The sequence below is a fragment of the Microtus pennsylvanicus genome, chromosome 5 (genome assembly GCF_037038515.1).
Source record: "Microtus pennsylvanicus isolate mMicPen1 chromosome 5, mMicPen1.hap1, whole genome shotgun sequence".
Taxonomy (NCBI): domain Eukaryota; kingdom Metazoa; phylum Chordata; class Mammalia; order Rodentia; family Cricetidae; genus Microtus; species Microtus pennsylvanicus.
The window spans coordinates 49260364-49332452 of record NC_134583.1 but is presented as its reverse complement, the minus strand read 5'-3'; the positions used below and the strand labels follow the sequence as shown (position 1 = coordinate 49332452).

At 37.7% G+C, this 72089-nt stretch overlaps 4 protein-coding genes across 4 annotated transcripts; all 4 read right to left on the bottom strand.

Moving 5' to 3' along the window:
• Positions 1 to 8884: 8884 nt before the first annotated feature.
• LOC142850907 (olfactory receptor 5P76-like) lies at positions 8885 to 9829 on the bottom strand. The gene has a single exon (XM_075974809.1). It carries the CDS (start codon positions 9827 to 9829, stop codon positions 8885 to 8887), a length of 945 nt encoding a protein of 314 aa, XP_075830924.1.
• A 27517-nt stretch (positions 9830 to 37346) lies between these two features.
• LOC142850906 (olfactory receptor 5P69) lies at positions 37347 to 38291 on the bottom strand. Its single transcript, XM_075974808.1, has one exon. It carries the CDS (start codon positions 38289 to 38291, stop codon positions 37347 to 37349), a length of 945 nt encoding a protein of 314 aa, XP_075830923.1.
• A 15284-nt stretch (positions 38292 to 53575) lies between these two features.
• Positions 53576 to 54520, bottom strand: LOC142850905 (olfactory receptor 5P76-like). Its single transcript, XM_075974807.1, has one exon. It carries the CDS (start codon positions 54518 to 54520, stop codon positions 53576 to 53578), a length of 945 nt encoding a protein of 314 aa, XP_075830922.1.
• A 13983-nt stretch (positions 54521 to 68503) lies between these two features.
• Positions 68504 to 69448, bottom strand: LOC142850903 (olfactory receptor 5P69-like). Its single transcript, XM_075974806.1, has one exon. It carries the CDS (start codon positions 69446 to 69448, stop codon positions 68504 to 68506), a length of 945 nt encoding a protein of 314 aa, XP_075830921.1.
• Positions 69449 to 72089: the final 2641 nt, after the last annotated feature.

Below are 72089 nucleotides of genomic sequence, written 5' to 3'. Positions count from 1 at the left end.
TGGAGAAAACAAAATTTTTCAGGATAAAAACAAATTTAAGCAATACGTAGCCACAAATCCAGCCTTACAGAAAATAATAGAAGGAAAATCACTAACCAAGGAGTCCAGCAATGACCACAATAACTCAGACATCTAGAGACCTTTCACCAGCGCAACTCAAAGAAGGGAAACACACAAACCCTACTACTAAAAAAATGACCGGATTAACAACCACTGGTCATTAATATCACTTAATGTCAATGGGCTCAACTCACGTATAAAAAGGCACAGGCTAAGAGATTGGATACGAAAACAGGATCCAACATTCTGCTGTATACAAGAAACACACCTCAACCACAAAGACAGGCACCTACTCAGAGTAAAGGGCTGGGAAAGGGCTTATCAAGCAAATGGACCTAAGAAACAAGCAGGTGTGGACATACTAATCTCTAACAAAGTTGACTTCAAACTTAAATCAATCAGAAGAGATGGAGAGGGACATTTTATACTCATAACAGGAACAATTCATCAGGAAGAAGTCTCAATCCTGAATATCTATGCCCCTAATATAAAAGCGCCCACGTACGTAAAAGAAACATTGCTAAAATTCAAGGCAGCCATCAAACCGCACACACTAATAGTAGGAGACTTCAACACTCCTCTCTCACCAATGGACAGGTCAATCAAACAGAAACCTAACAGAGAAATTAGAGAATTAATGGAGGTAATGAAGCAAATGGACTTAACAGACATCTATAGATTATTCCACCCAAATAGGAGAGAATATACCTTCTTCTCTGCAGCTCATGGAACCTTCTAGAAAATTGACCACATACTCGGTAGCAAAGCTAACTTACACAGTTACAAAAAAATATTAGTAACCACCTGTGTCTTATCAGATCACCATGGATTAAAGTTAGAATTCAACAACAATGCTACCCCCAGAAAGCCTACAAACTCATGGAAACTGAACAGTCAACTACTGAACCATACCTGGATTAAGGAAGAAATAAAGAAAGAAATGAAAGTCTTCCTTGAATTCAATGAAAATAAAGAAACAACATACTCGAACTTATGGGACACTATGAAATCAGTCCTAAGAGGAAAGTTCATAGCACTAAGTGCCCACTTAAAGAAAACAGAGAAAGCACATATTGGAGACTTAACAGCCCACCTGGAAGCTCTTGAAAAAAAAAGAAGCAGACTCACCTAGGAGGAGTAGAAGACTGGAAATAATCAAACTGAGGGCTGAAATCAACAAAATAGAAACACAGAACACATCCAAAGAATCAATGAAACAAAAAGCTGGTTCCTGGAGAAAATCAACAAGATTGATAAACCCCTATCCAAACTAATCAAATGGCAGAGAGAGAATTTGCAAATTAATAAGATCAGAAATGAAAAGGGGGACATAACCACAGACACAGAGGAAATTCAGAGAATCATTAGATCTTATTACAAAAGCCTATATAACACAAAACTGGAAAATGTAAAAGAAATGGTCACTTTTTTAGATAAATATCATATACCAAAGTTAAACCAGGACCAGGTGAACAATCTAAATAGACCTGTTGGTCGCGAAGAATTAGAAGCTGTTATCAAAAACCTCCCTACCAAAAAAAGCCCAGGACCAGATGGTTTCAATGCAGAATTCTACCAGAACTTCCAAGAAGACCTAATACCTATACTCCTTAATGTATTCCACAATATAGAAACAGAAGGGTCATTACCTAATTCCTTTTATGAAGCTACAGTTACTCTGATACCAAAACCACACAAAGACTCAACCAGGAAAGAGAATTACAGGCCAATCTCATTCATGAACATCGACGCAAAAATCCTCAACAAAATACTGGCAAACCGAATCCAAGAACACACCCGAGAAATTATCCATTATGATCATGTCGGCTTCATTCCTGAGATGCAGGGCTGGTTCAACATACGAAAATCTATCAATGTAATCCAGCATATAAATAAACTGAAAGAAAAAAACCATATGATCATTTCATTAGATGCTGAAAAAGCATTTGACAAAATTCAACTTCCATTTATGTTAAAAGTCTTGGAGAGATTAGGGATACAAGGGTCATACCTAAATATAATAAAAGCTATATACAGCAAGCTGACAGCTAACATCAAATTAAATGGAGAGAAACTCAAAGCCATCTCACTGAACTCAGGAACACGACAAGGCTGTCCACTTTCGCCATACCTCTTCAATATAGTGCTTGAAGTTCTAGCAATAGCAATAAGACAACATAATGGGATCAAGGGGATTCGAATTGGAAAGGAAGAAGTTAAACTTTCGTTATTCGCAGATGATATTATAGTGTACTTAAGCGATCCCCAAAACTCCACCAAAGAACTTTTACAGCTGATAAACAGCTTTAGTAATGTGGCAGGATACAAGATCAACTCCAAAAAATCAGTCGCCCTCTTATACACAAAGGATATGGAAGCAGAGAGGGAAATCAGAGAAGCATCACCTTTCACGATAGCCACAAACAGCATAAAATATCTTGGGGTAAATCTAACCAAGGAAGTGAAAGATCTATTTGACAAGAACTTTAAGGCATTGAAAAAAGAAATTGAAGATGATACCAAAAAATGGATGGATCTCCCTTGCTCTTGGATTGGGAGGATCAACATAGTAAAAATGGCAATTCTACCTAAGGCAATTTATAGATTCAATGCAATCCCCATCAAGATCCCATCAAAATTCTTCACAGATCTTGAGAGGACAATAATCAACTTTATATGGAAAACCAAAAAACCCAGGATAGCCAAAACAATCCTATACAATAAAGGATCTTCTGGAGGCATTTCCATCCCTGACTTCAAACTCTATTACAGAGCTACAATAATGAAAACAGTGTGGTACTGGCATAAAAACAGAGAAGTCGACCAATGCAATCGTATAGAAGACCCGGATTTTAACCCACAAACCTATGAACACCTCATTTTTGATAAAGGAGCTAAAAGTATACAATGGAAGAAAGAAAGCATCTTCAACAAATGGTACTGGCACAACTGGATGTCAACCTGTAGAAGAATGAAAATAGACCCATATCTTTCACCGTGCACAAAACTCAAGTCCAAATGGGTTAAAGACCTCAATATCAGCCCGAATACACTGAAAATGATAGAAGAGAAAGTGGGAAATACCCTACAACAGATGGGCACAGGAGATCGCTTCCAATGTATAACCCCAGAAGCACAGACATTAAGGGCAACATTGAATAATTGGGACCTACTAAAACTGAGAAGCTTCTGTAAAGCAAAGGACACTGTCACTAAGACACAAAGGCAACCTACTGACTGGGAGAAGATCTTCACCAACCCCGCAACAGACAAAGGTCTGATTTCCAAAATATATAAAGAACTCAAGAAACTAGACTTTAAAATGCTAATTAACCCAATTAAAAAATGGGGCACTGAACTGAACAGAAAATTCTCAACAGAATAAGTTCAAATGGCCAAAAGACACCTAAGGTCATGCTCAACCTCCTTAGCAATCAGGGAAATGCAAATCAAAACAACTTTGAGATATCATCTTACACCTGTCAGAATGGCTAAAGTCAAAAACACCAAGGATAGCCTTTGCTGGAGAGGCTGTGGAGGAAGGGGTACCCTCATCCATTGCTGGTGGGAATGCAATCGTGTGCAACCACTTTGGAAATCAGTGTTTCGGTTTCTCAGGAAATTCGGAATCATCCTACCCCTGGACCCAGCAATACCACTCTTGGGAATATACCCAAGAGATGCCCTATCATATGACAAAAGCATTTGTTCAACTATGTTCATAGCAGTATTATTTGTAATAGCCACAACCTGGAAACAACCTAGATGCCCTTCAATGGAAGAATGGATGAAGAAAGTATGGAATATATACACACTAGAATACTACGCTGCGGTAAAAAACAATGACTTCTCGAATTTTGCATGCAAATGGATGGAAATAGAAAACACTATCCTGAGTGAGGTATCCCAGACCCAAAAAGATGAACATGGGATGTACTCACTCATAATTGGTTTCTAGCCATAAATAAGGGTCACGGAGTCTACAATAGGTGAATCTAAAGAAGCTAAGTAAGAAGGGGAACACAAGGAAAAACATATAGTTATCCTCTTGGCTAAGGGAAGTAGACAAAATTGCCGGGGAGAAAATTGGGATCTTGTGTGTGGGGTGGGATGGGGGTAAGGGGAGATGGGGAGAGAAAAGTTAGAAGGGAAGGAGGTGGGGCCTTGGGGAAACAGGAGGATCGGGATAAAGGAAGGTTGGATAGGGGAGCACGGAACCACAATTCTTAGTTAAGGGACCCACTTTAGGGTGGGCAAGAGACCTGACCCTAGAGGGGCTGCCAGGTGCCCAAGCCGAGGTCCCCAATTAGTTCCCTGGGCAGCTGAGGATAGGGAACATGAAATGACCCTATCCTATAGCAATACTGACGAATATCTTGCATATCATCCTAGAACCTTCATCTGGTGATGGATGGAGATAGAGACAGAGACCCACACTGGAGCACTGGACTGAGCTCCCAAGGTCTCAATGAGGAGCTGAAGGAGGGAGAACAAGAGCAAAGAAGTCGGGACCACGAGGGGTGCACCCACCCACTGAGACAGTGGAGCTGATCTACTGGGAGCTCACCAAGGCCAGCTGGACTGTTACCAAAAAAAGCATGGGATAAAACTGGACTCTCTGAACATGGCGAACAATGAGGGCTGATGAGATGCAAAGGACAATGGCATGGGGTTTTGATCCAACGTAATGTGCTGGCTTGGTGGATTCTAGGCAGTTTGGATGTTCACCTTCCTAGACATGGACGGAGGCGGGAGGATCTAGGACTTACCACAGGGCAGAAAGCCCTGACTGCTCTTTGGACTGGAGAGGGAGGGGGAGAGGAGTGGGGGGAAGGGGAGAGGGGTGGGAGGAGGGGGAGAAGGGTGGGAGGAGGGGGAGGGAAATGGGAGGCTTGGAGGAGGTGGAAACTTGTTTTTTTTCTCCTTTTCTCAATAAAAAAAGAAAGCAAACTATTTTTTTCATTTTACATGCAAATTCCAGTTCCTACTCTCTTTCCTCCTCAAATTCTCCCCACTCCCCCACCACACACTCTATCTACTCCTTAGAGAGCATAAAACACATTGATTTGGGAAAGGTCCAATGCCCTTCCCACTACATTTAGACTGAACAAGGTATCTATACAAAGATAATGGGTTCCCCAACATCCAGTACAAGCAGCAGGGATAAATCCTGGTGCCACTGCCAGTGGCCCTGCAGTCTGCCTCAGCCATGCAACTGTCAACCACATTCAGAGGGCCTAGTTTAGTTCTATGCTCCTTCTTTGTCCATCTGGAGTTGGTGAGCTCCCTTTACCTCAGGCAAACTGCCTCAGTGGGTGAAACCATCATGGTCTTGACCTCCCTACACTCACATTCTCACTCTGCTGTCTCTTCAACCTGACTTTGGGAGCCCAGCCCAGTGCTCTGCTGCAGGTCTGTACCTCTGTCTCTGTCAGTTTCTAGATGAAGGTTCTATGGTGATATTTAAGATATTCATCAATCTGACTGTAGTACAAGGCCAGTTCAAGCACCCTCTCTTCTCTTGCTTAGAGTTTTAGCTGGGGTCATCCTTATAGATCCCTGGGAATTTCTCTAGTGCCAGATTTCCTGCTCGCCCCATAATGGCTCTCTCAATCAAAATATCTCTTTCCTTGCTCTTACCTCTGTCCTTCCTCCATCTCGACTATCCTGCTTCTTCAAGTTTTTCTCCTTTTGTTCATTCTCCTCTCCTCTTTTGCTTCCACTCTTCCTTCTCCTCCCACCCACATGTTCCCAATTTTCTCAGGAGATCTTGTCTATTTCCCATCACCAGGTAGATATATATATGTTTTTCTTAGGGTTCACCTTGTTTGTTGTTGGGGTTTCTGTCTTTTTTGGTTCCTGCAGTTGTTAAGTCCCAAAGAAATCACACAGAAGTCTCCATTAGCTATAAATTGATTGGCCAATTAACTCAGGCTTCCTATTAACTCTTATAATTTTTCCCATTATTCTTATCTGTGTTAGGCACATGGCTCAGTACCTTTTTCAGCAAGGCAGTTACATCTTGCTTCTTCTGTGGCTGGGTCACACTGTGTCCTCTTCCCAGAATTCTCCTGTTCTCATTGACCTGCCTCTACTTCCTGTCTGGTTGTGCCACCTATACTTCCTGCCTGGCTACTGGTCAATCAGCGTTTATTTAAATTATAATTGACAGAATACAAACCATGATCCTACACCACCTCCCCCTCTTCTTAAAAAAAAACAAACCAAGAACATTGTTACAAGGGAGGGGCCCTTTGTTTGACCTGGCCACTTGACTTGCTTACACTTGAAATAACCACACAGAAACTGTATTAATTAAAACACTGCTTGGCCATTGGCTCTAACTTCTTATTGGCTAACTCCTACGTATTAGTTTAACCCATCTCCATTAATCTGTGTATCACCCATAGCAGTGGCTTACCAGAGATTCGAATCGGCATCCATCTCAGAGGATCCATGGCCTCTCTGTCTCTGCCCTTCCTCCTCGCAGCCTTCAGTTCTGTTTTCTCCACCTACTTAAGTTGCACCCTATCAACTAGGCCAAGGCAGTTTATTTATTCATTAACCAATGAAAGCATCACACAAACAGAAGGAACTCCTACACCACTTGTTACTTATATTCTCCAGGGTCCTGGAATCTAGACTCATTTCTTTGCTTTACAACTAGTATCCACTTATCAGTGAATACATACCATGTTCATTATTCTGGGTCTGGGTTACCTGACTCAGGATTGTTTTTCCTAGTTCCATAGATTTATATGCAAATTTCAAGATGTCATTATTTTTTTGCCACAGAGTAGCAATCCATTGTGTAAATGTACCACACTTTTTTTATTCATTCTTTAGTTGAGGGCCATCTAGGTTGTTTCCAGGTTCTGGCTATTACAATTTATGCTGCTATGCATATAGTGAACAAATATTCTTGTAGTATGATTGAGTATCCTTTGGGTACATGCCCAAGAGTGGTATTGCTGGGTATGGAGGGAAGATGATTCCCAGTTTTCTTAAATATTGTCATACTGATTTCCAGAATGGTGATACAAGTTTGTATTCCCTCTAGCAATGGATAAGTGTTCCATTATCCACAGCCTCTCCAGCATGAGCTATCGTTGGTGTTTTTGATCACAGCTATTCTGTCTGGTGTAAGATGGTATCTCAGAGTTGCTCTGATTTGCATTTCCCTGATGGCTAAGGGTGTTGAACATTTCTTTAAGTGTTTTTCAATCATTTGAGATTTCTCTGTTGAGAATTCTCTGTTTTAGGTCTATATCCCATTTTAATTGGGTATTTTAGGATTTTGATGTCTAATTTCTTGAGTTCTTTATATATTTTGGAAATTAATCCTCTGTTAGATGTGGAGTTGGTGAAGATCATTTCTCATTCAGAAGCCTGACTTCTTATTGACTGTGTCCTTTGCTTTACAGAATTTTCTCAGTTTCAGGAGGTCTCATTTATTTTTTTGTTGCTCTCAGTGTCTGTGCTACTGTTGTTATATTTAGGAAGTGATCTCCTGTGCTCATGCATGTTCTTCTATCTGTCTCCTCCTGAGGCTAACCTGGCTTCTCTCTGACTATGCCTACTCTCTCCTCTTTTATCTGCTTGGAATCCCTGCCTTTTTCTATTCTGTGCTACAATAGGCCCAAAGCAGCTTCTTTATTAACCAGTGGCATTCACAGCAAAAAGAGGGGAATCCCACATCAATGTCTGCTCCTACTTGAACACGAGGATTAGGATCTGGACCATGAAGTCCTTTTAAGAATTTCCTCTCCACCGTGTCACTCTTAGATTTGTAAACTTCACTCTTTCCAGGATTCCGTTTCTGTTGTTGTTCTTGTTTGTTTTCTTCCCTTGGTCTTTGAAAGCTCAAGAATTTGACTCAATCTAAAACAGGAATTCAACTTTTGGTCCTGACAGGAATTCAGATTAAGAAAAGATGGGTTCCCTGTTCTTTTCTATAGACCTCACAATTATCCTAGTTCCACAATCATTTTTAAAATCACATATCAGACTTTAATGGGTACTCAAAACACACAACTCAGAGACAACATTTTCATAAATTTTACCTCTAGTTTTTTCTCTATCATTTTTCTTGAAATATGTAGAGATAACAATAATTATCAGGCTTATGTAAGTAGGTGTTGAACCAGCCACACCCTGAAGCATGTGGTAGGCATTACTGAGCTTTCTGTTGCTATAGCAAGTAGTTAAGATAAAGTAATGAGGAAGATAAATGTTTATTCTTCATACAATGTTTTGAGTTCTTGGTACCTTATGAATTGACTCATTGATGCATTTCTGTGGTTGTATATCACCAAAGGAACACATGGCTGAACAAAACTCCTCATTTTATGATCAATAAAGAAAATAGACAAAGAATATTCTGAGTAACAAATATTCTTTATGGCATGCCTCTAAACTAAATATTGCCCACTAGGCTCAACCTTTCTTATTCTGGCCCTTCCCAATAGCACCAGGGAACAGATTTTTAACAAATATATGAGACTTTTGAGACAGGTAAGATGCCATCTGTAATTAAGTTGATCATAAAATGTTGAAAAAATATGGAAATAAAAATATTTTTAGCATATTATGTTTTATATGAATCACTTTTTCTCTTAATTAAAAATTTTATTTGATTTTATTAAAGATAACTTACTATGATACTTTTTATTTCTTCTAAAAATTGAATTCTGGTATTTATTGCAATACTTTTCATTTGCTAATAATATATCAGTAGACATTTTAAATTACAGACATTTAATGTTTATTATTATTTCTATGAGACATTATTTAAATATCAAGTCCTACAACAAAACAAATGTTTTTAAGAAAATATTTTCCTACCAAGTTGTCTCTCCAGAGCGCCTTTAATCTCATTATTCCTGAGGCTGTAGATGAGGGGGTTCAACATGGGGATCACCACCATGTAGAACACAGACACCACCTTGTTTTGGTTCGTGGAGTAGCTGGACTTAGGCATCATGTAGATGAATGTGATGGTTCCATAGAACAGAGTGACTGCAGTGAGGTGGGAGGTGCAGGTGGAGAAGGCCTTCTGGCGGCCCTCAGTGGAGCGTATCTTCAGGATGGTGATAAGAATGTAGATGTATGAGATAGCTATTACAAGCATTGTGATCATAATGGCAATGCTAACAGAAGTAGTTGCAAGAACAATAGAGACACTGTCATCAGAACAGGAGAGTTCAACTAAAGGAGTAAAATCACAGAAAAAGTGATTGATTCTATTTGGTCCACAGAAGAAAAAAGAAAAGAATGAAAGCATAAAGGAGAAAGAATTAAGAAAACCACCAATATAAGATCCTATAAGCAACTGGACACAGACTTGTGTAGACATTTTGGTTGAATAATGCAATGGGCTACAGATTGCCACAAAGCGATCATAAGCCATGACAGCCAGAACATAGCACTCAGCAGTCCCAAAGAAAGCAGCTGAACCCAGTTGGATGGCACACCCTAGGTGGGTAATGGTATTTTTTTCCACCAGAAAGTTCACAAGCATATTGGGTGTGACAGAAGATGAATAGCCTATATCAACAGAAGCCAAGTGGCTGAGAAAAAAGTACATGGGGTGATGGAGCTGGGAAGAGACTCTGATGAGAAGGATGGTGCTGAGGTTCCCAGACACGGTCACCAGGTAGATGCACAGGATGATGGTGAAGAGGATGAGTTTAAGGACTGGGTCATCTGTCAATCCCAGTAAAATGAACTCTGTCACTGCAGTGTGGTTTCCATACTCTAGGACATCCATGATACAGTGTAGCTCCTGCCAGGTCAAGGTGGTGATAGAGATAGTACAGGAACGAATTTATAAAAATGGCTTCTTTTGTTAACAACTCAATCATGTGGTATCACAAATAAATATATTTTTCAAGGAGAACTAATAGTTTTATTTTACAAAATTTTAGTGAGGACTTTGGGTGTACATATGTTTTTCTAGATTAATGTACTTAAAATTTTAAAACAATTTCTAGCAAACTTACTTAAAATAATGCATCTCTTGTCTTTTTAGTTATTTATACTAAAATACGCCTATGTGGCTTCATAACTATAGTTTTAAAATGTGAGACTTAGATAAATAATAAAATTTGTTAAAAATACCAAGAGATAAAATATGCAACCACACAATTTTTGATGAAGATTTAAATAATGGCTATTCTTGCTATATGCTTGCTAAGCAACAGGACAAGACATTATATGTGTGTGTGTGTGTGTGTTTCTTTATTTTCCAACAGGTACTTTGAATATTGGCAAATAGCTTAAGAATAGATATGAGATCTTGATCGAGGATATATAAACAGAAGGCAGAGTAAATCTAATCTAACCTTTTAGTAGCTATTTATGAAAGAATCACAGCGATGTTGAGAGCACATACAAATTTGGCATATACAACAGGGCAATTTTGCAACTATGTGGTTAATACACAAAATGTCAGCTTCCATTGTACAATGTTCCTATAGTCTATAAGTAAAGTAAGGCCATATCAAGATAAATTTCCTTAATAAATCTTGGAAAACTAATGAGGAATCAGTATTTTCTAACTGAACAGTTGTGGCATGAAATCACATGGTTTTCTACACAGTTCAGTGGCATGTAAATATTCAAAATAGGTAGTTAAGAAATTTACCCAGGTTTTTCCAGCTTGGGACTATATGTACTCTCTTCTCAAGATTTTGACATTATATCTTCTGTTGGGCTAAAGATCTGGTGTCTGTGATACTAGAACATGTGGTCAATAAGCAAAGCAGGTATGTCAGCAAAATATTACAAAAATGTCATCAAAACATTTCAAGATAGTGACTTTGGATTACCTGAGTAGTAACTTCCTGTACTTTTAAATATAATCCTGCATTCTGGATTAATAAGTAACTATAAAAATAAGAATTCTCTAACAATGAAGGTTACCTGAATATTCAAAGGAGTTTGAATATGAAAATAGAAGTTAAATCAGTTAATTTTGGTCTTGTTCATTGCCTTATTTCACCTGACTTGTGCATCTACTAAAGCTTGTAAGTTTGGTTACATTTTCAAAGAGTAAGGAATTCTCCAATGATAAAGGTGAAATCAGTACAAATATTAAAACTTACCTCATTCTATAAGAATTGATTGTGAAGTAAAAAGGTCAAGTTTACTTTGTTTTTATTGTTGCACAGATGTCTTTTAGTGTCATTTTTTTTGTCATCAAGGATATGTCCCCGATTAGCCTCTAGATTCCAGTGTGATTTCAAATCACTGGAGATTATTATATCAATCCCAGTGAGCACTGAGCAGTTCATTACACACACATAACTACTTTTCAAGGAGTTTGTCAGTCTCAAGTGGTATTTTACTCTTTTGTAAGAGCTAGCATGCTTCCACTTGATATGGAAAAAGGATATGATAAAATATCTCATGTAAATATTGGTTTTAATTTTATTTCGTAGTTCATGTTGCAATAGACTAAACCAAGAATACAAATGCATCACTTCTGCTTCTTTCATTCAATGTTATGATTTTTACTGCTTTGCTATGAATGAAATACCAGTCTTCTGCAATTTTCTCGAACTTGGGAGATAAAATAGATATGTGATTTCCTTTCTATGTATATCTAACCGCTGTTCTATTATGCTATAGGAACAGTCACTTTTTTCTGGGTAGTTTTGAACATCTGTAGTAAGTGCTCTTCCCATTGCAAGGAAAACTTTCTTTTTATTTTCAACTGTGAGTGACAAGAGTAGTAATCTTGAGCATGAGTGCCTATGTTTAAAAGGGAATTTGACAATCATCTCACATGTACTTCACAGAACAATAACAGTTGCTTCTCCACTGGGGCTTATACTCTCACCTGCTGTGGTCTTTTTACTTGACTTACCAGATGTCAGAAGGCAGCTGGTTGCATACGTGTCTTCATGTCCTATTGAACAAGTGTTCCATATTGCCTGGCATATTGGTACTACAGTATTAGAAAGGTATCAGAACCAATTAGGACTACTAGTGACAATTTCCCCAGCATAACTTATGGCATCTTCCACCAGAATGAAATCTAACCAAAAAGGAGGGTTAGTACTCCATTTCAGTACTAATATAGTTTCTCTATATTATGCAGCCAAGAGAAATGATATTCTCAGGGATAGGAACTTACCATCCAGCTCACATGGGAGTCAGTGCAGTAGCAATAGTTTTTAGTCTTTATAGTTGTAGCACCTTGGGGGTGCTTAATTTGTCATAACTCTTATGGTTATTCTCAATATTTTTACTAAGATTTTAACCAAGCAACCTTTAGTTTTCTGGCTGTGCCCCTTTCCATTGTGTGATTTCTTTAACTCAGGTCTTCATTTTTTCCAGGTAAACTTATAAATCTGTGGGAAACCTAAAACTTAACTTTTATGGAGTAGAACTTATAAATTCTGGACAGGACTACTGAAAGTTCCCATTATCCATTCAAAGTATATGCTCATTTGATATAGAGATAAACATTTTATATTAATATGGATTTTGCTCTACTGCTTTAAGGTCCATTTTGTCCATATATACACATATATGTATTTCTACTCTTTTTAAGGTATTATGTTTATACACAGTTCATTTAAGAAATGTAATATATAATTAAGAAATACAGATTTAATAAATACTCATCTATAATAGTCAAACTTTTAGTCATATTAGTTAGGTTTCCTAGATATGTAGAGATATAGTTCAGTTAGGTAGATAATCTTCAAAGCTTCAAAGACCTGCAGAATATGGCATCTAAAAGGTTTTAAGAACTTAGACTTTTCTCAGCTGTGAGACATGTCTGTTCCTGGCAGCACCAATTACTTCAGAGTAGTTGGTGGGCATCAAGAAGCTCACTATGGAATTTGCCTTTAATGTGACAAGGCTAGCCATCTGGGCAAGAAACTGCTCTTGCCTGTACCATTTGATGGTATACTGTATAAACTGGACATGCAGGACCCACTGCTGAACGTTTCAAAGAATAAAATAGTCCTTTGGGGTTCCTGCTTCACAGAAGAAACTGCCAGACATTCTGCAGGACAAAGAAGAAAGCAATTGACAAACTTTGCCATCACAAGGTAGAACAGATCTTCTAATTTTCTGATTCACTGAAAAGTCTTCCAGATATTACTGGCCTATAGACTGGAGATGAATGACCCAACTTTGGGTGACTGTCCAGAGAATGAGATATCTCTGTCATTTCTAGAACTTTGGAAGTTGCTTATAATGTACTTCCTGTTTACTTGCGAAATATATCCTTCTGGGATCTTTGAAGGAATTGAAGATAGATAATTATAGTTATAATTTTCCTTAGTTATAATAAAAATAAATTAAATATAATACTTTAGACACACAGATATGATAGATGATAAAGTATTTTCCTTAATTTGCCAAATGTAAATAGACTAAATATTGTAATTATTGCTTGATAACTGTTTTGTATATGTAATTTTACTATGTTAAAGTTAAAATCTTCCTTTTTATTTAGACAGAAAAAGGGCTGGAGTAGAATGGCCTTCTATGTATGTGTTCCTTTAATTGGTGGGTGAATAAAATTGTTTTGGCCAGTGGCTTAGTAGAGTAAAGCAAGGTGAGAAATCCAGACACACAGAGAGAGAGAGACAGAAACAGAGATAGAGAGAATGAGACAGAGACAGAGAGAGAGAGAGTAGGCAGTCAAGAAGATGCCACCCAAAGGAGAAAGATACTAGAACATTACCAGTAAGCCACAGTCTTGTGAAGATACATAGACTAATATAAATAGGTTAATTTAATATGTAAATTAAATTACAGTGTTGTAATTAATATAGTTTCTGTGTGGTTATTTGGGCTTGGGAAGTCAAGAAATGAAAGTAGAGTCTCTGTCTACACTCATTGATCTTGAGAGGCTCAGGAGATGCTAGAAGAAGGAGGAGGAGGAGCAGAAAAAGGAAGGGGAGGAGGGAGAGGAGAAGAAAAAGAAGGAAAGAAAGAATTGTTTTCACAGTGTACCATTGTATCGAAAGACTTCATATCACTTCTGTCAATTCCTCCACAAAGACATTGCTGTGATTTGAGTGAAGCAACATGCATGGCAGTCCCTACCAAATTTAATACTCATTAATTCACAATTAATTTTCAATAGACATTTGGTCTGTTCATTGCATGGTAGTGGTTGTGTTGCCAAGACTGCTGTCATTTTCCCAACTCCATACCTTAGTAGGCTTAGTTCAGTTCATTCTGTCTTGATCAGGCTCAGGGGGTCATGGTCAAACTCTAGCTTGATGTGCTTGTGTTTGTAACCTGTTCTATGCACTTCTCACATACTCTCTGTCATCACCATCTCTCTTGTGTTTTCATCTGCCATACTTGAATGCAGAAAAGGCCCAGAATGAGTGAATAACCTCAACTCCTAGTATACTTTCTTACCAGGGAGAAATGCACGCTGCATACTCTGTTTCTGTAATTTCCTATTTCTATGACCAGCTTATTCTTTTGTAGTTTTTATGTTGTCACTAATGTTTTCCTTGAACTGTAGCTTAGGTTTTAAAGTTTTTTTAAAGTTGCTTTAGAGACCAAAAATCAAAGAATTCTGAGTGGGTTTTTTTTTTGTTTTTGTTTTTGTTTTTGTTTTTGTTTTTTTGAGACAGGGTTTCTCTGTGGCTTTGGAGTCTGTCCTGGAACTAGCTCTTGTAGACCAGGCTGGTCTCGAACTCACAGAGATCTGCCTGCCTCTGCCTCCCAAGTGCTGGGATTAAAGGCGTGCGCCACCACCGCCCGGCGAATTCTGAGTGTTTTTAAATACCTGTCCACATTAAAACACATTTACTGCTCAATGGTCAATGAATCATGTGTGGTTTTTGTTCATTCAACTTTAATGAAACTATTTTTAACTATTAAGAACCTAAAATAAGGGTACACGTGTGTAATTGTATATTCTTAAGAGATAATCAATCAATATTCATTGCCTTAGAGTTAGTAAGTACATAATACATATTTTTGTAGAAAGTGTGCCTGGATTTGTCATTGTACTTTTTACTGAGGATAATTAAGTTAACCTCCCATGTCACTATTTCCATTTACTCCAAAGTTGAAATTAGATTCCTTACTGATAACGACAAATTCATTACTACTTTCTCTTGTCTTTTTATTTTATTTTATTTCTTTTTTAATGAAAGTACTGTTATTTTTGTCAAATATATTTAGATAATGGCTTCTACTCCCTCATCTTCTCCCAGGTTCTCTCTACTTTGTAACCCTTCCAACGCCACACTTTCTACTTCTTTCTCTTAAGGAAAAATACAGGCAAAGTTGATGAACAAGCAAGAATAAAGCAAAATGAAAAAGAATCAAAGAAAGAACATAGAAATTCATACACACACACACACAAATACACACACAGAGAAATCAAAAATACAAAATGTGAAATCATATCATATAATCAGAACACCAGAAAAATTAAAATTATTTTTAAAATTTATGTATTTATTTTTAAAAAACTATATTTTCTCATTTTATGTACCAATCCCAGTTCCCACTCCCCTCCTGATCCCTCCATCTTCCCCCACTCTACTCCCATCCACTCATGAGAGAGGGTAAGACTTCCCATGGGGAGTCAACAAATTCTAGCACATTGCTTTGAGGCAGGACCAAGGCCCTCCCCACTATTCCCACCATATCTAGACTGTGCAAGGTATCCCCTCAAAGAGAATGGGTTACAAAAATCCAGTAGAAGCAGTAGGGGTAAATTATGGTCTCACTACCAGTGGCCCAACAGTTTGACCCAGCCATACAACTGTCACCCACGTTCAGAGGGACTAATTTGGTCCTATGCTGGCTTCCCCTCTGTCAGGCCAAAGTCAGTGAGCTCCTGTTAGATTAGGCAAGCTGTTTCAGTGTGTATCCCCATCATGGTCTTGACCCCTTTGCTCCTATTATTGTTCCTCTATCTCTTTTTTGACTTTGGAAGCTCAGTCTAGTGCTCTGCTGTGGATTTCTGCATCTGCTTCCATCAGTTGTTGGATGAAGGCTCTATGATGACATTTAAGATAGTCATCAATCTTATTATATTCCAAGGCCAGTTCAAGCATCCTCTTCACTGTTGCTTAGAGTGTTAGCTGAGGTCATCCTTGTGGATTCCTGGGAATTTCTCTAGAGACAGGTTTCTTGCTAGCACCACAATGACTGCTTCAATCAAGATATCTCTTTTACTGCTCTCCCTCTAAGTCATTTCCCCATCCTGTCCATCCCATTCCTTCATGTTCTGTTCTCCCTTCTCTTCTTTCCTCCTCCTCCTCTTCCACCTTCCTTTCTCTATCCACCCACACACTCCCAATTTTCTCAGGAGATCTTTTCTATTTCCCCTTCACAATGGGATCCATGTATGTTTCTCTTAGTTTTCTCATTTTACATAGCTTCTCTGGGGTAATGGACTATAGAATCATTATCCTATGCTTTATGTTTAATATCTCCTTATGAATGAGTAAAACCCATGTTTGTTTTTCTGGGTCTGGGTTGCCTCACTCAGATTGGATTTTTCTGGTTCCATCCATTTGCATGCAAACTTCAAAATGTCATTTTTATTTACCACAGAGTAGTACTCCATTGTGTAAATGTAGCACATTTTTCTTATCCATTCTTTGGTTGAGGGGCATCTAAGTTGTTTCCAGGTTCTGGATATTACAAATAATGCTGCTATGAACATAGTTGAGCAAATGTTCTTGTAGAATGATTAAGTATCCTTTGGGCATATGCCCAAGAGTGGTATTGTTAGGTCCCGAGGTAAGATAATTCCCAGTTTTCTTAGAAATTGCTATACTGATTTCCAGAGTGGTTGATACAAGTTTGCATTTTTTCTAGCAATGGAGGGGTATTCCCCTTACTCCACAACTTCTCCAGCAATGGTATTTTTGATGATAGCAATTCTATCTGATGTAAGATGGTATCTCAGAGTCATTTTGATTCACATTTCCCTAATGTTTAAGAATATTGAACATTTACTTAAATGTCTTTTGGCCATTTGTGAGTCTTATGGTGAGAATTCTGTTTAGAAAAGTACCATATTTTTAATTGAATTATTTGGTATTTTGATGTCTTGTTTCTCAAGTTCTTTATATATTTTGGAGATCAGTCTTCTGTCTGATGTGGAGTTGGTGAAGATCTTTCCCCATTCAGTAGGCTACCTTTTTGTCTTGTTTACTGTGTCCTTTTTCTTTTTAGAAGTTTCTAAGTTTCAGGAGGTCTCATTTATTTATTGTTGCTCTCAGTGTCTGTAATACTGGTATCATATTTAGGAAGTGGTCTCAAGGGCAGATATATATATATATATATATATATATATATATATATATATATACACAGTATAACAAAATTTACCTTAAATTTGTATCAGTAAGCCAAGATCCATACCAAAGAAAATTATTCATCTCTATAGTATATACTCCTTTACATGGAAGGTAAACACACAATTATAAACAATATTTGGGAATATGGGCACAGTTCTGTCCAAACTTGTTCCTGCTGTTTATTGGGAAAATATTTTTTGTGAGGGTGTTCATGGCAACCTCTCAGGGGGTTTTGGTCTATCATACCATATTAGCCTAGAATGAATCCATAGGTTCTCATCCTCTGTGGAGACAAAAGAAGAACTTTTCCAAAGCAACATATCCTTAGGCCCAAATTTGAAAGTCATGATACGTTTATAACATACATGCTGGTTTTGCTTAACATCCAATACGATGAAATGTCTCTCTGTACATAGCTTATTTACAGTAAAAAATTCAAAGATAGCACAATAATATACGTAATCCAGACTCTATGTGAATTTTCCATTTTTACATGGCTTATATTTTTTACTCCTTTTAATCAATAATTATGTGTACTCTGTCTTTTTAAAGACTTTACCCCTTTTTTTAATAAAAGCATTAGCTTTATTTTATGACTCTCTATACTCTTTTTTTCTCTCTTCCATGCCTATACACATTTATCTAATGCTAAAGCCACTGGCTGAAACATCTTTTTTCATTAACCAATAAAAGCAACACATAAACAGAAGGACTTCCCACACCATTAAGTCTCTGTGTCATTATTTCAGGCTGGCAGAGGAAAAGAAAATTAAAAGGCTAATTGCAAGATATTCATGGTTAGATGTCTTTTGATAATTTTAACAGCTACCATTTGAGGAAGCTGACTAGGAAGTGAAATCTTGGTCTCCAGAAGACAAGGACCATGTAAATCAGTTATGTAAATAAGTAGAAGATAAGGATGTTACAGATTGAAAAATGTTAGGAGACAGAACTTTCTGACTGTTGGATGGAGATCAGTAAAAGAAGAGGGCATCCCATGACTACCACGGCCCTGATGTGTTGAAAGGATTTTGTGATCCACACTATTCTTCTGTTGAGGTTCCAAAAGTAAGTAGGAAAGAAGAGGCTGATTTATATAACAATAAAATCTGTTGCTAACATTGTGGCCTTTGCTATCATAGGAAAAGTCATTGTAAGTTTCAAGACCCTGGTAAAAGTGGGAGTTTCCTTAAGTTCACATAGATAAGAGCCCTCCAATATCTTCTTTTTCCTTTTTTTTAAATTTCTTTTACTTTTTATGTGTATGAGTGCTTTGCCTGCATGGATGTGTGTGTGTGTATATATATATACATATATTACATATATTACATGCTGTTTCCTACAGAAGGAAAAAGAGTATGCTGAATCTAAGTCTACCAGTCTTGGAATTATAAATGTTTGTGTATCACAATGGGAAATCTGTGAACAGACTCTAAGTCCTCTGCAAGAATAGCTTATGTTCTTGATCACTAAACCATATCTATACATCCAATATTCTCTTAATTCTACTTTGTGTCATCCTTGTTTTATAGTATTTTTGTTTTTCTAGCCTATCTTTTTATTATTTTCACTGTGTGTATGAGTGTGTATATGCATGCATGTGTGTGTATGTGCTTAAGAGTACAAATTATGTGAATTAATTTTTTCTTTCCACCCATGTAGATTCCTGGGATCAAAGCCAGATTATTAGGCGTGGTGTCATTGACTTTACATGTTAAGCCTCTCCTTCATCTTAGCAACTCTCATGTTGAGAGCTTTATAACTACCTTTCCTGACATTTACTTCCTAGTCTTTATTACTCCAAAACATCTGAAAATGTATGGTAAAAATTTAAGCATCTGACTATATGATTCCTTATAATTTTAGTCATGTAAACCCCAAATTCTTGAATATAAAGATTAGCCTCCACATAAACACTGAATTCACATCACTTAGGTCAGAATGTTCAACTGTTTTCTGAATTTTGCATTAGTTTTGAACTAGACAGAGATATCTTAGGAGGAATAAATAATGACCAGTAAGAAACATTAATTTACATATCATTGAAGATTTCAGGTATATTACTTACATATTTGAGGATCATATAGGAAGCTGGGAGATTGGGAGAAATCATTCAAAACTAATACTGTCTTTCTTCATGACTTAAAATATTTCAGGAACATTTGAATCAGCTTTTGAATTATTGAACAGGCAGATATGGTATAAACATTGAGAAATTATTTCCATCCAGATGTTTTTGTTGAGTATTATTATAAAATCAAGCAAATATTAATGATATGTTTCTGAATGAAACACTTAATTGTCCCTAAATTCATACTTCAGTACAAACTCATGGAAACTGAACAGTCAACTACTGAACCACACCTGGATTAAGGAAGAAATAAAGAAAGATATTAAAGTCTTCCTTGAATTCAATGAAAATAAAGAAACAACATACTCAAACTTATGGGACACTATGAAATCAGTCCTAAGAGGAAAGTTCATAGCACTAAGTGCCCACTTAAAGAAAACAGAGAAAGCACACATTGGAGACTTAACAGCCCACCTGAAAGCTCTAGAAAAAAAAGAAGCAGACTGACCTAGGAGGAGTAGAAGACTGGAAATAATCAAACTGAGGGCTGAAATCAACAAAATAGAAACACAGAATACAATCCAAAGAATCAATGAAACAAAAAGCTGGTTCCTGGAGATAATCAACAAGATTGACAAACCCCTATCCAAACTAATCAAACGGCAGAGAGAGAATATGCAAATTAATAAGATCAGAAATGAAAAGGGGGACATAACCACAGACACAGAGGAAATTCAGAGAATCATTAGATCTTACTACAAAAGCCTATATGCACAAAACTGGAAAATGTAAAAGAAATGGACACTTTTTTAGATAAATGCCATATACCAAAGTTAAACCAGGACCAGGTGAACAATCTAAATAGACCTGTTAGTCGCGAAGAATTAGAAGCTATTATCAAAACCTCCCTGCCGATAAAAAGCCCAGGACCAGATGGTTTCAATGCGGAATTCTACCAGAACTTCGAAGAAGACCTAATACCTATACTCCTTAATGTATTCCACAATATAGAAACAGAAGAGTCATTGCCAAATTCCTTTTATGAAGCTACAGTTACTCTGATACCAAAACCACACAAAGACTCAACCAGGAAAGAGAATTACAGGCCAATCTCACTCATGAACATTGACGCAAAAATCCTCAACAAAATACTGGCAAACCGGATCCAAGAACACATTAGAAAAATTATCCATTATGATCAAGTAGGTTTCATCCCAGAGATGCAGGGCTGGCTCAACATACGAAAATCTATCAATGTAATCCAGCATATAAATAAACTGAAAGAAAAAAACCATATGATCATTTCATTAGATGCTGAAAAAGCATTTGAAAAAATTCAAAATCAATTTATGATAAAAGGATTGGAGAGATTAGGGATACAAGGGTCATACCTAAATATAATAAAAGCTATATACAGCAAGCTGACAGCTAACATCAAATTAAACAGAGAGAAACTCAAAGCCATCCCACTGAACTCAGGAACACGACAAGGCTGTCCACTCTCTCCATACCTCTTCAATATAGTGCTTGAAGTTCTAGCAATAGCAATAAGACAACATAATGGGATCAAGGGGATTCGAATTGGAAAGGAAGAAGTTAAACTTTCGTTATTTGCAGATGATATGATAGTGTACATAAGCGACCCCCAAAACTCCACCAAAGAACTTTTACAGCTGATAAACAGCTTTAGTAATGTGGCAGGATACAAGATCAACTCCAAAAAATCAGTCGCCCTCTTAAACACAAAGGATATGGAAGCAGAGAGGGAAATCAGAGAAGCTTCACCTTTCACGATTGCCACATACAGCATAAAATATCTTTGGGTAACTCTAACCAAGGAAGTGAAAGATCTATTTGACAAGAACTTTAAGGCATTGAAGAAAGAAATTGAAGAGGATACCAGAAAATGGATGGACATCCCTTGCTCTTGGATTGGGAGGATCAACATAGTAAAAATGGCAATTCTACCAAAGGCAATTTATAGATTCAATGCAATCCCCATCAAGGTCCCATCAAAATTCTTCACAGATCTGGAGAAGACAATAATCAACTTTATATGGAAAACCAAAAAACCCAGGAAAGCCAAAACAATCCTATACAATAAAGGATTGTCTGGAGGCATTACCACCCCTGACTTCAAACTCTATTACAGAGCTACAGTAATGAAAACAGTGTGGTACTGGCATAAAAACAGAAGTCGACCAATGGAATCGAATAGAAGACACGGATACTAACCCACAAACCTATGGACACCTCATTTCCGATAAAGGAGCTAAAAGCATACCATGGAAGAAAGAAAGCATCTTCAACAAATGGTGGTGGCACAACTGGATGTCAACCTGTAGAAGAATGAAAATAGACCCATATCTTTCACCATGCACAAAACTCAAGTCCAAATGGATTAAAGACCTCAATATCAGTCCGAACACACTGAGCCTGATAGAAGAGAAAGTGGGAAGTACCCTACAACAGATGGGCACAGGAGATCGCTTCCTAGGTATAACCCCAGCAGCACAGACTTTAAGGGCAACATTGAATAAATGGGACCTCCTAAAACTGAGAAGCTTCTGTAAAGCAAAGGACACTGTCACTAAGACAAAAAGGCAACCTACTGACTGGGAGAAGATCTTCACCAACCCCGCAACAGACAAAGGTCTGATCTCCAAAATATATAGAGAACTCAAGAAACTAGACTTTAAAATGCCAATTAACCCAATTAAAAAATGGGGCACTGAACTGAACAGAAAATTCTCAACAGAATAAGTTCAAATGGCTAAAAGACACCTAAGGTCATGCTCAACCTCCTTAGCAATCAGGGAAATGCAAATCAAAACAACTTTGAGATATCAGCTTACACCTGTCAGAATGGCTAAAATTAGAAACACCAAGGATAGTTTTTGCTGGAGAGGCTGTGGAGGAAGGGGTACCCTCATTCATTGCTGGTGGGAATGCAATCTTGTGCAACCACCATGGAAAGCAGTGTGGCGATTCCTCAGGAAATTCGGGATCAACCTACCCCTGGACCCAGCAATACCACTCTTGGGAATATACCCAAGAGATGCCCTATCATATGACAAAAGCATTTGTTCAACTATGTTCATAGCAGTATTATTTGTAATAGCCAGAACCTGGAAACAACCTAGATGCCCTTCAATGGAAGAATGGATGAAGAAAGTGTGGAATATATACACATTAGAGTACTATGCTGCGGTAAAAAACAATGACTTCTCGAATTTTGCATGCAAATGGATGGAAATAGAAAACACTATCCTGAGTGAGGTATCCCAGACCCAAAAAGATGAACATGGGATGTACTCACTCATAATTGGTTTCTCACCATAAATAAGGGTCGCGGAGTGTACAATTGCTGAACCTAAAGAAGCTAAATAAGAAAGTGTACCCAAGGAAAAACATATAGTTATCCTCTTGGCTATGGGAAGTAGACAAAATTGCCGGGGAGAAGGTTGGGATCTTGGGGGTGGGGTGGTATGGGGGTTAGGGGAGATGGGGAGAGAAAAAGTGAGAAGTGGAGGATGGGGAGAACTTAGGGAAACAGGATGATTGGGATAAAGGAAGGTTGTATAGGAGAGCATGGAAGCACAATTCTTAGTTAAGGGAGCCTTAACTAAGGGAGCCTTAGGGTTGGCAAGAGACGTGAACCTAGAGTGGCTCCCATGAGGCCAAGGCTATGTCCCCAGTTAGTTCCTTGGGCAGCTGAGGACAGGGAACCTGAAATGACCCTATCCTATAGCAATACTGACGAATATCTTTCATATCACCATAGAACCTTCATCTGGTGATGGATGTAGATAGAGACAGAGACCCACACTGGAGCACTGTACTGAGCTCCCAAGGTCCCAATGAGGAGCAGAAGGAGAGAGAAGATGATTAAGGAAGAAGTCAGGACCACGAGGGGTGCACCCACCCACTGAGACACTGCGGCTGATCTATTGGGAGCTCACCAAGGCCTGCTGGACTATGACTGAAAAAGCATGGGATAAAACCGGACTCTCTGAACATGGCTAACAATGAGGGCTGATGAGTAGCCAAGGACAATGGCACGGGGTTTTGATTCTACTTCATGTTCTGGCTTTGTGGGAGCCTAGCCAGTTTGGATGCTCACCTTCCTAGACATGGACCGAGGGGGGAGGACCTAGGACTTTCCACAGGGCAGGGAACCCTGACTGCTCTTTGTACTGGAGAGGGAGGGGGGTAGGAGTAGGGGGAGGGGAAGAAGTGTGGGTGGAGGGGGAGGAAAATGGGAGGCTGGGAGGAGGCTGAAACTTTTTTTCCTTTTCTCAATAAAAAAATAAAAAATATAAAAAAATTCATACTTCAGTGGAGAATAGACTAGAGTAGAATCATCACTTAGAATGTGGTAGAGAAGAACTAATGAAGGTTCCAGTGATGGTTCAGTTAAGATTTATTCAGTTTTCATTAGTTTGTAGTTGAGATGTATTTTCTATATGCAGCAGAATGATGGATCCTGTTTGCATATCCATCATATTAGCCTGTGTCTTTTTATTGGTGAATTTTGAGTCCATTGATACTAAAGGGATGTCATTGACCAGTGATTCTTAACTCATGCTATTTTTTTAGTTTTTGTGTTAGTGATGGTAGTGTGAATGTTCCCCTTCTTCGGGTTTTGTTGTGAGATGATCTACTTTTTGTGCTTTTATGGATGTGACTGAGTTTTTTGAGTGGGAAGTTTCATTATAGTTCTTTCTGTATTGCTGCATTTATAGATAGGTATTGTTTAAATCTTATTTTGTCATAAAATATCTGTTTTCTCTGTCTATGTTGATTGAAAGCTTTGTTGTGTGCAGTAGTTTAGGTTGGCATCCATGGTCCCCTAGTGTCTATCCAGTACTTTCTGGCTGTTAGAATCTTCATTGGGAAGTTAGGTGTAATTCTGATATGTTTGCCTTTATATGTTATTTGCCCCTTTTCTTTTTTATTGAATTTTATTGAGCTCTACATTTGCTCTGCTCCCATCACTGCTTCTCTCCTCCCCCTTCAATCCTCCCCCAAGGTTCCCATGTTCCCAATTTACTCAGGAGATCTTTTCTTTTTCTCCATCCCATGTAGATTAGATCTATTTAAGTCTCTCTTAGTGTCCTTATTGTTGTCAAAGTTCTCTGGGATTGTGTTTTGTAGGCTGGTTTTCATTGCTTTATGTTTAAAAACCACCTATGAGTGAGTACACGTGATGATTGTCTTTCTGTGTCTGGGTTACCTCACTGTAAATAATGTTTTCTAGCTCCATCCATTTTTCTGCAAAATTCAAGATGTTGTTATTTTTCTGCTGTATAGTACTCCATTGTGTAAATGAACCATTCTTTGGTCAAGGGGCATTGTTTCCAGGTTCTGACTATGACAATCAATGTTGCCATGAACATAGTTGATCACATGCCCTGTGGCACGATTAAGCATCCTTTGGATATATACCCCAAAGTGTTATTACTGGGTTTTGAAGAAGGTTGTTTCCTAATCTTCTGAAAAATTGCCACACTGACATCCAAAGGGGCTGTACCAACTTGCATTCCCACCATCAATGGAGGTATGTTCCCTTTTCCCCCACATAAGTTGTCATCAGTGTTTTTGATCTTGGCAATTCTTACAGGTGTAAGATGGAAACTCAGAGTTATTTTGATTTGCATTTCTCTGGTGACTAAGGATGTTGAACATTTTCTTAAGTGTCTTTCAGCCATTTTAGATTCCTCTGTTGAAAGTTCTCTCTAGGTCTGTAATCCATTTTTTTATTGGATTATGTATTCTTTAGGTGACCATTTTTTGAGTTCTTCGTATATTTTAGAGATCAGACATCTGTCTGATGTGGGATTAGTGAAGATCTTTTCCCCATCTGTAGGCTGTCGTTTTTTTCTTGTTGACCATGTTTTTTGCTTTACAGAAGCTTTTCAGTTTCAGGAGGTCCCATTTATTAATTGTTTCTCTCAGTGTCTGGGCTGCTAGGGTTATATTTAAGAAGTGGTCTCCTGTGTCAGTGTGTTCAAGTGTTCTTCCCATTTTCTCTTCTATAAGGTTTAGTGTGGCTGGCTTTATGTTGAGGTCTTTGATCCATTTGGACTTGAGTTCTGTGCATGGTGATAGATATGGGTCTATTTTCATTCTTCTACATGGGGACATCCAGTTATGCCAGCACCATTTGTTAAATATGCTTTCTTTTCCTCATTTGATACTTTTTGCTTCTTTGTCAAAAATCAGATGTTCGAAAGTGTGTGGATTAATATCCAGGTCTTCTATTTGGTTTCATTGGTCCTCCTGTTCTTATACCAATACCAGGCTGTTTTCACTACTGTAGCTCTGTAACAGACTTTAAAATCAGGGATTTTGATGCCTCCAGAAGTTCTTTTATTGTAAAGGATTGTTTTGGCTAGTCTGGGTTTTTTTTTTTGCATTTCCATATGAAATTGAGGACAGTTCTTTTGCGGTCTGTGAGGAATTTTACTGGGATTTTTATGGGTATTGCATTGAATCTGTAGTTTGCCTTTGGTAAGATTGCCATTTTTACTATGTTAATTCTGCCTACCAAAAAACATAAGAGATCTTTTCAATTTCTTGTGTCTTCTTCAATTTCTTTTTTCAAAGATTTAAAATTCTTGTCATACAAGTCTTCCACTTGTTTGGTTAGAGTTACTCTGAGATATTTTATGCTATTTGTAGCTATTGTAAAGGGTATTGTTTCTCTGATTTCTTTCCAAGCCCTTTTGCAGTTCTTAAAATTCTTTCTTTACACTGTATGTTTGGTGTTTTAATTATTATATGTCTAAGGAAACTTTTTTATCTAGCCTATTTGGTGTTCTGTAAGCTTCTTGGACATCTATAGGCATCCCCTTGATTATGTTGGCAAAGTTTTTTCTATGAATTTTTTAAATATGTTTCTGCGCCTCTGAGCTGGGATTCTTCTATCTCTATAATTCTTAGGTTTGATCTTTTCATGGTTTACCTGATTTTCTGGATATTATATGTGAGAAACTTATTGTGTTTTTTGATTTCTATTTCAGGAGCCTCTATCATCTTCTTAAAGTGATTTGTAAGTTTATTTTCTTGTTTTTAAACTGCATTGGAGTGTTCAGTTCCTGCTGTTGTGGGATCAATGGATTCTTATGGTACCATATTGCTCTTTTGGTTGCTGTATATATCTCTACACTGGTGTTTACTTATCTGCCCTTCCAAATTGTGTTGCTTATGCCCGTTCTTGTTCTTCCAACGATTGTATATATTGTTTATATGTATTTCTATGTAGTCTGTTGTTTTTCTCAGTTGTGTGATTTGTGCCTGTGCCTTGTAGTTTGCTAGGGTTTCAGGGGGAGGGTTGGTCATGGTGAGGATGTTCAGGTATGTGGAGATGGATGCAGTGTGAGTCTTACAGGGATAGAATCCAGTGCATGGCAGGAGAGGAACACAGATGTGCCCTGGGTTATTTGTTAGGGTCTGTACTTTGGGGAATTACAGATGAGAATATATTCAATCACATGTTTTTCCAACTGGTGTTGTTTGTGTCTGTGCCTATGTAGTCGGCTGGGATTTGGGAGAAGAGCTGGCCACATGGAAGATGTTCAGGTGTGTGAGGTTGGGCTGTTGGAGGCATAGCTTGGAGGCAGGTCTTTCACCTACTTGCAGAATGGTGGGGAACTTCTCTCCTAAGCTCATGTGGATTTTAGAAAATGTACTCATATTTTTATGGTTCTAACCTGATAACTTTTAATCTACTATTTTATGTCTCACTGATACCCCCTTATAATACACATATAGGTATGTACAATGTATATTTATACACACATAAATACACATATTTTTATACTTGTATTATAGGTCTATTCCCCCAATTTGTAACATTCTGCTGATACTTATAAAATACTTATTTTGTAAACTATAATTTAATATTGAAGATATAATTAATATTTGATTATTGTTCCAGTGTGTGCACCATAGGGCTGATTAAAGTAAATAACACCTTCATTGTTGCAAGTGAAGCCTCAATGCACGTGAATACAATATTGTACTAATACAACTGACCCACTTAGGTACTACCTTACTTGACACATTCCTCTCATTTGTTTTTGTGGAATACTACTTTAAGATATACTGCATTCATTTATGCTGTGGAATATTTTTTAATGATTCAAAACGTGTTGCATTCATTTTTGTTGTATTTGTTTAACTCTGTAAGGCTGTGTTATTTGCTTATCTAAAACACCTGGTGGTTCAATACAGAGATGATGAGCCAATATCCAGGGAAGAGAGAGGAAAGATGGGGCAGAGAGGATAAATAGGAGGAGAAATCTGGAGAAGAGGGAGGAGTGAGAAAAGGAGGAGATGAGGATGTTGGGGGCCATCCACCCAGTCACCCTGCCAGCCACAGGCTGAGAAGGAAAGAAAAATATATAGAATAAATAAAAGTGAAAAGGCCAGAGTGAAAGCATGGTTAAAAAGAAACAGGATAATTTAAGCTAGAAAATCCAGCTAAAAACAAGTGAAACTAAGGCATAGCACTCACAAGTGAGAATAAGACTTCACGTTTTTATCTGGGAACTGGGTGGCAGGTGCCTAAAGTGTCAAACAAAAGCAGCTACATTTTAGCATACCAAATGATGCTTCAGTGTTCACCTAGGGCCTGAGAAAGCTGAAAAAAAGAAAAAGGAAACAGAATATGGGTCCTTTAAGAGAAGCTGCTGTTCAACTGGCATTGCTAAACAAAAATAGCAAGCTAAGAAAAAAAAATACTTATGGCAGTGGGCAGTCACTGCCATTCTAAACCTAGGAACATTATTACCTGGTTACCTTCCTCCAACTTAGTTTTATTTTGGAGTTTCAAGGACCTGAAAAGTGGGTGGAGGCAGCTGCCAAAGCCAAACCAAAGGTGCTAGCCAGCCACTTAGCAGGTTAATAATTCCTGCAGTCAAAAAAGACTGGAGATGCACAGTAAAGGAGGTCAATAGAAAACAAAAACCTCTAAACAGTTTCCAGTGTGCTTAAAAATGTGTGTCGCCTTAACAAAAAAAGTGAAAGGACATAAACAATCATGGAAAGAAAAAGTTTTAAAATATAGTAAAGTCTTTAAAGACAGTAAAAGTAATATAAAATAGAAAAGCCATGTAAAAATGGACAATACACATAGAGTCTGGATTCTATATGTTATTGTATTAATTTTGATTTTTTTTGATTGCTAATAAGCAAATGGTAACTGACAAGTGACGAGTTATTTGAAAGAGGCACTGCTGAGATAAGCCAGCCTATATACTTTAGGAAGCCTTAACTTTAAAATGGAAGTAAAAAATGTAACTGTCAAATGAAAGTCAAAAAAGCTTTGGTGAAGATAGAAACCGCAAACATATAAAAGGGCACAGCAGAAGCAAGAGACATTCCAGGGTCTGTGGTCTCAGGCGACCTGCCCAGTGGAGAAGTATCCATCGGGTGATGCCTCCTCGTGGGCTGACACCCTGAACTCAGTCATCATCTGCTGCTTTTCTCGCATGGCTACTGCATTTCCCCTTTAACTATTGGCATGAAATCTCTCTTCTTGGCCATGGACAGTAGAGCTATAATCATATAGAAGTCTTTCTCACATTGGAAAGAAAGGTTTCCATGCTCCAGGCAAACTCTTTGCACATTATGGAGACACAAGATTTTCAAGGTGTTATGAGACAGTTCAATTCAGATTGACTGTTTCCTGAGCATTTATTAAGCAGCAGTAATTTTCAGATATCCAAATACCCAAATTTTCATCTAACTCCAAATTATTACAACATAGTATAAACATATGTGTTTCCTTTTCTAGAGGGACTTTGCTGTTTAAATTTAAATGTAATAAGTGTGACAGAAAGCACTAGGTCTAGGGTGGCAACATTTTCCCAAATAGTATTGTAGGATAAAACTTTTCAGAAAATAGAGCACACAAACTAAAAATCAGATTAGAGCATTGGAGATATAAAGAAACACATTAGAAATAGCAAATTGGAAAGAGCAGGGTATGTGGGTAGTGGCAAACGTGAAGCATTAAGAATGGGGTAATAGTAAGTAAAAGGATCGATATCTTCTCATTATGTTATGTGAATGCAAGAGATTGTCAAAATGAGAGTCATTCTGGGCTATCTCCTCACTAATGAAAAGGACACAGAAAGAGAATTTGATAGAAGAGGGAAAGTTGTGACAGACAGAGACCACTAGAAATAGGTTAAGAAACCACAAATTCCATACAAAGGTATATTTATCCATCCCAGAACTACCGATATGCTTTGGGATACTTGTATACCATGTGATGACGTATTGTTGTGACTGGTGTAATAAAAAGCTGAACTGCCAGTAGCTATGCAGGTGGTATAGAAGTGACTTCCAGGCAGAGAGAGAACTCTGGGAAGGAGAAAGGTGGAGTCACCAGCCAGGTGCAGAGGAAGCAGGATGGGCAGTCTGAAGATAAGGTAATAAACTATATGCCAGAATGTAGATTTAAAAATATGGCTTAATACTGTAGCTCTGTAGTAGAGTTTGAAGTCAGGGATGGTAATGCCTCCAGAAGATCCTTTATTGTATAAGATTGTTTTGGCTTTCCTGGGTGTTTTGTTTTTCCATATAAAGTTGATTATTGTCTTCTCCAGATCTGTGAAGAATTTTGATGGGATTTTGATGGGGATTGCATTGAATCTATAGATTGCTTTTGGTAGAATTGCCATTTTTACTATGTTGATCCTCCCAATCCAGGAGCAAGGGAGATCCTTCCATTTTCTGGTGTCCTCTTCAATTTCTTTCTTCAAAGACTTAAAGTTCTTGTCAAATAGATCTTTCACTTCCTTGGTCAGAGTTACCCCAAGATATTTTATGCTATTTGTGGCTATCGTGAAAGGTGATGCTTCTCTAATTTCCCTCTCTGTTTCCTTATCCTTAGTGTATAGGAAGGCCACTGATTTTTTGGAGTTGATCTTGTATCCTGCCACATTACTAAAGGTGTTTATCAGCTGTAAAAGTTCTTTGGTGGAGTTTTGGAGGTCGCTTATGTACACTATCATATCATCTGCAAATAACGAAAGCTTAACTTCTTCCTTTCTAATACGAATCTCCTTGATCCCCTTATGTTGTCTTATTGCTATTGCTAGAACTTCAAACACTATATTGAAGAGGTATGGAGAGAGTGGACATCCTTGTCGTGTTCCTGATTTTAGTGGGATGGCTTTGAGTTTCTCTCCGTTTAATTTAATGTTAGCTGTCGGCTTGCACCAAGGCTAGCTGGCCTGGGTCTGAAAAAGCCTGGGATAAAACCGGACTCTCTGAACAAAGCGGGCAATGAGGACTACTGAGAACTCAAGAACAATGGCAATGGGTTTCTGATCCTACTGCACGTACTGGCTTTGTAGGAGCCTAGGCAGTTTGGATGCTCAACTTACTAGACCTGGATGGATGTGGGGGTTCCTTGGATTTCCCACAGGGCAGAGAACCCTGATTGCTATTTTGGCTGAGGAGGGAGGGGGGACTTGATTGGGGGAGGGGGAGGGAAATGGGAGGCGGTGGCAGGGAAGAGACAGAAATCTTTAATAAATAAATTAAAAAAAATAAAAATATGGCTTAATTTAAGTTGTAAGAACTAGTTAGGAACAAGCCTAAACTAAGGTCAAGCTTTCATAATTAATAAGTCTGCACGTCATTTTTTGCATCTGATGGAAAAAAGGAAGTCCTACTAAATATGACATTCAATTTCTCCACATAGATCCTGAGTACCTGATCTCTCAGGTAGGCTAGGCATAAAGAAGGACAGATCTTTTAAGAGACCCTGCTGGGCAGTGATCACACATTCCTATAATCCTAGCACCTGGGAGGCAGAGGCAGTTGGGTCTCAATGAGTTTGAGGCCCACTTTATCTACAAAGCAAGTGCCAGGTCAGCCAGAGCTGTTACACAGAGAAGCCCTATCTTAAAAAGCAAAAAGAGCCCCTGCTGTACTTGAGTAACTCTAGGGACAAACTCCTCCTGCAGTCAGACACAATAAATTCCAAGGGCTGGAGCAGGTAAATGGGGCAAGTAAATGTAGTTCCAGGCCCGGGCTACCCAGCAGCTTGAGGCTAGGCTCTCAGGGAACCAAGGGGGACAGAGCCAGCCACCAGTGACACTCTGTGGTGGTAGCCTAGCAGTTTAGGATTTGTCTCCCACAGAAAGCTATAAGGACATGGCTACAGATGTGCAAAAGGCCATGCTCATACACATAAAATCTCTAAAAAGTACAATATGCTTAAAAAGGTGCCTCGGTGCTGAAGAAAATACAGAAAATGGGTATGGACAGTCTTAAAAATAATAAAGTCTTAAGAGACAGTAAAGTATATAAAAATAAGCCACATAAGGGAAACTGTATATCTTATGGTACTTTGTTAACTTTGAATTTTTTAAATACTAATGAACAGAGAACATATGTGGAGAGGCATCTGATTATTAAAAGGAAATTTGAAATTAAACCGGCCTATATAGTAGAGATGTCTTTGCTTTAGAATGCAAGTTGGGAAATGTGTTACATTGCAAAAGAAGTTGTACTTTTGTTTCCACAGAAAAAAATATGGATTACTTCAAAATAAATTAAGACCATATTTGACTGGGGGAGATCTCCTGAGGATCTTGGTAACAGACATGAGGGAGGAAGCCAGGAGAAAATACAGGACATGTGATGTGTATGCTGATCCCTTTGCATGGGAATAGCTCTAACATTGAGTGAGAAATGATAGTTTTTGTTGGCTCTAGAATCTTCATGACTTATTAATATGTGTCATCCTTCCATATGGTATGGTCAAAGTTTTAGTTTTATAGTTCAAATGGCCTTATCAAGTTGACAGATACCTTTTACCTGATAAAACATAAAAAAGAAAATCATCTTTAGCTGATGTGTACACACTGCACATATATGTAGAGTGTGTATATATGCATATATGTTACCTTTAAAGGCTTTGTGTTTTCAGAACATGAAGAAAAGACACAAATGAGGAAAAATATCCCTGGTAATCCAGTCTCTTAGAATGTTTCTGTTGTAGCTTCTTCAAAATTCTGTGAACAGAACTTTAAAACTGGCAGTTGAGATGGTTTAGCCTCAGAATTCTTCAGTCAAGACTTTAGATAAGTTCTACACTTTCCAATAACACTATGATTTAAAAAAATACATCTAGCTTTCCCTGGTATTGATCTTTATCTGAACTTACTCATGACCCCTAAAGATGTTGTTTGCCCCAGACAGTAGGAAACAGTCTGGATAACATGATGCCCACATCACCAAAGGTGGACTGGGTGGTTCTGGCCATTAAATTGATGTTTGTCTTTGATCAGGGGCATAGTTGAAAGTTGTTATTGGTGATGGTAAAAAAGAACTAAACAAAATAGGTTGGATTCAAGGCTTTCTTTCTTAAAAGAAAAGGGAGATATAGAACTGAAAGGATAGAAGGGAGATTATTTAATCTACTTTTAAAATAAAATCAGCTATTAATCTCAAATAATTTACATTGGTATGGATTTTGAATATTGGTACAAATGTAAGGTTATTTGTGTTATAGTGTATGTATGTTTGTATTTATGTTTAAGGTATAGTTCCTATACAGTTATTTAACAATGTAATGTAAATTTGTAGTCCTTGAAAGCTATTATTACAAACTATTTAGGATAAGTAAGAAACATAGTTTAGTATTTTACCATCAACAATCAAATTTATGATCATGTTAGGTATGTTTTCAAAGTCAAACAGATATATTTTAGATAGATGATCTTCAAACACTTCAGAAATATAGAGAATATGGCATTTAAGGTGTTTTAATACCATAAGGCTTTTCACAACAGATAGACACATATACTCCTGGTAGCACAAATTTACTTCAAAAGGGATAATGGCTATCAAAGAATCTCCATATGGAGTTTTCTTTCAGTGTATCAAAACTAGGTATTTGTGCATGAAACTTGGCTACGAACAGTATGCAGTCAAAATTGAACAAGCAGGGAACAAAAGAAGGTGACTGCCCTACATTGTCAAGGCAACGTACTACAGTCCTTCTATATAACTCCTGTACAAAATGTCTGTCAGATATTCTATGCCTGTAGATTGAAGAGGGATGCCACAACATTATAGAGAAAACTTAAGTGACTGTCCAGGAAACCAGATGTGTCTCTCATTTCTGTAGTTTTAGAGGTTGTTTACTCAGGTAATATATTCTTCTTGGGTCTCTGAAGGGGTTGAAGACTAGATAGTTATATTTACAGTTTCCCTTGTTGCCAAATTAAAAAGAGAAACTCACAAAAGCAGTATAAAATGTATCAACTTGAGAGACATAAAATCTTAAGTTGTTATATCTAAGAAAATGTTTTAAGTACTAAACAGATATTTTAAAAATAGTTTAACAAGTTATGATAGAAAATGGTTTAGGTATAAAACTTTGAATTCATCAACATAAGATAGAGGATGGAGCAATTTCTCCAAATTTGCAAAATACAAATAGACTTAACATTGTGAATGTAATTCTTACTTGGTAATTGTTCTTATTGTCTATAATTTTACTGCCTTGTAGTTAAAGCCTTCCCTTTTAAAATTCAGACAAATGGAATACATGTTGTAGGATATTTGTACACTATGTGGAGATGTATTATTGTGATTAGTGTAATAAAAAGCTTAATGACCAATAGCTAGTTTGGAGGGATAAGTGGGATTTGGGTGCAGAGTGTGAACTCTGGGAAGAAGAAAGCCAAGTAACCAGCCAGACTTAGAAGAATCAGGATGGATAGTTTGGAGATGACTTAATTAACCTCGTGCCAGAATGTAGATTTAAAAATACGGGTTAATTGAAGTTATTAGAACTAGTTAGGAACAAATCTAAGCTAAACCTGAGTTTTTATAGTTAATAATAAGTCTCTGTGTCATTATTTGCAGACTGGTAGATGAAAAGAAAGTCTTACTACACTAAAAGGTTGCAGCAATGTAATCATGATTAGATATCTTTAGATAATTTTAACAGCTATTATTTAAGGATACTGACTAGGAAATGAACTCTAGATCTCCAGAAGGAAGAGACCACATAAACCAGTTATGTAAATAAGTAGAAAATAAGAATATTACAATGGAAATATATTAGTAGACAACTTTCTGAACGTTATGTGGGGACAAATCAAAAAGGAGAGAGTGTTATGGCTCTTTTGGCCCAGTTGTGTTGAATGAATTTAGATCCACACTATTCTCCTGTTGAGGTTCCAAAATTAGAGTAGGAAAGCAGAGGTTAGTATACGTAGCAGCACAATCTGTTACTAACACTGTGACCATTGCTATCATAGGAACAGACACTGTAAGTTTCAAGACACAGGTAACAGAGGGAGTTTCCTTAAGTTCACATAGATAAGATCTCTCAAATATCTCCTTTTTCCTCTTTTTAAAAAATTAATTTTCTTTTAATTTTTTGTGTATGAGTACTTTGCCAGCATGGATATATACCATGTACATTCATATTTCCTACAGAAGGCAAAAGACTGTGCTGAATCTAAATCTATCACTTTTGGAATTTTAGATAGCTGTGTGCCCCAGTGTGAATTCTGGAAACAGAACCCAGGTCCTCTATATGAGTAGAGTGTACTCTTAATCACTAAGCCATCTTTCTAGTCCATCCAATCTCCTCTTGATTCTACTCTTTATCTACTGTTGTGTAGTACTTACGTCTGTCTTGCCTGATCCTTTATGTTTTTATGTGTCATTTTTGTGTGTGTGTGTTTCTTAAGAACACCGAATATGTGAATTGGGTTTTGCTTTCCACCATGTAGATAGGAGGTATCAAAGCCAGATTATCAGGCATGGTGGCAATGACTTTTCCTGCTAAGCATATGTTTCTTCATCTTCATAGCTCTTTTGTTGGGAGCTTCACATTAACCTTTCCAAATGGTTTCTTCCTAGACTTTATCACTTCACAAACACTTAAAAATATCTAGTAAAAATTTAAGCATCTGACTACACGATTCCTTCAAACTTTAGTTATGTAAGCCCCAAATTCTTGAACATAAAGATTAGCCTCCCCATAAACATTGAATCCACATCTCTTAGGTCAGAATGTTCAACTGTTTTATGAATTTTATATTAGGTATTAATTGGGCATGAATAGCTGAGAAATAATAAATTAATGATCATTAGGAAACATTAACTTCCATATCAATGAAAATTTCTGGATTATTCATTACATTTTTTAGGATAGTTTAGAAAGATTGCTGTGAGAAGGCATCAAAACAGTTATGTCATTCTTCATGACAAAATTATTTCAGGAACATTGTATCAGCTTTGTAATTACTTTAAAAGAAGATACGGGATTAACATTGAGACATTGATTGCATCTGAATGTTTTTTTCTGAGTATTTACTGTACTGTAGAACCAAATAGGCATTAAAGATATATTTCTAAAGGAAACACATCTTATGAAATGCATACTTCAGTAGAGAGTAGACTGGAGAAGAATCAACAGTTTAAATTTATAAGGTGATGGAGAAGAATAAATAGAGCTCATTTCAAAGGTAAAGTTAGTTGTGGCAGGACAGGGTGGTCCCATGGAGAAAGTGATATTTGAGCAGAAACTAAAAAGGGCTTGTAGGTGTGAAGATTGGGCAAAAATCTTCAAGAAATAAAAAGTAAGTCAAGGTAATGTAGAGAGACTTACATAGATCTAATTTACATGGAGAGTAGGAAAAGAAATGATCTCCGGAGTAAACTGGGAGCATTGGAACTTTGGGGGAAGGTTGAAGTGAGGAGGGGAGAGGCAGACAGGGGATCAGAAAAAACTGTAGAGCTCAATAAAAATAAATTAAAAAAACGCTAGAGTCTATTCTAACATGAATGGAAAGAATTAAAAACTTGAAAAGAGAAATTGCCTAATATAACTGTATTTTTAAATGTGTTGTACAGACAACTTGTCTTGTGAGTACTTCAAGTAAAATTACCACCATTCTGGAAAGACATGCCTATTGTTTCTATATGATACAAATTTCACTGGACTAAACATCAACTTTCTTACTGAATCTAAATAACTTAGCATGAAAAAATTCACAACTAACATGATTCTCAAGGCCAAAATCTGTGCTATACAGGACATAGAACATAGAAAAGAACCCATTATCATATTCCGCTAAGTGGATATAATATTAATCAAATTTAAATGACTTATCATGATATCCACAGATTAGTTCATCTCCAAACCCTCATCAGCACAACTTTTTGCAATAGGTGGTGACTAACACACAACTGTGAGTGTGCAGAGAATTAGAGATATTGGAAAGTGCACCATTATATCTGTATCATACACCGTTCTCAAGATCAGCATTCACTGTAATAGAGCGATTGGAAAGATTGTAAGAGTCCGAGCTGGTTGATAACTACAAATAAACAATGTTTTCGGGACACAACAGAACTGTGGCAGATATGTATCCAGGTTGACTGTGTCAGTATGGACAGGTCAAATTATACAAAGTCCCAGCATGGAGATGGTACATGAGCATGAAGTCTACCTGTAGCTGAGGTGTTGGCAATTGACATCTTCCAGGTGGTAAGTCAGTTTTTTAATGGTGTAGCCTTCTATGTTTCAGAGGAATCATATATACCAAAGTATGTACAGGTAGCATATTTTAGGTTTCATAAAAAAGAATAATTAGGTATATAGAAGAGGGAGTTTAAGGAGAAGGCTTGTGAGAGAAACTGGACACAATAAAATATATTGTATAATGTTTTCAAAGACACATTTTAAATTATAAAAAGAAATAAAATAAATATAATATTTATACATACTGGGAGAAACAGAGATGAGGGCCAAAGTTATACCAAGAAACCTAATAACCAAGCTGAAGTAAAGATCCCATTGGTCTTGAATAATTATCATTATATTAAGTTTTATAAAACAATAGATTGCACTAAGAAAATGCTTTCTTATGAAGCTGTCTCTTCAGAGCACCTTTAATCTCATTATTCCTGAGGCTGTAAATGAGGGGGTTCAACATGGGAATCACCACCATGTAGAATACAGACAACACCTTGTTTTGGTCTGTGGAGTAGCTGGACTTGGGCATCACATAGATGAAGGTGACAGTCCCATAGTAGAGTGTGACTGCAGTGAGGTGGGAGGTGCAGGTGGAGAAGGCCTTGTGGCGTCCTTCAGTGGAGTGAATCTTCAGGATGGTGATGAGGATGTAGGTATAAGAGACAGCTATGACAAACCCTGTTATCGAAACTATGGAGCCAGCAGAAAAAGTATCAAGAACTATAAGGACACTGTCACAAGAACAGGAGAGTTCAACTAATGGAGTAAAATCACAGAAAAAGTGATTAATTCTGTTTGGTCCACAGAAAACAAAAGAAAGAAAGGAAAGGGCAAAGGAGGAAGCATTAAGAAAACCCCCTATGTAAGATCCTGCAACCAACTGGATGCAGACTTGTGTGGACATTTTGGTTGAATAAAGCAGTGGGTTGCAAATTGCTACGAAGCGATCATAAGCCATGGCAGCCAGAAGGAAGCATTCAACTGTCCCAAAAAAAGCAGCTGAGCTAAACTGTATAAAACATTCAAGATATGAGATGGTACTTTGATTTGCCAGGAAGTTGACAAGCATATTGGGTGTGACAGAAGATGAGTAGCCTATGTCAGTAGAAGCCAAGTGACTGAGAAAAAAGTACATGGGATGATGGAGCTGGGAAGAGACTCTGATGAGAAGAATGGTGCTGAGGTTCCCAGACACGGTCACCAGGTAGATGCACAGGATGATGGTGAAAAGGATGAGTTTAAGGACTGGGTCATCTGTCAGGCCCAATAAAATGAACTCTGTCACTGCAGTGTGGTTCCCTTCCTCCAGGAGAGCCATGGGGTTGTGTAGCTGCTGACAGAACAGACTGTGATGGACACGTTGTAGGAAGGGGTTTATAAATAGGTAACTTCATTTCATTTAATCATACATGGAGAGCATTATTAATTAATATATAAGTTTATTTTTAAATTAAACCTAGAATGGATGTTTTCTAGGGTTTTCTTTATTTGTACATCTGTGTACAATAATTCCTTCAAAATAATTTAAGTAGAAATGTTAGGAATTTGCTACAAAGAATAAATAAATTTTGTTTATATTTATTTATAGTAAAACATCTCTGTTATCTGAAACACCCCTTCACACAAATAGATCCATAAATAAATATAAAATAATGTAAGTCTAAGAAGATAGCAATATACTTATTATAAATATAGCAAAATATAAGAGCAGATAATTTGAAGAGTTAAATAATGGCTAACTTTTATTAAATGCTTACTACGTTACCAGCACAGGATTTTAAAAATATTGCATATTTTTATTCTTCATTTCATCCAATAGCATTACATTTTTATCAGTTGCATTTTATAACAGAAAAATACTTTAAGTTTTATAAGATTTATATAATAATTAACCAAATTACTTGGCTTCAGAGATGGTTCACTAATTAAGAGCACTTGGTACACTTGAAATGAACCAGGATCTGATTCCCAGTACTCACATGGTTTCTGACAGCAGTCTGAGGTTCTAGTTCTGGGGACCAAATGCCCTCTTCTGGTCTTCACAGACACCAGGCATGTATGTGGTGCACATACATATACACAGGCAAGATTCATAAACAAAAGCAAAAGAACAAATCTTTTAACTGTTGCAGTAGATATGAACACTAGTCATGATGAATCCAGAGCATTCCTTTTAGTAACCACACATAATTACGAATGGCCATGCAATTGAGGGCACATTCAAATTAAGCACAGACATCAGAGTGGCATATCTGCTTTCCAATGGTTAATACATAGAGAGGTGCTTTGCTGGTGATACTTGTTACAAAGTCTTCATTTCTGTAAGTAAGTCCATGTCTTAACTTTTAAAAAGAATGTAAATTTTCTTATTAGAACTGAGAAGAAATAAAATAGAGATCACACTAAATGCAACTTCCTGTGGTAAGTTCATTAAAAATTTTAAATATTTCTAAATAGATAATTATTGTTTAAAGTACCTTGAAATAGCAACTTCATCATCATGTAAAATATGAATAATATGATATTCTTAATTTTTTATTAAACAACACTAAATGCTTTCCCTGTCTCACAGTGTTTTCTAACAGGAGAGTGATGGGAAAAATTCACATGATTTTTAACATTTTCAATAAATATTTAAACTAAGAAGAGGTTTGTGAAGGTTTGTCTAGCATCGCACAGATTGACTATAATCCCTCACAAAGCATTTCAAAGTGAGAAAACTTGTTAGCCTTTGGCTGAATGTGTATAGAACTTTGAAGTTATGTTGGTTTCTGGTCTTATTAATGGATTGCTAAAGAAGGAATTGAAAACTTGGGGGTAGCTGGTAGGAATGCAGGAAGTAGGCAAGATGTAGTGTGTGAGATATAAATATGTTTTCAATAAAATAAAATGAGAAAACTTAATTTTATGTCTAATCATTCTGAATAATTCACCTATGAAAATATAAGGTGGTTCAATAAATGTATGTTTATTTTCCTTCTGCTATATGACTGTTTTACCTCATCTTTCTTGTTTCTCCACCATGGTTTGTATATGTAGTACATTTTCAAAGGATAAAGTATCTCCATTTACCAACAAAGTCAAAATCTTACCTCTTATAGTAAGAATTCATTTCAAAGTAAGAAGTTCAAAGTCACTATGATTTTATACCTACAAAGCTGTCTGCACTGTTATTACTAAGGATAAGTCCCTGGTGATGTTATGGATTCCAGTGTGAATTTAAATCACCAGGGATCATTACTTGCTTCCCAGTGAGTATTTATCAGTATATTTCACACAACACAATTAATTTCCAAGGGGTCACCTGTCAATCTCAAGTGATCTCTTGTTTTCGTATTATGTGAGTATTGGTGCACTTTCACTTGGCACTTATGGGAGGTACATGATAACAATTCTCTTAGGTGAATATTTGAACAAGTTGTCATTTGATTAATTTTAATTCACATTAAAATACTTTAATCATTAAAATACTTTTTTCAGTTTGTGTACATGATGAATTATACTTATTGATTTTTGTGTATTGAACCATCCTTGAATCTCTAGTATAAAGCCTACTTGACTGTTGAATGAATACACAGACCTGACCATTCCTTAGTATGGTTGAGGAGAATAATATATTGTAGAGATATGGAAGAGCAGAACCAAAGACATCTGGTAAGGTCCAAACTGAATTAGACAATTGGACTGAACTAGACGATGAGAAGGTCAGGAGAGGGGTAGGGGAAGAATAAAAGATCAAAAAGAGGGAAGGGGAGAAAGGGACAAAGAAGCTGTAAAGGTATAAGTTAGAGGGTGGGTTATGCCATCTAAGATGGTTCCGTAACAGGCACTTGTGAGTAGAGACTGAGAGAACATAGAGGCTGGCATAGATCTTGATACGATAATAGGCATCACAGGCATAACTTAATGGAAGTGTCGTAAGTCCCTTTTGCCAGAGATAAGGTGAATGATTCATTTTATTAAGTATGAACTAATTTTTTTACTTTAATTTTTATTTATTTTATGCTGAATTTATTACCATGCCATAAGTTTTTGTTCTTCAGTTTCTTCTAGGATAACCTTTTCTTTTGTTCAACCTCCTCTCTCACTTTGGAACATTTGATTATTTGAAGTCAGGATTATACCAATTTGACAGGAGTAACTCATGTATAGGTTAATCTGGCCGTGAGCTCTTTAGTTCACTGGTGCATCTTGGATGTTTAATTCGCCTGGATTTGTTCAATGATTAGAGAATCTACTTCTAAACTCTTCACCATTATTCTCTACATTTTTAAGCATGTGCAGCAAATATCAGCACTCTTTTTTGGCCACTGATCCAGTGTTGAGTTCCATTGTTTGGCCTGGGCACACCTCCCCACCCCACTATTATACTGTCAGAATGGCATACATTGTTTCTTCAAAGTGACATTTTTCAGATAGTGAAGTTTTGAATATGCATACCTTTGATGGTCTGGGCAGTTTCACAGATGTTCTTAACATGAACCTGAAGATTTGATCCTCTTGATTTTCATAATACTGTAGGGTTTTCTGGGTCAAGAGAGTAGTGAACCATCGTCACAGGTCACTTCAGGCTGCTTAGAGGAAGAGCAGGACTATCTTCTGAAGTCTGAGGGAATGATGGCTATTATCTAAATGTCTGACTTTGAAAAATGACTTTTTGGGACCAACAATTCATGATAAGAAGTGATGGAATCTGTTCTATAACTGACTCTGTGCTGAAATTAGGTCATCATTGCCCTGGGAGACAGAAAGTTTGGAATGTTGGCCTAATAATAGGAAAGGAAAGAGGACTAAAGGCTATAGGACATCTTTTTCACCCAGTGCCCAAATTCTGTGGTACCACATAGATCTATTAAAGTCCATGCAGCTTTAGAGCCCTCTGTGATGCAGAGGCTCTGACGAGTTTAATTCCATCACAAACACCCAGGGTTGGCATGTTTGGAGCAACATACAGTCTTCAATTGATTGGAAATATGCTTGGGGAGAAGTAGAATAGGGGCAGTAGGTTAAAGTGATTAGGAAATTTTTAATCATGGCTATGCATTTAAAATAGTAGTGTGAGTGAAGGGCAGTCAGAAGAACCCCGATAGTTTGAGAGTATATCAAAAGACCTGGGAAATTATGATTCCATCCTCAGGGATAGGCATTAGAAGAGAAACTTAGACCTGTTTAGCACCATCAAACCATGATGTGTAAAATCATGAAATTTCATGTTTAACATTACTAGAATCATGACACTATATGTTTAACATCATGGAATTTTCAGGCAAATAGATAGAACTAGAAAAAGTCATCCTGAGTGAGGTAACCCAGACCCAGAGAGTTAAGTGTGGTAAGTAAGTACTCATTTATAGTGGATATTAATTGTAAAGATAAGGATAGTCATGCTGTAAGCCACAGACCTGTAGAAACTAAGTAACAAGGAAGGCTCAAGAGTGGTTGCATGATTCTTCTTAGGAAGGACAAATAAAGAAGTTATCATGGGGGCCTGAGGCCTGGTGGGAATTGGAGCAGGAGGGGTCATATGGGGAAATGTAGGTTGAAACTGTGAGTTTATTCCTGTCCCCCAAGATCCAAATAATCACACAGAAACTATATTAATTACAACACTGCTTGGCCAATCGCTTAGGAATATTTCCAGCTAGTTCCTATGTCTTAAACTAACCTGTTTTCATTATTTTGTATTTTATCATGAGGGTCATGGTATATTGGCAACATTCCAGCAGCCTCAGATGGCCATCTTTCTCCTTAGGCAGCTACATGGCATCTCCTCAACTCTGCCTATTCTCTTTACATATCTCTGTTCAGATTTCCCACCTGACTATATTCTGTCTTACTTGTGGGCCGAAGCAGTTTTACTCATTAACCAATGGTAACAATATGTATTCATAGCATATGGAGGGGAATCCCTCATCACCTCTTTTTTTCTGGCTAAAGGAAAAATGAAGGTTTTAATGTTAACATAGGAAAATTACATATATCAAAAAGATATCAAGCAAGAATTACAGTTACAATATCTATATTTACTTTATCTTTTATCATAACTAAAAAAATTATAACTAGTTATTCTTCCACTCCATCAAAGACTCCAGAAGGATACATTACCAAAATAAACAGGAAGTGCACTGAAAGCGACATCCTGAAACTTTAGAATTGACAGAAACATACCACTTCCTGGACAGTTACTGAAAATTCTTCTGTAACATTGTATTACGGATGTTTGTCTTTGTTTAGAATATTGATAACAACTTGTTATGGATAATGGTCAGGAAAAATGCAGAACAGAAAAGATTCAGAGTTCTTGTTTTGAAAAGCAAAAAAGGGGAGTACTGTGGAACAATGATCTTGTACTCTGTAAAGATTTGTTATTTGTATTGGTTTAATAAAACACTGATTGGTCAGTAGGCTGGCAGGAAGTATAGGTGGGGTGACCAGAATAGGAGAATTCTGGGAGAGTAAAGGAAGAAAGTCAGTCCCAAGCCAGATGTAGAAGAAGCAAGATGAGAATGCTTTACTGATAAAAGGTAACAAGCCATACGGCTAACATAGAATAGAATTATGAGTTTATTTAAGATGTGAGAGTTAGTTCGTAAGAACACTGTTCTAATAGGCTAACCATCTTATAAATAATGTAGATATCTGTATGTTTCTTTGAAACAGAATGGCTGCACAACCAGGTAGGAGAAAAACCTCAGTCAACAGGGAAAAGATGGAGGGAAGGTGTATTAGGAGAAACAACTGGAATTGGAGGCATCTCAGGGTTAAGCTAGGAACTTACTGCAATGGAAATTCCTAGGAATCTTCCGTGGTGACCTTAGCTAAGGTTTCAAGTAGTGAAGGACAGGGAACATAAACTGGCCATCTCCTATAACCAGGCAGAACTTCCAATGGAGGGATTGTGACAACAGCCTAGCCACAATACCTTTGACCTACAATTTTCCTGCCTACAAATGTTCTGGGTAAAGGTGCCAGAGAAATTAGGGAAGTGGCCAACTAATGACTGGTCCAGCTGGAGACCTGTTCTACAAGAGGCGCTACCTGGAAGGCCAGAAACTAGAGGCTGGATATTCTAGAGACCCAGAATAAAATCAAACATGATTGTAAAAAAAGTCAATGAAATGAACTCTAATGATATTCTGCTGTACTTATAGACAGGAGATTAGCTTCATTATCATCAAGGAGGTGTCATCAAAGAGGCTTCATATAACAACCAATGGAAACAGAGGAAGAGACTCAGAGCTTGTGACTATGATAATAGGAGTCAGTGCTTTACTAGTTCTAGATTAATTCCTTATCCTAACTTCATTGATAACTGTTAAAACTCTAGATTTTTGAAGTCTTAATATAAAAATAGCATAGAGAAGAAAAGAAGTTTGAAGCATCTCTCATTTTCCATGTACCTTAAATTCCGTATGACTTTACAACTTTCCTTTACACACATTAAAACACTTTCTTGGACCCTTACAACTTACCTAAGCATTCAATTCCTCAAACCGTTACAACTCTTTAAGTTATTTTCTTAGTCCCTCATAGCTTACATAAACTTTAAAACCTTTTTTCCATTCAATCATTTACCATGGGACATAAGTGGGTGATGACTGAGAGTAGTCATTGTAAAGCAATTTTCTTTAAATAAAGAAATAGTAAACACTTACACTGAAACCTCTGTGTGAGTTTATCTTTTTAACCAAAATGTCTGTCAGCAATGCAAATTGTGCCTGATCCTGCCTTTCTCTGTAAGAGACCCAAAATGTCTTAGGAAGGTGGGGCCTGAAGCCTGATTATACATATGAAATAATTTGGATGACAAATGCAGTCTAGGGGAGAAGCTGTTTTGCTTGCTGTTGTTAACATAGGCTACAGTTAGCCATCAATATCATTGGGTGTCTGAAAAGGATAAATTATTATGAGAAATATAATCCAAATGGTCTATGTATCAAATAAAATGAGAGAGATTTGCAGTCATCAGGGCAGGCTGGAAGTATATGTGTCCAGAGTCACTACCCTGCCATCTAGGTTTTCCTTTCTTTTCTCCTGGTAGGTTGTGGCCTTTCCTGGACCCCTCCTTGTGCTGCTGCCAAACTAGGTAGCTGCCTTGAAACGTACTCGGGCCTCTACTGTTCTATACAACAGCAGCCAGTTTTATCCTTCTTTGTCATCTTAATCATAATTGGTGGCAAAGTTGATGAGACAACTGGAAATTTTTAATGGTTGGAACTTTTCAAAAATGGGAGAGAGAGAGAGACAGAGAGAGAGAGAGAGAGAGAGAGAGAGAGAGAGAAAGAGACTGCTTCCCACCTTAAAAATGAGAGACACATTTTTCTCTCCCCATCTCACCCCACCTTTCCCACATCCCACCCCACCCCCAGTTCCCAGTTTTTGCCTGGCAATCTTGTCTACTTACAATATCCAGGAGGATGACTATATGTTTTTCTTTTGGTTCACCTTCTTATTTAGCTTATCTAGGATCACGAATTATAGGCTCAATGACCTTTATTTATGGCTAGAAACCAATTATGAGTGAGTACATCCCATGTTCATCTTTTTGGGTCTGGTTTACCTCACTCAGGATAGTGTTTTCTAGTTCCATCCATTTGCATGCAAAATTCAAGATGTCATTGTTTTTTACCCCTGAGTAGTATTCTAATATGTATATATTCCACACATTCTTCATCCATTCTTCCATTGAAGGGCATCTAGGCTGTTTCCAGGTTCTGGCTATTACAAACAATGCTGTTATGAACATAGATGAACAAATGCTTTTGTAATATGAAGGGGAGGATGGGAAGAACTTGGGGGAATGGGATGGTTGGGATAAAGGAAGGGTAGATATGGGAGCAGGGAAGTATATATCTTAATTAAGGGAGCCAATTTTAGAGTTGGAAAGAGACTTGACCCTAGAGGTGTTCCCTGGTGTCCAGGGAGATGTCCCCAGCTAGTTTCTTGGGCAGTTGAGGAGAGGGAGCTTGAAATGGCCCTACCCTATAGTCATACTGATGAATATCTTGCATATCATCATAGAACCTTCATTTGGTGATCGAAGGAGATAGAGACAGAGACCCACATTGGAGCACCAGACTGCACTTCCATGGTCCAAATGAGGAGCAGAAGGAGGGAGAAGATGAGCAAGGAAGTCAGGACCACGACGGGTGGACCCATCCACTGAGACAGTGGGGCTGATCTATTGGGAGCTCACCAAGGCCAGCTGGACTGGGACTTAAAAAACATGGGATAAAACAAGACTCTCTGAACATGTCAGACAAGGAGGGCTGAGAAGCCAAGGACAATGGCACTGGGTTTTGATCCTACTGCATGTACTGGCTTTGCGGGAGCCTAGCCTGTTTGGATGCACCTTCCTAGACTTGGATGGAGCGTGGAGGACCTTGGACTTCCCACAGGGCAGGGAACCCTGACTGCTCTTTGGGTGGAGAGGGAGGGGGAGGGGAGCGGGGGAGGAGGAGGGAAATGGGAGGCGGAGGCGGGGAGGAGGCAGAAATTTTTAATAAAAAAATGAGAGACACAATTACTATGGGAAGAGTTTTCTGTATGATTATGCAATGCATTATTTAAAATTGGAACAATTAAATCAATTAAATGAAGAGACAATCAATAGGGATTGACATAATGTTCATTATCATCTTAATAATTCTTGGAATATCTCTAAAAAGGTTGGTTGATATGAGTGTTAATAAACAGGCCGTAGAAAAACTTGCTAAAACGTATAATAGAGATATTCAGATCCATACAAAGGAATTTAAAGAGAACCAATTTTAGCATTGCATTATAAGCCTGGATAAGAACAGCCTATGGTTTTCAAACAATCCATGTTAATTTATCCAGTCACCATAGAGGAACTGTGAAGTCACAGATATCACTAAGGTTGTTTAAGCACTCACTGAAATACTGTGGCAATGTAAGATTTAAGGAGAGTCAAGGAAGTGCTAGTTTCATATGCTTCACCTCATGTGAAGCAGATGTTTAACTTGTGGTCAAATTGTAATATAATTTTCCTTAAGACTGGAGATACTTGGTTACAGCACTCTTGAATTGTGGTCCTCAATTACAAGGAAAACTTGGTGGAAAGATGAGGCTAGTGCCATTGAACTATGTAGAGGGGTAGAGGTATAAAAATCTCCCAAGGTCAGCTTCTTAAAGACAGAGATTTTGCTAATGTATAAAGAAAAGCTCTATATAAGCATCCAAAGAAGAAAGAAAAACTACCCAGAAAAAGTTACCAATAAAAGGAATAGTCTGACCTAATGGGGATCTGAAGTCTCCAAAACTGTGATGGGATCCCATAACAATGATTCTGCTAGGATGATGATAACACCAGTAAGATGAAAAACACCTCCTAAAGATTGGCTTTGGACTACAAACTGTGCAGGATTATTATGAAGTGGATAGCTGAGATGATCCAGCTTCACAGATTACTCTAGCCAGGACTTGACACATATCCTTGAGACTTTCTCTTATGCATAGACTGGACAACAAATGATACAGCTACCACTGCCAAGACTTGACAATAAACCAAAACCTTTTCTTTTCAGAATCCTCTAAAGATGTTATTGTCCCCCCCCCCCCCCCCCGAGAAAGAAGTAAGTAAATTTAAGAGCATGATGTCTACATTCCCAAGAGATAGGTGGGTGGTTTTTGTTGTTCAGTGGGTTCTGGATATTTGTTATTGCAAAAATATGAGTATCGTTTTGGGGGTTAGTTACAAGATGATATTGGTAATGGTCACAGAAAAATTTGAACAGAGGGATTCAGATTCAGGGTTCTTGTTTGGAAAGAAAAATTGTCAATACAGATATGAGACAATATAAGGGTAGATTATTGAATTTACTCTGAAAAGAAAAAGGGGGATATAGAAATAAGATAGAAAGTTAGATTATTAAACCTATTTTTGATTCAAAGAAGTAACTACTAGTTTTAAAAATTGTACACTGAATTGAAATTTTTATATTTATACAAATTTAAGATTATTTTTGTTAGAACATATTGTACATACATTTATAACCTTGTTTAAGGTATTGTGCCTATGCAACTAATTTAACAATTTAATGCAAATTTTTGGACCTTGAAAATTATTATTACCAAACTTTAGGATGATAAAGGAAGGCAGGTTTGTAGTTTGTCACCTATTACAATAGAACTTCTAGTCATATTAGGTATGTTTCAAGATCAAACAGATATGTTTTGATAGGCAGGTGGTCTTCAAACACTTCAGAGATCTGTAGAATATGGAATTTAAGATGTTTTAATAACATAAGTTCCTTTTTATGACAATGAGACATTTCTGTTTCTACAGCACAAATCTTCTTCAGAGAAGATAATGGCATCAAAGTAACTCCACATGAGGGTTGTCTTCTTTTTGGTAAAAGTAAACTACTGCACAGGAAAGTATTCTTGTTTTGACTGCTGATGATATGCTGTTCAAATTGGACAAGGAGGATGCAAAAGAGAGTGACTGCCAAAACTTTTCATAACAAGGTTGGACAGTCCTTCAAAAATCCTGCTTCATAGAGAAGGCTTTTTATTTTTATTTTTTTATTGATTTTATTGAGCTATACATTTTTCTCTCCTTCCCCTTACTGCCACTCCCCTCCCCTTCATCCCTCTCACATGATCCCCATGTTCGCAATTTACTCAGGAAATCTTGTCTTTTACTACTCCGCAGGTCTGGCTACCCACCATCTGGAGGCTAGGCTCTCATGGAAGCAGTGGGGAAAGAGTCAGCCACCAGTGCCACTCTGTGTAAGGTAGCCTAGCAGGTTAAGATTTGTCTCCTGCAGAAAGCTGTAAGGACATGGCTGCAGATATGCAAACACCCAGGTCCATACACATAATATCTCTGAAAAAGTATAATATGCTTAAAAAGGTACTTAGGTGCTAAGAAAAAACAGAAAATGTGTATAGAAAGTGATAGAAATAATTGAAAAATAATGAAGTCTTAAAAGATAGAGCAAACTAATATAAAAATAAGCCACAGGAGGGAATCTGTATATCTTATGGTACTTTGTTAACTTTGAACTTTTTAAATACTAATGAACAGAGAACAACATATGTGGAGAGGCATCTGATTATGAAAGGTAATTTGAATTAAGCCAGCTTATATAGTAGAGGTGACTTGGCTTTAGAATGCAAGCTTGGAAATGTGTTGCATTGGGGGAGAGGTTATACTTTTGTTTCCATAGAAAATAAAAAAAATATAGATTTCTTTAAAATTAATAAAGACCAGATTTCACTGGGGAGACCTCCTGAGGATCTTGGCTACAGACTGAACACTGTGAATGTAATTCTTACTTGGTGAATGTTCTTATTGTATATAATTTTACTGCTTCATAGTTAAAACCTTCCCTTTTTAATTTCATATAAAAAGGAATAAATACTGTGGGATATTTGTATACTATGTGGAGATGTATTGTTGTGATTGGTGTAATAAAAATTTTAATTGCCAATAGCTAGTTGGGAGGGATAGGTGGGACTTTGGGGCAAAGAGTGAACTCTGAGGAGAAGAAAGGCATAGTCACCAGCCAGACTTAGAAGAAGCAGGATGGGTAGTCTGGAGATAACTTAATGAACCTCATACCATAATGTAGATAAAAAATGGGTTAATTGAAGTTATTAAAACTAGTTCAAGTACAAATCCTAGGTAATGCTGAGTTTTCATAATAATAATAAGTCTCTGTGTCATTATTTGCAGACTGGCAGATGAAAAGAAAGTCCTACTACACTGAAAAACTCCATGCATTGATTGCAATCGTGATTAGATGTCTTTAGATAATTTAAACACCTCTCATATAAGAAGACTGACTAGGAAGTAAACTCTAGCTCTCAAGAGGGAAGACACCATATAAACCAGTTATGTAAATAAGTAGAAAATAAGGAAGAACACTACAGGTAGAAAAATGTTAGTAGACAACTTTCTGAATGTTAGGGGAGAACAAATCAAAAGGGAGAGAGTGCCACAACTTATGGCCCAGATGTGTCGAATGAATTTTGTGATCCACACTATTCTTCTATTGAGGTTCCAAAATTAAGTAGGAAAGCAGAGGCTGGTGTATGTGGCAGCACGGTCTGTTACTAACACTGTGACCATTGCTATCATAGGAACAGACACTGTAAGTTTCAAGACCCAGGTAAAAGAGGGAGTTTCCTTAAGTTCAAACAGATAGGCTCTCTCCAATATCTTCTTTTTTCTTTTTTTTAAAGAATTAATTTTCTTTTACTTTTTATGTGTATGAGTGCTTTGCCAGCATGGATACATACCATGTACATTCATATTTCCTCCAGAAAGCAAAAGAGTATGCTGAATCTAAATCTATCAGTCTTGGAAATATAGTTTGTTGTGGGCCACAGTGTGAATTCTGGTGACAAAATCCAGGTCTTCTATAAGAGTAGAGTGTCCTTTTAATCACCAAGCCATCTTTCTAGTCCATCCAATCTCCTCTTGATTCTACTTTGTATTTCTTGTCATGTAGTGTTTTTTTGTCTTGCCTGATTCTTTGTTTTTATTTTTCATTTTGTGTGTGTGTGTGTGTGTGTGTGTGTGTGTGTGTGTGTGTGTGTGAGTGTATGTATGTGTGTTCTTAAGAACACAGACTATATAAATGGGTTTTTGCTTTCCACCATGATGATACCAGGGATCAAACCAGACTATCTGGCATGGTGGCAATGTCTTTACCTGATAAGCATATGATTCTTCATCTTCATAGCTCTTATGTTTGGAATTTCATACCAACCTTTCCAAACGGTTTCTTACTAGACTTTATCACATCACAAACATTTAAAAATATCTAGTAAAAATTTAAGCATCTGACTACATGATTTCTTAAAATTTAGTCACGTAAACCCCAAACTCTTGAACATTATGGAGAGGATTAGCCTCCCCATAAACACTGAATCCACATCTCTTAGGTCAGCATGCTCAACTGTTTTTCCGAATTTTATATTAGGCATTAACTGGGCATGAATAGCTGAGAAATAATAAATTAATGATCATTAAGAAACCTTAATTTCCATATCAATGAAAATTTATGGACTATTCATTACATATTTGAGGATAGTTTAGGAAGATGGATGAGAGAAGCATCAAAACCAATCATGTCTTTCTTTACGACAAAATTGTTTCAGGAAAATTGTATCAGCTTTGTAATTACTTTACAGATAGATACAGGACAATCATTGAAACATTAATTTTAATGGGTTGTTTTTGCTGAGTATTTATTGTATTATAAAACCAAGTAGACATTAAAGATATAATTTTGAATAAATCAATTCTCATGAAATTCATAGTTCAGTGGAGAGCAGATTAGAGAATAATTTTTTTAAGATGATAATTCAGGTTTATAGATACTTTCCTCTCAGCAAAAAGTCAACTCACAGTAAAATACAACATACTATCAATAATAGGTTAACATAAAGTGAACCTTTAGTTAATTCATAAGAAAGAATGCTTTTTTAAAAATGAACTGTGTTTTCCATACAAAATAAAATTTCACAAAAAGCTGTTCTGTGATAATAGAGTAATATTACATCCTTGAAAATGAATTGTTTAAAAGTGAGGAGAGCAATGTTCTGTAAGATTGGCTCTTAGATATTACCAATTAGCAAGTATTTTGACAAGGCTTGTGGTTCCAAGTGTTTTGGGACACACTTTGCTCTATGCTTCAGAAATCTCTTTAGCGTGATGAATTGAAACAGTACCCTTAGCCTGCATGTTTTTATTTCTTTTAAAATTCATTTGGTAAATTAACAGCAGTAGGTATATTGTACGGAGTGCTCTTTGGACTGGAGAGGGAGGGGGAGAAAAGTGGGGGGAAAGGGAGAGGGTTGGGAGGAGGGGGAGAAGAATGGGAGGAGGGGGAGGGAAATTGGAGGCTGGGAGGAGGTGGAAATTTGTTTTTTTTTTCTTTCTTTTCTTTATTCTCCTTTTATCAATAAAAATAAATTCATGTCAATTAAAAAGGCAATGGCTCAGATCCTTCCAGGTGTAAGAACTACTCCCCAAGTGTAAATTACACTGTTCTAAGCATACTCAGCCAGCAGTGCCTGTGATACAATGAATTACTGACCTACTGAACTAAGTGCTCCCTAATGACTTAAAAGAGTCAAGCTGTTTTAAAATTATAAAGCGTCCAGGCTCAGAGTTTGATAACGTTCTTTAGAAAACACGAGAAACAGCTTATTACCTAGATGTGGCGTGTTTTCACACTACTGGCATTAAAAACAAAACTGACAGGACACTCCAAAAACAGATTAGAGAATAATTAATAGTTTAAACTTAGAATGTGGTAGAGAAGAATAAATGCAGCTCATATGAAAATTAAAGTTAGTTGTAGCAGGTCTGGTTAGTCCCATGAGCAAGTGTTATTTGAGCAGAAAACTAAGAAGGGCTGGAGGTGTGAAGATTGGGCGAAAAGCTTCCAGATTTAAAATTGCAAGTGTGCTCAAGATTATAACCTCCGGAAATAAAAAATAAGTCAGCGTAATGTAAAGAGAGAATCATGTTAAAACTCTAGAGTTTATTCATACATGAATTGAAGGAATCATATTTTTAAAATAGAAGTAGCCTAACATAACTGTATTTTTAAATGTGTTGTACAGAAACTTGTCTTGTGAACAATTGAAGTACAATTACCACCATTATGTAAAGACACGCCTACCGGTGCTCTAGTAGTACAAATTTCATGGGAATAAGTATCAGCTACCTTACTAGATCTATGTGTAAGGTAGCAAGAAAAAAATCACAGCTACCATGATTCTCAAGGCCAAAACCTGTGCTAGACAGGACATAGGCCATAAGGAAGAACCCATTATCCTATTCCCCTGAATGGATATATTATTAAACTAACTTTAAATGACTTATAATATCTACATTAGTTCATCTCCAAACCCTCATCAGCACAACTTTTTTTTTTTTTGCAGTAGATGACGAGTAACAAACAACTGTGAATGTGCAGAGAAAATTAGAGACCTTGGAAGGCTTAACAATATATCTGGATCATACACCCTTCTCTCCAAGGTCAGGAATCACTGTAATAAAGTGATTGGAAAGATTGTAAGAGCCAGAGCTAGTTGATAACTACAAATAAACAATGTTTTCAGGAAACAACAGAATGTTGTAGATATGTATCCATGCTGCCTGTGTCATTATGGACTAGGTCAAATCATACAAAGTCCCAGGATGAAGAGGAGACAAGAGCATGAAGTCTACCTGTAGCTGAGGTGTTGGCAATTGACATCTTCCAGGTGGTGAGTCAGTTTTCTAATGGTGTAGCTTTCCATGTTTCAGAGGAAGCATAATACCTAAGTCTGTACAGATAGAACAATAAAGACGAATAATCTGGCATTTAGAAGAGGGCATTATAAGAAGAAGCCTTGTGAGAGAAACTGGACACAATAAAATACATTGTATAATGTTTTCAAAGACACATTTTAAAGTATAAAAAAGAAATGAAATAAATATAATATCTATATATACTGGGAGAAAAAGAGATGAGTACCAAAGTTATAACAAAACTTATAACAATTCTGAGTTAAAGGTCCCATTGGTCTTGAATAATTATCATTATATTAAGTTTTATAAAACAATAGATTGCACTAAGAAAATGCTTTCTTATGAAGCTGTCTCTTCAGAGCACCTTTAATCTCATTATTCCTGAGGCTGTAAATGAGGGGGTTCAACATGGGAATCACCACCATGTAGAACACAGACAGCACCTTGTTCTGGTCTGTGGAGTAGCTGGACTTGGGCATCACATAGATGAAGGTGACTGTCCCATAGTAGAGAGTGACTGCAGTGAGATGGGAGGTGCAGGTGGAGAAGGCCTTCTGGCGGCCCTCAGTGGAGCGCATCCTTAAAATGGTGATGAGGATGTAGGTGTAGGAGACAACAATGACAAGGACTGTGACCATGCTTACTGATCCAGCAAAAAATGAGGTAGAAACTGCAGAGAAACTGACATCAGAACAAGAGAGTTCCATCAAAGGAGCAAAATCACAGAAAAAGTGATTAATTCTGTTTGGTCCACAGAAAACAAAAGAAAGAAATGAAAGTGTGACAGAGGTATCATTGAAAAAGCCCCCTACGTAAGATCCTGCAACCAACTGAATACAGACTTGTCTGGACATTTTGGTTGAATAAAACAATGGGTTGCAAATTGCTACGAAGCGATCATAAGCCATGGCAGCCAGAAGGAAGCATTCAACTGCCCCCCAAAAAGCGGCTGAGCCTAACTGTATAAAACATCCAAGATATGAGATGGTACTTTGATTTACCAGGAAGTTGACAAGCATATTGGGTGTGACAGAAGATGAGAGGCCTATGTCAGTAGAAGCCAAGTGACTGAGAAAAAAGTACATGGGGTGATGGAGCTGGGAAGAGACTCTGATGAGGAGGATGGTGCTGAGGTTCCCAGACACGGTCACCAGGTAGATGCACAGGATGATGGTGAAGAGGACGACTCTAAGGACTGGGTCATCTGTCAGGCCCAATAAAATGAACTCTGTCACTGCGGTGTTGTTCCCTTCCTCCAGGAGAGCCATGGGATAGTGTAGCTCCTGACAGAACCAGACCATGATTGACAAATTATAAGACGGGGTTTAAAAATAGATCACTTCATTTCAGTTAATCATACATAGAGAGCATTACCAACTAATATAAAAATATATTTTAAAATTGTACTTACAATGGAGGTTTTACCTAGGTTTTCATAATTCATAGATCTGTGTATAATAATTCCTTCATAATTATTTACATAGAAATATTAGGAATTTGTTACAAAGAATAAATAACTTTTATTTACACATATTTATAGTAAAACATACCTGCTTTCTGAATCATCCCTTCACACAAATAAATCCATAAATAAATATAAATAGTGTAAACCTTAAGTAGATAGCAATATACTTATTATAAATATAACAAAATGTAAGAGCAGACAATTTGAAGAGGTAAATAATGGCTAACTTTTATTAAATGCTTACTACATCTCTAGCACAGGATTTAAATATTATTGTACATTTTCTACTCTTATTCCATTAAATATCATTACATTTTTATACGTTCCATTTTATAACACAAAAGTATTTTATGTTTTCTTAGATTTATATAATAACTAACAAAATTATTGGGCTTAGAGATGGTTCACTAATTAAGAGCACCTTTTGCACTTGCAATGAACCAGGGTCTGATCCCCAGTACTCACATGGTTTCTCACAGCAGTCTAAGGTTCTAGTTCTGGGGACCTAATGTCCTCATCCGGTCTTCACTGACACCAGGCATATATGTGGTGCAAATACATATATATAACATTCATAACATAGGTAACATTCATAAACATAAAATCAAAAGAATAAATCTTTTAAAAGGTGCAGTAGATATGAATACTAGACATTTTGAATTCAGAGTATTCCTTTTAGTTACTACAAATAATTATGAGTGGCCAAGCAATTGACGGCACACTCAAATTAAGCACAGACATCAGAGTGGCATTTCTGCTTTCCAATGGTTAATACGTATTGTGGTGCTTTGCTGGTGACACTGGTCACAAAGTCTATCATTTCTGTAAGTAAGACTATGTCTTAATCAACTTTTAAAAAGAATGCAAATTTTCTTATTAGAACTGAGAAGAAATAAAACAGAGATCACACTAAAATTGCAAATGTAACTTCCTGTAGTAAGTTCATTAAACATTTTAAATATTTCTATATAGATCATTTTCTTTAAAGTACCTTGAAATAGCAATTTCATCATCATGTTAAATATGAACAATATTTGGCATGCTATTAGTAATTTTTTTATTAAAACACACCAAATGCTTTCCCAATCTCACAGTGTTTTGTAACAGGATTGTGATGGAATAAATTCACATGACTTTCAACAGAGGACACTGATCAATAAATATTTAAACTAATAAGTTAAGAGGTGTGTGAAGGTTCATCTAGCATGGCACAGATTGACTATAAATCCCCACAAAGCATTTAAAAGCGAGCAAGCTTGTTAGTCTTTGCCTGAATGTGTACACAAATTTGACGTTACGTTGGTTTCTGGTCTTACAAGTGGATTGGTAAATAAGGAATCTTTGAAAACTTGAAGGTAGCTGGGAGAAATGTAGAAATTGGAAGATGTAGTGTATGAGAGAAGAATCAATAAAATAAAAACAGAAAACTTAATTTTATGTCCAATCATTCTGAATAATTCACCTATGGAAATAAAAGGTGGCTCAATAAATGTATTTTTATTTTCCTTCTTCTATATGATCACTTTACTTCATCTGACTTGTTTCTCCACTATAGTTTGTAAATGTTGTACATTTTCAAAGGCTAAAGTATCTCCATTTACCAACAAAGTCATAATCATACCTCTTGTAGTAAGAATTCATTTCAAAGTAAGAAGTTCAAAGTCACTATGATTTTATACCCACAAAGCTGTCTGCACTGTTATTACTAAGTATAAGTCCCTGGTGAGGTTACTGATTCCAGCATGATTATAAATCATCAGGGATCATTACTTTCTTCCCACTGAGTATGGAGCACTACATTTCCCACAAAATAATTAATTTCTAAGGCGTCACCTGTCAATCTCAAGTGATCTCTCTTTTTTTGTTATGAGTAATGGTGGACTTTCATTTGGCACTTAAGTGAGGTACATGATAACAATTTCTTAGGTAAATATTCAAACAAGTTGTTATTTGATTCCATTTAGTTCATATTAAAATACTTTAATCCTTAAAATACTTTTTTCAATTTGGGTAGTTGATGAATTACATTTATTGATTTTTGTGTATTGAACCATCCTTGACTCTCTAGGATAAAGTCTACTTGACCATGGAATGAATACACAGAACTGACCACTCCTTAGTATGGTTGCGGAGAATGTTTTACTGTAGATACAAGGGAGAGCACAACCAAAGACATCTGGTAAGGTCCAAATTGAACTAGACAATTAGACTGAACTAGATGATGAGAAGGGCAGGAGAGGGGAAAGAGGGGAAGATCAAGAAGAGGGAAGAGGAGAAAGGAACAAAGGGAGGTGAGTTCATTGCAGAGCCAGGATAACACATAGGCAAAATGGCTGAGTTATAGAGGACAGAGAAGTTTGGAGTGGGTAAATGAAGCCCAGAAGGTGGAGAGGTTTAAGTTAGAGGGTGGGTTATGCCATCTAAGATGGTTCCACAACAGGCACTTGTGAGGAGAGACTGAGAGAACATAGAGGCTGGCACAGATCTTGATACGATAATAGGCATCACAGGCATAACTTAATGGAAGAGTCGTAAGTCCCTTTTGCCAGTGATAAGGTGAATGCCCTATTTTATCTAGTATGAACTATTTTTTTTAATTTTTATTTTTCCATTCAATTATTTACACTTCCTTCCCTCCTCCCAATCACCTCCAGCTCCCCACACCCCCTCTTCCCTCTCCCACCCTGCTTGAGAGAGGGCAGGGAACCACGGCCTGTGGGAAGTCCAAGGCCCTCCCCCCTACATCCAAAGCTAGGGAACTGAGCATCCATATATACTAGGGTCCCAAAAAGCCAAAATATGCCTTAAAAACAAGTCCCAGTGCCTTTACCAATGGCTTCTCAGTCAGCCCCCACTGTCAGCCACATTCAGAGAGTCCGATTTGATAACATGCTCATTCAGAACTGGTCCAGCTGGATTTGGTGAGCTCTCATTAGAACAGGCACACTGCCTCAGTTGGTGGACCATCCCCTCCCGGTCCTGACTTGCTTGCTCGTCTTCTTCCTCCTTTGCCTTTTAACTGGACCTTGGGAGCTCAGTCAGTTGCTCTGATGAGGGTCTCTGTCTCTATCTCCATCCCGTTGCCGAACGAAGTTTCTATGATGATATTCGAGATATCCATCAGCATGATAGCGGGGCAAGGACAGTTCAGGCACCCTCTCCTCTGCTGTCCAAGGACCTAAGTGGGGATATCCCCATGGATACCTGGGATCCCCTCTAGAGCCAAGTTTCTTGCCAATCCTAACATGGATCCCTTAATGTAGGTATCTTCTTCCCTGCTCCTATATCTGCTCTTCCTCCATCTCCACCCTCCCACTCCCCCAAGCTCTTGCCAATCTTTCTCTTCTACCTTCCCTCTCCCCCTCTCCCTTTCCCAACCTCACCCCCACCCCTGCCCCCACCCCCATGTTCACAACTTTTGCCCTGCAATCTTGTTTGCTTCCAATTTCCAGGAGGATCTATATATGGTTTTCTTTGGGTTCACCTTGTTATTTGGCTTCTCTGAGTTTGTGAACTATAGGCTTAATGACCTTGGTTTATGGTTAGAGTCTACAAATGAATGAGTACATACCAGATTCATCTTTTTGGGTCTGGGTTATCTCGCTGAGGATAGTGTTTTCTATTTCCATCCATTTGCATGCAAAATTCAAGATGTCATTGTTTTTTTTTTACCACTGAGTGTACTCTAATGCATATATATTCCACACTTTCTTTTTTTATTTTTTCTTTTATTTTTTAAATTTTTCATTTATTTTTACTTAAAAATTTCCATCTCCTCCTCTCCTCCCATTCCCCTACCCATCTCCCCCTCCTTCTCCAGTCCAAAGAGCAGTCAGGATTCCCTGCCCTGTGGGAAGTCCAACCAAGGTCCTGCCCACTCCATCTAGGTCTAGGAAGGTGAGCATCCAAACAGACGATGCTCCCACAAAGTCAATACATTCAGTAGGATTAAAACCCAGTGCCATTGTCCTTGGCTTCTCAGCAACCCTCCTTGGCTGACACGTTCAGAGAGTCTGTTTTGATCACGTGCTCCATCAGTCCCAATCCAGCTTGTTTTGGTGAGCTCCCATTAGATCAGCCCCACCATCTCAGTGGGTAGGCGCACCCCTCGTGGTCCTGACTTCCTTGCTCATGTTCTCCCTCCTTGTGCTCCTCATTTGGACCTTGGGAGCTCAGTCCAGTGCTCCAGTGTGGGTCTCTGTCTCTATCTCCATCCATCGCCAGATGAAGGTTCTATGATGATATGCAAGATATTCATCAGTATGGCTACAGGATAGGGCCATTTCAGGCTCTCTCTCTTCAGCTGCCCAAGGATCTAGCTGGGGACATCTCCATGGACACCTGCAGACACCTCTAGAGTCAATTCTATTGCCAACCCTAAAATGACTCCCTTAATTAAGATATATACTTCCCTGCTCCCATATCCACCCTTCCTCGATCCCAACCGTCCTATTCCCCCAAGCTCTTTCCATCCTTTCCTTCTCACTTTTTTTCCCCATCATCCCTTACCCCTACCCCACATCCAAGTTTCCAGTTTTTGCCTGGCAATCTTGTCTCCTTCCAATATCGAGGAGGATACCTATATGTTTTTCTTTGCATTCACCTTCTTATTTAGCTACTCGAGGATCACAAATTATAGGCTCAATATCCTTTACTTATGGCTAGAATCCACTTATGATTGAGTACATACCATATTCATCTTTTTGGGTCTGGGTTACCTTACTAATGATAGTGTTATCTATTTCCATCCATTTGCATGCAGAATTCAAGATGTCATTGTTTTTTACCGCTGAGTAGTAGTATGCTAATTTGTATATATTCCACACTTTCTTCATCCATTCTTCCATTGAAGGGCATCTAGGATGTTTCCAGCTTCTGGCTATTACAAATAATGCTGCTGTGAACATAGTTGAACAAATACTTTTGTAGTATGATTGGGCATCTCTTGGGTATAATCTAAAGAGTGGTCCTGGGGTAGGTTGATCCCGAATTTCCTGAGAAACCACCACACTGCTTTCCAGAGTGGTTCCACAAGTTTGCATTCTCACCAGCACTGGATGAGTGTGTACTCCTTACTCCACATCCTCTCCAGCAAAGGCTATCATTGGTGTTTTTGATTTTAGCCATTCTGACAGGTGTAAGATGGTATCTCAGATTTGTCTTGATTTGCATTTCCCTGATCACTAAGGAGGTTGAGCATGACCTTAAGTGTCTTTTGGCCATTTGAACTTCTTCTGTTCGAAATTCTCTGTTCAGTTCAGTGCCCCATTTTTAATTGGGTTATTTAGCAATTTAAAGTCTAGCTTCTTGAGTTCTTTATATATTTTGGAGATCAGACCTTTGTCTGTTGCAGGGTTGGTGAAGATCTTCTCCCAGTCAGCAGGTTGCCTTTTTGTCTTAGTGACAGTGTCCTTTGCTTTACAGAAGCTTCTCAGTTTTAGTAGGTCCCATTTACTAAATTTTGCCCTTAATGTCTGTGCTGCTGGGGTATATGTAGGAAGTGGTCTCCCGTGCCCATATGTTGTCGAGTACTTCCCACTTTCTCTTCTATCAGGTTCAGTGTGTTCAGATTGATATTGAGGTCTTTAATCCATTTGGACTTGAGTTTTGTGCATGGTGATAGAAATGGATCTCTTTTCATTCTTCTACATGTTCACATCCAGTTGTCCAGCACCATTTGTTGAAGATGCTTTCTTTCTTCCATTGTATAATTTTAGCTCCTTTGTTAAAAATCAAGTATTCATAGGTTTGTGGGTTAATTTCCGCATCTTCTATTCGATTCTATTGGTCGACTTCTCTGTTTTTATGCTAATACCAAGCTGTTTTCATTACTGTAGCTCTATAATAGAGTTTGAAGTCAGGGATGGTAAATGCCCCCAGAAGTTCCTTTATTATATAGGATTGTTTTGGCTTTACTGGGTTTTTTGTTTTTCCATATAAAATGATTATTGTTCTCTCAAGATCTGTGAGTAGTTTTTTTGGATTTTGATGGGGATTGCATTAATTTATGGATTACCTTTCGTAGAATTGCCATTTTTACAGTGTTGGTCCTACCCAATCAAGAGCATGGGAGATCCTTCTATTTTCTGGTGTCCTCTTCATTTTTTTTTCAAAGCCTTAAAGTTCTTGTCAAAAGATCTTTCTCTTCCTTGGTTAGAGTTACCCCATGATATTTCATGCTATTTGTGGCTATCGTGAAATGTGATGCTTCTCTGATTTCTCTCTGCTTCCTTGTCCTTAGTGTAAAGGAAGGCAACTGAATTTTTGGAGTTGATCCTGTATCTTGCCACATTACTAAAGGTGTTTATCAGCTGTAGGAGTTCTTTGGTAGAGTTTTTGGGGTCGCTTATGTACACTATCGTATCATCTGCAAATAACGAAAGCTTGACTTCTCCCTTTCCAATACGAATCCCCTTGGTCCCCTTATGTTGTCTTATTGCTATTGCTAGAACTTCAAGCACTATATTGAAGAGGTATGGAGAGAGTGGACAGCCTTGTCGTGTTCCTGATTTTAGTGGGATGGCTTTAAGTTTTTCTCCATTTAATTTAATGTTAGTTGTCGGCTTGCTGTAAATAGCTTTTATTATATTTAGGTATGACCCTTATATCCCTAATCTCTCCAAGACCTTTATCATAAAGGGGTGTTGAATTTTGTCGAATGCTTTTTCAGCATCTAATGAAATGATCATATGGTTTTTTCTTTCAGTTTATTAATATGGTGGATTACATTGATAGATTTTCGTATGTTGATCCAGCCCTGCATCTCTGGGATGAACCCTACTTGATCATAATGGATAATTTTTCTAATGTGTTCTTGGATTCGGTTTGCCAGTATTTTATTGAGAATTTTTGCGTCGATGTTCATGAGTGAGATTGGCCTGTAATTCTCTTTCCTGGTTGAGTCTTTGTGAGGTTTTGATACAGGGTGACTGTAGCTTCATAAAAGGAATTTGGCAATGACTCTTTTGTTTCTATATTGTGAAATACCTTAAGGAGTATAGGTATTAGCTCTTCTTAGAAGTTCTGGTAGAATTCTGCGTTGAAACCATCTGGTCCTGGGCTTTTTCTGGTAGGGAGATTTTTGATAACAGGTTCTAATTCTTTGTGACTAACAGGTCTATTTAGATCTTTCACCTGGTTTTGGTTTAACTTTGGTATGTGGTACTTATCTGAAAAATGTCCATTTCTTTTGCATTTTCCAGTTTTGTGGCATACAGGCTTTTGTAGTAAGATCTAATGATTGTCTGAATTTCCTCTGTGTCTGTGGTTATGTCCCCCTTTTCATTTCTAATCTTATTTATTTGCGTGTTTTCTTTCTCTTGTTTAATTAGTTTGGATAGGGGTTTGTCGATCTTGTTGATTTTCTTCAAGAACCAACTTTTTGTTTTATTGATTCTTTGGACTGTTTTCTGTGTTTCTATTTTGTTGATTTCTGCCCTCAGTTTGTTTATTTCCAGTTTTCTACTCCTCCTGGGTGCGTCTGCTTCTTTTTTTTTTCTAGAGCTTTCAGGTATGCTGTTAAGTCCCCAAGGTAAGCTTTCTCCATTTTCTTTACATGGGCACTTAGTGCTATGAACTTTCCTCTTATTTTTTTTTTTTTTTTTTGGTTTTTCGAGACAGAGTTTCTCTCTGGTTTTGGAGCCTGTCCTGAAATTAGCTCTTGTAGACCAGGCTGATCTCAAACTCACTGAGATCTGCCTGCCTCTGCCTCCCAAGTACTGGGATTAAAGGTGTCACCACCACCACCCAGTTTAAGTGTTTTTTTTTTAAATGGGAAACAAAACAAGTGAAACTTTCTAAAAGAGTGAGGTAAGCCAGACCCCAAAAGAGGAACATGGGATGTACTCACTCATATTTGTTTTCTAGCCATGTCGTTTTTCAGATTGTTGGGTGAATTCTTGCATTGGCGCCTGCCCATCTCTTCCTCTGAATGCTCCCCTATGGGTCTTCTTTTACAGAATCAGGTCTCCTTGCCTACTGATGTACCTTCCCAGTGATGGCTCTCCTGGTGCTCCAGTGATGTCTCTCCTGGTGCCGAGATCAGATCTCCGTGCTGGTTGGGTAGCTTGTAAACAAAGCGCCTACCTTGCTTGCTGCAGGCACCCTATTGAAACAAAGGAACTCCTGCCCTCCTGGTTGCCCTCAGGATTCGGCCCCAGTGCCCTGACAGGCTGACCTGGGTGATGTTCTCCCAAATTCTTGAATATAAAGATTAGATGGAGGTGGGTGGTCCTTGGACTTCCCACAGGGCAGGGAACCCTGATTGCTTTTTGGGCTGACTAGGGAGAGGGACTTGATTGGGGGAGGGGGAGGGAAATGGGAGGTGGTGGTGGGGAAGAGACAGAAATCTTCAATAAATAAATAAATAAAATAATAAGAAAAGATTAGCCTCTGATAAACACTGAATGAACATCTCTTAGGTCAGAATATCCAACTGTTTTCTGAATTTTACATTAGGTGTTAACTGGGCATGAATAACTGAGAAATAATAAATTAATGATCAGTAAGATACATTAATTTCCATATCAATGAAAATTTCTGGATTATTCATTACATATTTGAGGATAGTATTGGAAGATGGCTGGGCGTAGGTATCAAAAACAAATTGTGTTTTTGTCCATGACAAAATTATTTCAGGAACATTGTATCAGCTTTGTAATTACTTTACAGGTAGATATAGGATTAACATTGAGACATTGATTATATCTGGATGTTTTTGCTGAGTATTTATTGTATTGCAGAACCAGGTAGACATTAAAGATATGTTTCTGACTGAAACAATTCTTATAAAATTTACACTTTAGTGGAGAGTAAACTAGAGAAGAAGCAACCATGTAAACTTAGAAGGTGGTGGAGAAGAATAAATGGAGATCATATGAAAGATAATGATAGTTGTAGCAGGACAGGGTGGTCCCTTGAAGAAAGTGACAGTTAAGCAGAAAATTAAGAAGGACTTGTAGATGTGAAGACTGAGCATAGAGCTTCCAGATTCAAACTGCAAATGCACTCAAGTTAATAACCTCAGGAAATAAAAAGTAAATCAGGGTAATGTAAACAGAGAAACATGTTAAAACTCCAGAGTTTATCAAACACAAAAGGAAAGAATTAAACTTTTTTTTTTTTTGGATTTTTCGAGACAGGGTTTCTCCGCAGCTTTTGGTTCCTGTCCTGGAACTAGCTCTTGTAGACCAGGCTGTCCTTGAACTCACAGAGACCCGCCTGCCTCTGCCTCCCGAGTGCTGGGATTAAAGGTGTGCACCACCAACGCCCGGCAAGAATTAAACTTTTGAAATAGAAGTAGTCTAATATAACTGTATCTTTAAATGTGTGTACAGACAACTTGTCTTGTAAACACTTCAAGTACAATTAACACAATTCTGAAAAGACATGCCTACTAGTGCTAAATGGCACAAAATTCACAGGAGTAAACACCAACTTTCTTACTGGATCTAAGCCTAACTTAGCATGAAACAATTCACAGTTAGGATAATTCTCAAGGGCAAAACCTGTGCTAAACAGGAAATAGGCTATAGAGAAGAACCCATTATTATAACCCCCAAAATGGATATAATATTTAACTAATTTTAAATTACTTATCATGATACCCACAGATTAGTTCCTCTCTAAACCCTCATCAGCAATTGTTATCTTCCAGGTGGTGAGTCCATTTTTTTCTTTTCTTTTTTTTTATTATTTTTTTTTATTGAAGAAAAAAAAATTTCCGCCTCCCCCCAGCCTCACATTTCCCTCCCCTCCTCCCACTCCTCCCCCCTCGCCCCACTCCTCTCCCCCTCCTTTCCAGTCTGAAGAGCAGTCAGGGTTCCCTGCCCTGTGAAAAGTCCAAAGTCCTCCCCTCTCCTTCCAGGTCTAGGAAGGTGAACATCCAAACTGGCTAGGCTCTCACAAAGTCAGAACATTCAGTAGGATTAAAACCCAGTGCCATTGTCCTTTGCTTCTCAGCAGCCCTCATTGTTCGCCATGTTCAGAGAGTCCGGTTTTATCCCATGCTTTTTCAGTCACAGTCCAGCTGGCTTTGGTGAGCTCCCAATAGATCAGCCCCACTGTCTCCGTGGGTGGGTGCACCCCTTGTGGTCCTGACTTCTTGCTCATGTTCTCCCTCCTTCTGCTCCTCATTGGGACATTGGGAGGTCAGTCCGGTGCTCCAGTGTGGGTCTCTGTCTTTATCTCCATCCATCGCCAGATGCAGGTTCTATGGTGATATGCAAGATATTTATCAGTATGGCTATAGGATAGGGTCATTTCAGGTTTCCTATCTTCAACTGCCCCAGGAACTAACTTTTTGTTTCATTGATTCTTTGGATTGTTTTCTGTGTTTCTATTTTGTTGATTTCAGGCCTCAGTTTGATTATTTCCAGTCTTCTACTCCTCCTAGGTGAGTCTACTTCTTTTTTTCTAGAGCTTTCAGGTGGGCTGTTAAGTCTCCAATATGTGCTTTCTCTGTTTTCTTTAAGTGGGCCCTTAGTGCTATGAACTTTCCTCTTTGGACTGCTTTCATAGTGTCCCATAAGTTTGAGTATGTTGTTTCTTTATTTTCATTGAATTCAAGGAAGACTTTAATTTCTTTCATTATTTCTTCCTTGATCAAGGTGTGGTTCAGTAGTTGACTGTTAAGTTTCCATGAGGTTTTAGGCTTTCTGGGGGTAGCATTGTTGTTAAATTCTAACTTTAATCCATGGTGATCTGATAAGACACAGGAGGTTACGAATATTTTTTTGTAACTGTGGAAGTTTGCTTTGTTACCGAGTATGAGGTCAATTTTCGAGAAGGTTCCATGAGCTGCAGAGAAAAAGGTATATTCTTTCCTATTTGGGTGGAATGTTCTATAATGTCTGTTAAGTCCATTTGATTCATTACCTCCCTTGATCCTCTTATTTCTCTGTTAGGTTTCTGTCTGATTGACCTGTCCATTGGTGAGAGAGAGGTGTTGAGGTCTCCTACTATTAGTGTGTGTGGTTTGATGGCAGCCTTGAGTTTTATTAATGTTTCTTTTACGTACGTGGGTGCTTTTATATTAGGGGCGTAGATATTCAGGATTGAGACCTCATCCTGATGAATTGTTCCTGTTATGAGTATAAAATGTCCCTCTCCATCTCTTCTGATTGATTTAAGTTTGAAGTCAACTTTGTTAGAAATTAGTATGGCCACACCTGCTTGTTTCTTAGGTCCATTTGCTTGATATACCTTTCCCCATCCCTTTACTCTGAGTAGGTGCCTGTCTTTGTGGTTGAGGTGTGTTTCTTGTAAACAGCAGAATGTTGGATCCTGTTTTCGTATCCAATCTCTTAGCCTGTGCGTTTTTATAGGTGAGTTGAGCCCATTGACATTAAGTGATATTAATGACCAGTGGTTGTTAACTCCAGTCACTTTTTTAGTAGTAGAGTTTGTGTGTTTCCCTTCTTTGAGTTGCGCTGGTGAAGGGTCTCTAGATGACTGAGTTATTGTGGTCATTGTTTGACTCCTTGGTTTGTGATTTTCCTTCTATTACTTTCTGTAAGGCTGGATTTGTGGCTACATATTGTTTAAATTTGTTTTTATCCTGGAAAATTTTGTTTTCTCCATTTATAGTGAACGAAAGCTTGGCTGGGTATAATAGTCTGGGCTTGCATCCATGTTCTCTTAGTTTTTGCAGTACATCTATCCAGGACCTTCTGGCTTTCATAGTTTCCATAGAGAAGTCAGGTGTAAGTCTGATAGGTTTACCTTTATAAGTAACTTGACCTTTTTCCTTTGCAGCTCTTAATATTCTTTCTTTATTCTGTATGTTTTGTGTTTTGATTATTATTTGGCGAGGAGATGTTGTTTTTTGTTCCAGTCTATTTGTGTTCTGTATGCTTCTTGAACCTTCAAAGGAATATCTTTCTTTAGGTTGGGAAAGTTTTCTTCTATAATTTTATTAAATATATTTTCTGGACCGTTGAGCTGTACTTCTACTCCTTCTTCTTTTCCAATTTTTCTTAGGTTTTGGTCTTTTTATTGTGTCCCAGATTTCCTGAATGTTTTGTGATGAGAATTTGTTGGTTTTGCTGTTTTCTTTGATCAGTGTGTTTATTTTCTCTATGGTATCTTCAGTGTCTGACATTCTTTCTTCTATCTCTTGTAAGCTGTTGGTAGTACTTGTCTCTGTAGTTCCTGTTTGTTTACCCAGATTTTCCATCTCCATCCTTCCCTCGGTTTTGTTTTCTTCATTTCTTCCATTTCATTCTTCAAGTCTTGAACCGTTTCTCTTACCTGTTTGATTGCTTTTTCTTGTTTCTCTTGGTTTTCTTGGGTATCTTTGAGCAATTTATTCATTTCCTCTACCTTTTTGTTTGTGATCTCTAATTGATTATGGCAGTTTTTCACCTCCTGTTTAAGGTCTTCTATTATTTTCATATAATTCACTTTTGAGTCGATTTTTTTCTAATTCTTCTGGAGTAGGGTGTACAATTCTTCTTATTTCGGGATCCCTGGATTCTGGTGATGTCATGTTGCCTTTCAGGTTGTTGGAGGAATTCTTGCATTGGCGCCTTCCCATCTCTTCCTTCAAATGGAGCCAGGGGAGGCCTGGTGTCTTAGTCCAGTCTTTGCTGTGACTGACTCTGTGGGTGTATCTCTTCAGTGTAGAAGCAGGATCCGTCCTGTTCAGATGGAACTCCTCAGCACCAAAACGTGGATGCCTGGTAGTCCAATGAACTGGGGACAAAAGGGGGAACTTGGCGGGCAGGTCAGGGACGAGTAGAACACAGGAAACCCTGCTGCACAAGCTGAAGGTGCGCGTGCTCCCTTTCAGGGGGGGGGGAGGGTCCTTGAGGCCTGCCCGGTAGGCAGGCACTCACAGCTCTGGGTGGGTAACCTCAGTGTAGGAGCAGAAAACTGTTCCTGAGCAAAGGACCTTGCAGAAAATGCAGGCTTTGGGGGGGGGGTCGTGTGTAAGAAAGACAGCCCTGCAGAAGGAGCTTGGGGAGGGGGGTTTGTGCTCTCTTCTGGGACAATCCGCCCCTGGATAGCACACACTCACCCATCCAGATGGAACTCCTCAGCACCTAAACAGGGCTGCCTGGTAGCCCAATGATCCTGGGACAAAAGGAAGAACGTAGCAGGCAGGGCAGGATCCAGGAGAGCACAGGAGACCCTGGGGCACAAGCTGAAGGTGCCCGGGCTCCCTTACAAGGGACCTTGAGGCCTGCCGGAGTAGGCAGGCACTCACCGCTCTGGGTGGGTAGCCTTAGTGTAGGAGCTGAAAACTGTTCTTGAGCACTGTTCCTAGCATACAGCAGGGCAGGGTTGGGGAGTGCTAGGGGGCTGGGTCGTGCATAAGAAAGACAGCCCTGCAAAAGGAGCTTGGGGAGGGGTATTTGTGCTCTCTTCCGGGACAATCCGCCCCTGGATAGCACACACACACCCGTCCAGATGGAACTCCTCAGCTGTGAGTCCATATTTTAATGGTGTAGCTTTCCATGTTTCAGGGGAAGTATAATACCTAAGTCTGTACAGGTAGCACAATTTAGGTTTCATCAAAAACAATAATCAGGTATATAGAAGAGGGAGTTATAAGGAGAAGGCTTGTGACAGAAACTGGACACAAAAATACATTGTAGTTTTTCAAGGACACATTTTTAAGTATAAAAAGAGAAATGCAAGAAATATAATATATAAATATACTGGGAAAAACAGAGATGAGGACAAAAGTTATAACAAGAAACCTAAAACAAACCTGATATAAAGGTCCCATTGGTTTTGAATAATTATCCCTATTATATTAAGTTTTATAAAACATTAGACTGCTCTAAGAAAATATTTTCTTATGAAGCTGTCTCTTCAGAGCACCTTTAATTTCATTATTCCTGAGGCTGTAAATGAGGGGGTTCAACATGGGAATCACCACCATGTAGAATACAGACAACACCTTGTTTTGGTCTGTGGAGTAGCTGGACTTGGGCATCACATAGATGAAGGTGACAGTCCCATAGTAGAGAGTGACTGCAGTGAGGTGGGAGGTGCAGGTGGAGAAGGCCTTGTGGCGTCCTTCACTGGAGTGAATCTTCAGGATGGTGATGAGGATGTAGGTATAAGAGACAGCTATGACAAACCCTGTTATCGAAACTATGGAGCCAGCAGAAAAAGTATCAAGAACTATAAGGACACTGTCATAAGAACAGGAGAGTTCAACTAATGGAGTAAAATCACAGAAAAAGTGATTAATTCTGTTTGGTCCACAGAAAACAAAAGAAAGAAAGGAAAGAGCAAAGGAGAAAGAATTAAGGAAACCGCCTATGTAAGATCCTACAACCAACAGGGTGCAGACTTGTGTGGACATTTTGGTTGAATAAAGAAGTGGATTGCAAATTGCTACAAAGCGATCATAAGCCATGGCAGCCAAAAGGAAACATTCAATTGCCCCAAAAAAAGCAGCTGAGCTAAACTGTATAAAGCATCCAAGATATGAGATGGTACTTTGATTTACCAGGAAGTTGACAAGCATATTGGGTGTGACAGAAGATGAGTAGCCTATGTCAGTAGAAGCCAAGTGACTCAGAAAAAAGTACATGGGGTGATGGAGCTGGGAAGAGACTTTGATGAGAAGGATGGTGCTGAGGTTCCCAGACACGGTCACCAGGTAGATGCACAGGATGATGGTGAAGAGGACGACTCTAAGGACTGGGTCATCTGTCAGGCCCAATAAAATGAACTCTGTCACTGCAGTGTGGTTCCCTTCCTCCAGGAGAGCCATGGGGTAGTGTAGCTCCTGACAGAACCAGACTGTGATGGACACATTACAGGAAGGGGTTTATAAATAGTTCACTTCATTCCAATTAATCATACACGGAGAGCATTACCAATTAATATATAAATATATTTTTAAATTGGACCCACAATGAATGTTTTACTAGGGTTTCCATAATTTGTACATCTGTGTACAAAAATTCCTTCAAAATAATTTAAGTAGAAATGTTAGGAATTTGTTACAAAGAATAAATAACTTTTATTTTGTTATCTAAACAATCCCATCACTCCAATAAATCCTTAAATAAATATAAAATAATGTAAATCTTAAGAAGATAGCAATATACTAATTATAAATAAAACAAAATGTCAGAGAAGACAATTTGAAGAGTCAAATAATGACTAACTTTTATTAAATGCTTACTACATCACCAGCACAGGATTTTAAAAATATTGTCCCTGTTGCATGTACTGGGTTTGTGGGAGCCTAGCCAGTTTGGATGCCCACCTTCCTAGACCTAGATGGAGGGAGGAGGACCTCGGACTGCCCACAGGGCAGGGAACCCTGACTGCTCTTTGGACTGGAGAGGGAGGGAGAGGGGAGTGGGACATGGGGATTGAAGGGAGGGGGAGGGAAAAGGGAGGCAGAAATTTTTAATTAAAAAATTTAATTAAAAAAGAGTAAAAAAAAGGAAAAAATTTTATATTTTTTATTCTTAATTCCATTAAATAGCATTACAGTTTTATCAGTTTTATTTTATAACAGAAATGCATTTTAAGTTTTCTAAGATTTATATAATAATTAACCAAATTATTGGGCTTCAGAGATAATTCAGTAATTAAGAGCAATTTTTGCACTTGCAATGAACCAGGGTCTGATCCCCAGTACTCACATGGTTTCTCACAGCAGTCTGAGGTTCTAGCTCTGGGGACTTAATGCCCTTTTCTGCTCTTCACAGACAGCAGGCATGTATGTGGTGCAAATAAGTATATACAAATTCATAACATAGGCAACATTCATAAACATAGACTCAAAATTACAAATCTTTTAAAGTTGCAGTATGTATGAACACTAGTCTTGTTGAATTTAGAGTATTCTTTTTAAGTAACCGCACATAATTATGGGTGACCATGAAATTGAAGGCACATTCAAATTAAGCATCAGAGTAGCATTTCTGCTGTCCAATGGTAAATACATAGAGAGGTGCTTTGCTGGTGACACTTGTTACAATGTCTATTATTTCTGTAAGTAAGTTTTTAATCAACTTTTTAAAAATGTAAATTTTCTTGTTAGAACTGAGAATAAATAAAACAGAGATCACACTAAAATTGCAAATACAACTTCTTGTGGTAAGCTCATTAAATATTTAAATAGATTACTTCTCTTTAAAGTACTTTGAAATAGCAATTTCATCAGCATGTAAAATATGAATAATATTTGTCATGATATTACTAATATTTTATTAAAACCTATCAGAAGCTTTCCAGTGTCACAGTGGTTTCTAACAGGAGTGTCATGGAATAAATTCACATGATTTTCAACAGAGGACACTGATCTGCAAATACTCAAATAAGAAGTTAAGAGGTTTATGAAAGTTCATCTAGCATGGCACAGATTTACTATAATCCCTCACATTCTTTATTTATGGTGATGCCTATGACACAAACATTCAGTCCATAAACTAAGCGGGAATCTGTACTTGATATTCATTGAGAGTAAGCCACCAAAGCATTTAATAGCGAGTGAACTTGTGAGCTTTTGGCTGAATGATATGTGTGTAGAATTTGAAGCTCATGTTTCTCTCTGGTCTTACCATTGGATGGATAAATAGGAATCTTTGAAAACTTGGGGATAGTTGGGAAGAGTGTAGGAAGGGGAAACTAGTCAAGAAGTAGTATGTGAGATAAGAATATATTTTCAATAAAATAAACGGTGAAAACTCAATTTTATGCCCAATCATTCTGAATAATTCACCTATGGAAATATAAGGTAGTTCAATAAATATGTGTTTATTTTCCTTTGGCTATATTATTGCTTTACTTCATCTGCCTTATTTCTGCACTATGGTTTGTAAATGTAGTACATATTCAAAGGATAATGTATCTCCATTTACCAACAAAATCAAAATCTTACCTCTTGTGGTAATTCATTTAAAAGTAAGAAGTTCAAAGTCACTATGATTTTATACCTACAAAGCTGTCTGCACTGTTATTACTAAGGATAAGTCCCTGGTGATGTTATGGATTTTAGTGTGAATTTAAATCACTAGGGATCATTACTTTATTCCCAGTGATTATTGAGCACTAAATTTCACACAAAACAATTAATTTCCAAGGGGTCACCTGTCAATCTCAGGTGATTTCTTGTTTTCCTGTATGTGAGTATTGGTGCACTTTCACTTGACACTTAAGGGAAGTACATGATGATAACGATTATCTTAGGTAAATACTTGAACAAGTTGTTATTTGATTCAGTTTCATTCATATTAAAATACTTCAATCATTAAAATACTTCTTCAATTTGTGTACATGGTAAATTACATTTATTGATTTTTGTATATTGAACCATGCTTGACTCTCTAGGATAAAGTGTACTTCACCTTTGAATGAATACACAGAATTGACCATTCCATAGAATGGTTGAGGAG

Coding starts and splice junctions, on each gene's coding strand:
- LOC142850907 (XM_075974809.1), bottom strand. CDS start 9,829: ATGGATGTCCTAGAGTATGGAAACCACACTGCAGTGACAGAGTTCATT.
- LOC142850906 (XM_075974808.1), bottom strand. CDS start 38,291: ATGGCTCTCCTGGAGGAAGGGAACCACACTGCAGTGACAGAGTTCATT.
- LOC142850905 (XM_075974807.1), bottom strand. CDS start 54,520: ATGGCTCTCCTGGAGGAAGGGAACAACACCGCAGTGACAGAGTTCATT.
- LOC142850903 (XM_075974806.1), bottom strand. CDS start 69,448: ATGGCTCTCCTGGAGGAAGGGAACCACACTGCAGTGACAGAGTTCATT.